Source organism: Miniopterus natalensis, unplaced genomic scaffold (assembly GCF_054644295.1).
Source record: "Miniopterus natalensis isolate mMinNat1 unplaced genomic scaffold, mMinNat1.hap1 Scaffold_60, whole genome shotgun sequence".
Lineage (NCBI taxonomy): Eukaryota > Metazoa > Chordata > Mammalia > Chiroptera > Miniopteridae > Miniopterus > Miniopterus natalensis.
Window position 1 is genome coordinate 82,696 of NW_028269992.1, and position 72,089 is coordinate 154,784.

Below are 72,089 nucleotides of genomic sequence, written 5' to 3' on the forward strand. Positions count from 1 at the left end.
CCACAAAGAGCTGCTGCTTGAAAGTGTCCACATGCACATCTCCCATACTGGTGTGCTCGTTTCACTACCTGGATTTTGGTTTCCTCTTCTTTCTTTGAAATGACAAGTCTTCATTCAGCATGCTACACACACCTTGTAGCAGTTTCAGTTTGAAGCATGTTGGTGCTCTCAAAACGCTGTGTATCCTGTGTAGAGTGTGTCACTCTACAGCACTGAATACACAACTTAGAGCTCCTTTCAACACAGACACGCAAACACGTCTTTTTGGGAAAGTCCTAACTCAGGTAAATTGGAAATGTAATGGTTTCATCGAAAACATGAAGACAATCATGCTTTTGAACTCTGCAACCGAAAGAAATGGCTTTTTGTACATGCCATTCTGAATTTCACTGCAAAATGCCCTTCTTTTCTGGTTTGTTGAAAGTTCAAAACACTTTAGGAGATAGAACGTGTTTGAAGAAGACTGATGCAGTGTGCGTTTTCCTGGATTTCAAGTGATTCGGGATACATACTCCTTGTTTTTCGACATTGTCTAAGAAACAACATGAGGCTTGCAAAAGATTGAAAAAATGCATCCTAAAACTTATGCCTGCAGTGAAAACACACGTTTCTACAAAGACTTGGAAGGAGCAAGCAAAAGAATAGTGGCTGAGAGTTCTTTCAGAGAGAAACACACGTATTTCATCCTTCTGTAGAGACGGTTAGGGTTACGATTGGACCTAGGGTAGGGTTATGTTGAGGGCTAGGGTTAGAGAGACGGTTAGGGTTACGATTGGACCTAGGGTTAGGGTTATGTTGAGGTCTAGGGTTAGAGATCCGGTTAGGGTTACGATTGGACCTAGGGTTAGGGTTATGTTGAGGGCTAGGGTTAGAGATCCGGTTAGGGTTACGATTGGACCTAGCGTAGGGTTATGTTGAGGGCTAGGGATAGAGAGACGGTTAGGGTTACGATTGGACCTAGGGTTAGGGTTATGTTGAGGGCCAGGGTTAGAGATCAGCTTAGTATTACGATTGGACCTAGGGTTAGGGTTATGTTGAGGCCTAGGGTTAGAGATCCGGTTAGGGTTACGATTGGATCTAGGGTTAGGGTTATGTTGAGGGCTAGGGTTAGAGATCCGGTTAGGGTTACGATTGGACCTAGGGTTAGGGTTATATTGAGCGCTCGGGTTAGAGAGACGGTTAGGGTTACGATTGGACCTAGGGTTAGGGTTATGTTGAGGCCTAAGGTTAGAGATCAGGTTAGTATTACGATTGGACCTAGGGTTAGGGTTATGTTGAGGGCTAGGGTTAGAGATCCGGTTAGGGTTACGGTTGGACCTAGGGTTAGGGTTATGTTGAGGGCTAGGGTTAGAGATCCGGTTAGGGTTAAGATCGTACCTAGGGTTATAGTGATGTTGAGGGCTAGGATATTCCAGCAGTGAAAACACACATTTCTATAAAGACTTTGAAGCAGCAAGCAAAAGCCTAGTGGCTGAGTGTTCTTTCAGAGAGAAACATGCATTTCATCCTTCTGGAGTGAATTTTCATGCTGGAGTTCATATGCATTTTATACTGTGCAGAATGTAGCTACCTGCTGGGGGTTGTGTCATAGAAGCACCTTTTCTGCAGGAGCTTATTGGAACATTCATTGTTTGGCTAAGTTATTTAGGGTTGGTTTTGGAAGGTCTTTCAACCTTGGCCAAATCCCGCTTCGTACGCAAGTTTTTAATAGCGCTGTTTCCAAGTGTCCACAAAGAGCTGCTGCTTGAAACTGTCCACATGCACATCTCGTATACTGGTGTGCTCGTTTCACTACCTGGATTTTGGTTTCCTCTTCTTTCTTTGAAATGACAAGTCTTCATTCAGCATTCTACACACACCTTTACCAGCTTCAGTTTGAAGCATGTTGGTGCTCTCAAAACGCTGTGTAACCTATGTAGAGTGTGTTACTCTCCAGCACTGAATACACAACTTAGAGCTCCTTTCACCACAGACACGCAAACACATCTTTTTGTGAAAGTCCTACTTCAGGTCCCTTGGGAATGTAAGGGTTTCATGGAGAACATGAAGTCAATCATGCTTTTGCACTCTACTACCAATAGAAATGACCTCTTGTACATGCCTGACTGAGTTTCACTGCAAAATGCCCTTGTTTTCTGGTTTCTTGAATGTTCTCAACACATTAGGAGAAAGAGCGTGTTTGAGCAAGATCGATGCAGTGTGCGTTTCCCTAGATTTCAAGTGATTTGGGAAATATAATCCTTATTTTTCCACATTGTGAAAGAAACATGAGGCTTGCAAGAGATTGAAAAAATGCATCCCAAAACGTACTCCAGCGGTGAAAGCACACGTTTCTACAAAGACTTTGAAGTAGCAAGTAAAAGCCAATGGCTGAGTGTTCTTTCAGAGAGAAACATACACATTTCATCCTTCTGGAGTGAATTTTCAGCCTGGAATTCATATGCATTTGTACCGTGCAGAATGTAACTACCTGCTCGGGGGTTGTGTCATAGAAGCAACTTTCCTGCAGGAGCTTATTGGAACATTCATTGTTTGGCTAACTTCTTTGGGTTGGTTTTGGAAGGTCTTTCAACTTTAGCCAAATCCGCTTTCTTACGAAATTTTTTCACAGCCTTGTTTCCAAGAGCCCACAAAGAACTGCTGCTTAAAACTCTCCACATGCACATCTCCCATACTGGTGTGCTCGTTTCACTACCTGGATTTTGGTTTCCTCTTCTTTCTTTGAAATTACAAGCCCTCTTTCTGCATGCTACACACACCTTGTAGCAGTTTCAGTTTGCAGCATATTGGTGCTCTTAAAACGCTGAGTAACCTGTGTAGAGTGTGTCAATCTCCAGCACTGAATACACAACTTAGAGCTCCTTTCACCACAGACACGCAAACACATCTTTTTGTAAAAGTCCTACTTCTTTACTCTTGGAAATGTAAGGGTTTCATCGAGAACTTGAAGTCAATCATGCTTTTGCACTCTGCAACCAATAGGAATGAACTCTTGTACATACCCGTCTGAATTTCAGTGCAAAATGCCCTTCTTTTCTGGTTTGTTGAAAGTTCACAACACATTAGGAGATAGAGCGTGTTTGAAGAAGACTGATGCAGTGTGCGTTTTCCTGGATTTCTAGTGATTTGGGAAACATAATCCGTGTTTTCCCACATTGTCTAAGAAACAACATGAGGCTTGCAAGAGATTGAAACAATGCATCCTAAAACTTATTCCAGCAGTGAAAACACACGTTTCTACAAAGACTTGGAAGGAGCAAGCAAAAGAATAGTGGCTGAGTGTCCTTTCAGAGAGAAACACATGCATTTCATCCTTCTGGAGTGAGTTTTCTTGCTGGAATTCATATGCATTTTGTACTGTGCAGAATGTAGCTACCTGCTCGGGGGTTGTGTCATAGATGCACCTTTCCTGCAGGAGCTTATTGGAACTTTCATTGTTTGGCTAAGTTATTTAGGGTTGGTTTTGGAAGGTCTTTCAACTTTGGCCAAATCCGCTTTGTACGAAAGTTTTTCACAGCCCTGTTTCCAAGTGTCCACAAAGAGCTGCTGCTTGAAAGTGTCCACATGCACATCTCCCATACTGGTGTGCTCGTTTCACTACCTGGATTTTGGTTTCCTCTTCTTTCTTTGAAATGACAAGTCTTCATTCAGCATGCTACACACACCTTGTAGCAGTTTCAGTTTGAAGCATGTTGGTGCTCTCAAAACGCTGTGTATCCTGTGTAGAGTGTGTCACTCTACAGCACTGAATACACAACTTAGAGCTCCTTTCAACACAGACACGCAAACACGTCTTTTTGGGAAAGTCCTAACTCAGGTAAATTGGAAATGTAATGGTTTCATCGAAAACATGAAGACAATCATGCTTTTGAACTCTGCAACCGAAAGAAATGGCTTTTTGTACATGCCATTCTGAATTTCACTGCAAAATGCCCTTCTTTTCTGGTTTGTTGAAAGTTCAAAACACTTTAGGAGATAGAACGTGTTTGAAGAAGACTGATGCAGTGTGCGTTTTCCTGGATTTCAAGTGATTCGGGATACATACTCCTTGTTTTTCGACATTGTCTAAGAAACAACATGAGGCTTGCAAGAGATTGAAAAAATGCATCCTAAAACTTATGCCTGCAGTGAAAACACACGTTTCTACAAAGACTTGGAAGAAGCAAGCAAAAGAATAGTGGCTGAGAGTTCTTTCAGAGAGAAACACACGAATTTCATCCTTCTGTAGAGACGGTTAGGGTTACGATTGGACCTAGGGTAGGGTTATGTTGAGGGCTAGGGTTAGAGAGACGGTTAGGGTTACGATTGGACCTAGGGTTAGGGTTATGTTGAGGTCTAGGGTTAGAGATCCGGTTAGGGTTACGATTGGACCTAGGGTTAGGGTTATGTTGAGGGCTAGGGTTAGAGATCCGGTTAGGGTTACGATTGGACCTAGCGTAGGGTTATGTTGAGGGCTAGGGTTAGAGAGACGGTTAGGGTTACGATTGGACCTAGGGTTAGGGTTATGTTGAGGTCTAGGGTTAGAGATCCGGTTAGGGTTACGATTGGACCTAGGGTTAGGGTTATGTTGAGGGCTAGGGTTAGAGATCCGGTTAGGGTTACGATTGGACCTAGGGTTAGGGTTATGTTGAGGGCTAGGGATAGAGAGACGGTTAGGGTTACGATTGGACCTAGGGTTAGGGTTATGTTGAGGGCCAGGGTTAGAGATCAGCTTAGTATTACGATTGGACCTAGGGTTAGGGTTATGTTGAGGCCTAGGGTTAGAGATCCGGTTAGTGTTACGATTGGATCTAGGGTTAGGGTTATGTTGAGGGCTAGGGTTAGAGATCCGGTTAGGGTTACGATTGGACCTAGGGTTAGGGTTATGTTGAGGGCTAGGGTTAGAGATCCGGTTAGGGTTAAGATTGTACCTAGGGTTATAGTGATTTTGAGGGCTAGGATATTCCAGCAGTGAAAACACACATTTCTATAAAGACTTTGAAGCAGCAAGCAAAAGCCTAGTGGCTGAGTGTTCTTTCAGAGAGAAACATGCATTTCATCCTTCTGGAGTGAATTTTCATGCTGGAGTTCATATGCATTTTATACTGTGCAGAATGTAGCTACCTGCTGGGGGTTGTGTCATAGAAGCACCTTTTCTGCAGGAGCTTATTGGAACATTCATTGTTTGGCTAAGTTATTTAGGGTTGGTTTTGGAAGGTCTTTCAACCTTGGCCAAATCCCGCTTCGTACGCAAGTTTTTAATAGCGCTGTTTCCAAGTGTCCACAAAGAGCTGCTGCTTGAAACTGTCCACATGCACATCTCGTATACTGGTGTGCTCGTTTCACTACCTGGATTTTGGTTTCCTCTTCTTTCTTTGAAATGACAAGTCTTCATTCAGCATTCTACACACACCTTGTACCAGCTTCAGTTTGAAGCATGTTGGTGCTCTCAAAACGCTGTGTAACCTATGTAGAGTGTGTTACTCTCCAGCACTGAATACACAACTTAGAGCTCCTTTCACCACAGACACGCAAACACATCTTTTTGTGAAAGTCCTACTTCAGGTCCCTTGGGAATGTAAGGGTTTCATGGAGAACATGAAGTCAATCATGCTTTTGCACTCTACTACCAATAGAAATGACCTCTTGTACATGCCTGACTGAGTTTCACTGCAAAATGCCCTTGTTTTCTGGTTTCTTGAATGTTCTCAACACATTAGGAGAAAGAGCGTGTTTGAGCAAGATCGATGCAGTGTGCGTTTCCCTAGATTTCAAGTGATTTGGGAAATATAATCCTTATTTTTCCACATTGTGAAAGAAACATGAGGCTTGCAAGAGATTGAAAAAATGCATCCCAAAACGTACTCCAGCGGTGAAAGCACACGTTTCTACAAAGACTTTGAAGTAGCAAGTAAAAGCCAATGGCTGAGTGTTCTTTCAGAGAGAAACATACACATTTCATCCTTCTGGAGTGAATTTTCAGCCTGGAATTCATATGCATTTGTACCGTGCAGAATGTAACTACCTGCTCGGGGGTTGTGTCATAGAAGCAACTTTCCTGCAGGAGCTTATTGGAACATTCATTGTTTGGCTAACTTCTTTGGGTTGGTTTTGGAAGGTCTTTCAACTTTAGCCAAATCCGCTTTCTTACGAAATTTTTTCACAGCCTTGTTTCCAAGAGCCCACAAAGAACTGCTGCTTAAAACTCTCCACATGCACATCTCCCTTACTGGTGTGCTCGTTTCACTACTTAGATTTTGGTTTCCTCTTCTTTCTTTGAAATTACAAGCCCTCTTTCTGCATGCTACACACACCTTGTAGCAGTTTCAGTTTGCAGCATATTGGTGCTCTTAAAACGCTGAGTAACCTGTGTAGAGTGTGTCAATCTCCAGCACTGAATACACAACTTAGAGCTCCTTTCACCACAGACACGCAAACACATCTTTTTGTAAAAGTCCTACTTCTTTACTCTTGGAAATGTAAGGGTTTCATCGAGAACTTGAAGTCAATCATGCTTTTGCACTCTGCAACCAATAGGAATGAACTCTTGTACATACCCGTCTGAATTTCAGTGCAAAATGCCCTTCTTTTCTGGTTTGTTGAAAGTTCACAACACATTAGGAGATAGAGCGTGTTTGAAGAAGACTGATGCAGTGTGCGTTTTCCTGGATTTCTAGTGATTTGGGAAACATAATCCGTGTTTTCCCACATTGTCTAAGAAACAACATGAGGCTTGCAAGAGATTGAAACAATGCATCCTAAAACTTATTCCAGCAGTGAAAACACACGTTTCTACAAAGACTTGGAAGGAGCAAGCAAAAGAATAGTGGCTGAGTGTCCTTTCAGAGAGAAACACATGCATTTCATCCTTCTGGAGTGAGTTTTCTTGCTGGAATTCATATGCATTTTGTACTGTGCAGAATGTAGCTACCTGCTCGGGGGTTGTGTCATAGATGCACCTTTCCTGCAGGAGCTTATTGGAACTTTCATTGTTTGGCTAAGTTATTTAGGGTTGGTTTTGGAAGGTCTTTCAACTTTGGCCAAATCCGCTTTGTACGAAAGTTTTTCACAGCCCTGTTTCCAAGTGTCCACAAAGAGCTGCTGCTTGAAAGTGTCCACATGCACATCTCCCATACTGGTGTGCTCGTTTCACTACCTGGATTTTGGTTTCCTCTTCTTTCTTTGAAATGACAAGTCTTCATTCAGCATGCTACACACACCTTGTAGCAGTTTCAGTTTGAAGCATGTTGGTGCTCTCAAAACGCTGTGTATCCTGTGTAGAGTGTGTCACTCTACAGCACTGAATACACAACTTAGAGCACCTTTCAACACAGACACACAAACACGTCTTTTTGGGAAAGTCCTAACTCAGGTAAGTTGGAAATGTAATGGTTTCATCGAAAACATGAAGACAATCATGCTTTTGAACTCTGCAACCGAAAGAAATGGCTTTTTGTACATGCCATTCTGAATTGCACTGCAAAATGCCCTTCTTTTCTGGTTTGTTGAAAGTTCAAAACACTTTAGGAGATAGAACGTGTTTGAAGAAGACTGATGCAGTGTGCGTTTTCCTGGATTTCAAGTGATTCGGGATACATACTCCTTGTTTTTCGACATTGTCTAAGAAACAACATGAGGCTTGCAAGAGATTGAAAAAATGCATCCTAAAACTTATGCCTGCAGTGAAAACACACGTTTCTACAAAGACTTGGAAGGAGCAAGCAAAAGAATAGTGGCTTAGAGTTCTTTCAGAGAGAAACACACGTATTTCATCCTTCTGAAGAGATGGTTAGTTTACGATTAGACCTAGGGTTAGGGTTATGTTGAGGTCTAGGGTTAGAGATCCGGTTAGGGTTACGATTGGACCTAGGGTTAGGGTTATGTTGAGGGCTAGGGTTAGAGAGAAGGGTTAGGGTTACGTTTGGACCTAGGGTTAGGGTTATGTTGAGGGCCAGGATAGAGATCAGCTTAGTATTACGATTGGATCTAGGGTTAGGGTTATGTTGAGGGCTAGGGTTAGAGAGAAGGGTTAGGGTTACGATTGGACCTAGGGTTAGGGTTATGTTGAGGTCTAGGGTTAGAGATCCGGTTAGGGTTACGATTGGACCTAGGGTTTGGGTTATGTTGAGGGCTAGGGTTAGAGAGACGGTTAGGGTTACGATTGGACCTAGGGTTAGGGTTATGTTGAGGGCCAGGGTTAGAGATCAGCTTAGTATTACGATTGGACCTAGGGTTAGGGTTATGTTGAGGCCTAGGGTTAGAGATCCGGTTAGGGTTACGATTGGACCTAGGGTTAGGGTTATGTTGAGGGCTAGGGTTAGAGATCCGGTTAGGGTTACGATTGGACCTAGGGTAGGGTTATGTTGAGGGCTAGGGTTAGAGAGATGGTTAGGTTTACGATTGGACCTAGGGTTAGGGTTATGTTGAGGTCTAGGGTTAGAGATCCGGTTAGGGTTACGATTGGACCTAGGGTTAGGGTTATGTTGAGGGCTAGGGTTAGAGATCCGGTTAGGGTTACGATTGAACCTAGGGTTAGGGTTATGTTGAGGGCTAGGGATAGAGAGACGGTTAGGGTTACGATTGGACCTAGGGTTAGGGTTATGTTGAGGGCCAGGGTTAGAGATCAGCTTAGTATTACGATTGGACCTAGGGTTAGGGTTATGTTGAGGCCTAGGGTTAGAGATCCGGTTAGGGTTACGATTGGACCTAGGGTTAGGGTTATGTTGAGGGCTAGGTTTAGAGATCCGGTTAGGGTTACGATTGGACCTAGGGTTAGGGTTATGTTGAGGGCTAGGGTTAGAGAGACGGTTAGGGTTATGATTGGACCTAGGGTTAGGGTTATGTTGATGCCTAAGGTTAGAGATCAGGTTAGTATTACGATTGGACCTAGGGTTAGGGTTATGTTGAGGGCTAGGGTTACAGATCCGGTTAGGGTTACGATTGGACCTAGGGTAGGGTTATGTTGAGGGCTAGGGTTAGAGATCCGGTTAGGGTTACGATAGGACCTAGGTTTAGGGTTATGTTGAGGGCTAGGGTTAGAGATCCGGTTAGGGTTACGATTGGACCTAGGGTTAGGGTTATGTTGAGGGCTAGGGTTAGAGATCCGGTTAGGGTTAAGATTGGACCTAGGGTTAGAGTTATGTTGAGGGCTAGGGATAGAGAGACGGTTAGGGTTACGATTGGACCTAGGGTTAGGGTTATGTTGAGGGCCAGGGTTAGAGATCAGCTTAGTATTACGATTGGACCTAGGCTTAGGGTTATGGTGAGTGCTAATGTTAGAGATCTGGTTAGGGTTACGATTGGACCTATGTTTAGGGTTATGTTGAGGGCTAGGGTTTGAGAGACGGTTAGGGTTACGATTCGACCTAGGGTTAGGGTTTTGTTGAGGGCCAGGGTTAGAGATCCGGTTAGGGTTACGATTGGACCTAGGGTTAGGGTTATGTTGAGGGCTAGGGTTAGACAGACGGTTAGGGTTACGATTGGACCTAGGGTTAGGGTTATGTTGAGGGCTAGGGTTAGAGATCCGGTTAGGGTTACGATTGGACCTAGGGTTAAGGTTATGTTGAGGGCTAGGGTTCGAGATCTGGTTAGGGTTTCGATTGGACCTAAGGTTAGTGTTTTGTTGAGGGCCAGGGTTAGAGATCCGGTTAGGGTTACGGTTGGACCTAGGGTTAGGGTTATGTTGAAGGCTAGGGTTAGAAATCCGGTTAGGGTTAAGATTGTACCCTGGGTTATAGTGATGTTGAGGGCTAGGGTATTCCAGCAGTGAAAACACACATTTCTATAAAAACTTTGAAGCAGCAAGCAAAAGCCTAGTGGCTGAGTGTTCTTTCAGAGAGAAACATGCATTTCATCCTTCTGGAGTGAATTTTCATGCTGGAGTTCATATGCATTTTATACTGTGCAGAATGTAGCTACCTGCTGAGGGTTGTGTCATAGAAGCACCTTTTCTGCAGGAGTTTATTGGAACATTCATTGTTTGGCTAAGTTATTTAGGGTTGGTTTTGGAAGGTCTTTCAACCTTGGCCAAATCCCGCTTCGTACGCAAGTTTTTAATAGCGCTGTTTCCAAGTGTCCACAAAGAGCTGCTGCTTGAAACTGTCCACATGCACATCTCGTATACTGGTGTGCTCGTTTCACTACCTGGATTTTGGTTTCCTCTTCTTTCTTTGAAATGACAAGTCTTCATTCAGCATTCTACACACACCTTGTACCAGCTTCAGTTTGAAGCATGTTGGTGCTCTCAAAACGCTGTGTAACCTATGTAGAGTGTGTTACTCTCCAGCACTGAATACACAACTTAGAGCTCCTTTCACCACAGACACGCAAACACATCTTTTTGTGAAAGTCCTACTTCAGGTCCCTTGGGAATGTAAGGGTTTCATGGAGAACATGAAGTCAATCATGCTTTTGCACTCTACTACCAATAGAAATGACCTCTTGTACATGCCTGACTGAGTTTCACTGCAAAATGCCCTTGTTTTCTGGTTTCTTGAATGTTCTCAACACATTAGGAGAAAGAGCGTGTTTGAGCAAGATCGATGCAGTGTGCGTTTCCCTAGATTTCAAGTGATTTGGGAAATATAATCCTTATTTTTCCACATTGTGAAAGAAACATGAGGCTTGCAAGAGATTGAAAAAATGCATCCCAAAACGTACTCCAGCGGTGAAAGCACACGTTTCTACAAAGACTTTGAAGTAGCAAGTAAAAGCCAATGGCTGAGTGTTCTTTCAGAGAGAAACATACACATTTCATCCTTCTGGAGTGAATTTTCAGCCTGGAATTCATATGCATTTGTACCGTGCAGAATGTAACTACCTGCTCGGGGGTTGTGTCATAGAAGCAACTTTCCTGCAGGAGCTTATTGGAACATTCATTGTTTGGCTAACTTCTTTGGGTTGGTTTTGGAAGGTCTTTCAACTTTAGCCAAATCCGCTTTCTTACGAAATTTTTTCACAGCCTTGTTTCCAAGAGCCCACAAAGAACTGCTGCTTAAAACTCTCCACATGCACATCTCCCATACTGGTGTGCTCGTTTCACTACCTGGATTTTGGTTTCCTCTTCTTTCTTTGAAATTACAAGCCCTCTTTCTGCATGCTACACACACCTTGTAGCAGTTTCAGTTTGCAGCATATTGGTGCTCTTAAAACGCTGAGTAACCTGTGTAGAGTGTGTCAATCTCCAGCACTGAATACACAACTTAGAGCTCCTTTCACCACAGACACGCAAACACATCTTTTTGTAAAAGTCCTACTTCTTTACTCTTGGAAATGTAAGGGTTTCATCGAGAACTTGAAGTCAATCATGCTTTTGCACTCTGCAACCAATAGGAATGAACTCTTGTACATACCCGTCTGAATTTCAGTGCAAAATGCCCTTCTTTTCTGGTTTGTTGAAAGTTCACAACACATTAGGAGATAGAGCGTGTTTGAAGAAGACTGATGCAGTGTGCGTTTTCCTGGATTTCTAGTGATTTGGGAAACATAATCCGTGTTTTCCCACATTGTCTAAGAAACAACATGAGGCTTGCAAGAGATTGAAACAATGCATCCTAAAACTTATTCCAGCAGTGAAAACACACGTTTCTACAAAGACTTGGAAGGAGCAAGCAAAAGAATAGTGGCTGAGTGTCCTTTCAGAGAGAAACACATGCATTTCATCCTTCTGGAGTGAGTTTTCTTGCTGGAATTCATATGCATTTTGTACTGTGCAGAATGTAGCTACCTGCTCGGGGGTTGTGTCATAGATGCACCTTTCCTGCAGGAGCTTATTGGAACTTTCATTGTTTGGCTAAGTTATTTAGGGTTGGTTTTGGAAGGTCTTTCAACTTTGGCCAAATCCGCTTTGTACGAAAGTTTTTCACAGCCCTGTTTCCAAGTGTCCACAAAGAGTTGCTGCTTGAAACTGTCCACATGCACATCTCGTATACTGGTGTGCTCGTTTCACAACCTGGATTTTGGTTTCCTCTTCTTTCTTTGAAATGACAAGTCTTCATTCAGCATGCTACACACACCTTGTAGCAGTTTCAGTTTGAAGCATGTTGGTGCTCTCAAAACGCTGTGTATCCTGTGTAGAGTGTGTCACTCTACAGCACTGAATACACAACTTAGAGTTCCTTTCAACACAGACACGCAAACACGACTTTTTGGGAAAGTCCTAACTCAGGTATATTGGAAATGTAAGGGATTCATCGAAAACATGAAGACAATCATGCTTTTGAACTCTGCAACCGAAAGAAATGGCTTTTTGTACATGCCATTCTGAATTTCACTGCAAAATGCCCTGCTTTTCTGGTTTGTTGAAAGTTCAAAACACTTTAGGAGATAGAACGTGTTTGAAGAAGACTGATGCACTGTGCGTTTTCCTGGATTTCAAGTGATTCGGGATACATACTCCTTGTTTTTCCACATTGTCTAAGAAACAACATGAGGCTTGCAAGAGATTGAAAAAAATGCATCCTAAAACTTATGCCTGCAGTGAAAACACACGTTTCTACAAAGACTTGGAAGGAGCACGCAAAAGAATAGTGGCTGAGAGTTCTTTCAGAGAGAAACACACGTATTTCATCCTTCTGTAGAGACGGTTAGGGTTACGATTGGACCTAGGGTTAGGGTTATGTTGAGGGCTAGGGTTAGAGAGACGATTAGGGTTACGATTGGACCTAGGGTTAGGGTTATGTTGAGGTCTAGGGTTAGAGATCCGGTTAGGGTTACGATTGGACCTAGGGTTAGGGTTATGTTGAGGGCTAGGGATAGAGAGACGGTTAGGGTTACGATTGGACCTAGGGTAGGGTTATGTTGAGGGCTAGGCTTAGAGAGACGATTAGGGTTACGATTGGACCTAGGGTTAGCGTAATGTTGAGGGCTAGGGTTAGAGAGACTGTTAGGGGTACGATTGGACCTAGGGTTAGCGTAATGTTGAGGGCTAGGGTTAGAGAGACTGTTAGGGTTTCGATTGGACCTAGGGTTAGGGTAATGTTGAGGGCTAGGGTTAGAGAGACGGTTAGGGTTATGATGGGACCTAGGGTTAGGGTTATGTTGAAGGCTAGGGTTAGAGATATGGTTAGGGTTATGATTGGACCTAGGGTTAGGTTATGTTGAGGGCTAGGGTTAGAGAGACGGTTAGGGTTACTTTTGGACCTAGGGTTAGGGTTATGTTTAGGGCTAGGGTTAGAGTTCCGGTTAGGGTTACGATTTCACCTAGGGTTAGGGTAATGTTGAGGGATAGGGTTAGAGAGATGGTTAGGGTTAGATTGGATCTAGGGTTAGGGTTATGTTGAGGGCTAGGGTTAGACCGACGGGTTAGGGTTACGATTGGACCTAGGGTTAGGGTTATGTTGAGGGCTAGGGTTAGAGATCAGGTTAGGGTTACGATTGGACCTAGCGTTAGTGTTATGTTGAGGGCTAGGGTTAGAGATCCGGTTAGGGTTAAGATTGGAGCTAGGGTTAGGGTTATGTTGAGGGCTAGGGTTTGAGATCTAGTTAGGGTTACGATTGGACCTAGGGTTAGTGTTTTGTTGAGGGCCAGGGTTAGAGATCCGGTTAGTGTTATGATTGGACCTAGGGTTAGGGTTATGTTGAGGGCTAGGGTTAGAGATCCGGATAGGGTTACGATTGGACCTAGGGTTAGGGTTATGTTGAGGGCTAGGGTTAGAGAGATGGTTAGGGTTACGATTGGACCTAGGGTTAGGGTTATGTTGAGGGCTAGGGTTAGAGATCCTGTTAGGGTTACGATTTCACCTAGGGTTAGGGTAATGTTGAGGGATAGGGTTAGAGAGATGGTTAGCATTACGATTGGACCTAGGGTTAGGGTTATGTTGAGGGCTAGGGTTAGAGATCCGGTTATGGTTAGTATTGGACCTAGGGTTAGGGTTATGTTGAGGGGTAGGGTTAGACAGACGGTTAGGGTTACGATTGGCCCTGGGTTAGGGTTATGTCGAGGGCTAGGGTTAGAGATCAGGTTAGTATTACGATTGGACCTAGGCTTAGGGTTATGTTGAGTGCTAATGTTAGAGATCTGGTTAGGGTTACGATTGGACCTATGTTTAGGGCTATGTTGAGGGCTAGGGTTTGAGAGACGGTTAGGGTTACGATTCGACCTAGGGTTAGGGTTTTGTTGAGGGCCAGGGTTAGAGATCCGGTTAGGGTTACGATTGGACCTAGGGTTAGGGTTATGTTGAGGGCTAGGGTTAGACAGACGGTTAGGGTTACGATTGGACCTAGGGTTAGGGTTATGTTGAGGGCTAGGGTTAGAGATCCGGTTAGGGTTACGATTGGACCTAGGGTTAAGGTTATGTTGAGGGCTAGGGTTCGAGATCTGGTTAGGGTTTCGATTGGACCTAAGGTTAGTGTTTTGTTGAGGGCCAGGGTTAGAGATCCGGTTAGGGTTACGGTTGGACCTAGGGTTAGGGTTATGTTGAAGGCTAGGGTTAGAAATCCGGTTAGGGTTAAGATTGTACCCTGGGTTATAGTGATGTTGAGGGCTAGGGTATTCCAGCAGTGAAAACACACATTTCTATAAAGACTTTGAAGCAGCAAGCAAAAGCCTAGTGGCTGAGTGTTCTTTCAGAGAGAAACATGCATTTCATCCTTCTGGAGTGAATTTTCATGCTGGAGTTCATATGCATTTTATACTGTGCAGAATGTAGCTACCTGCTGAGGGTTGTGTCATAGAAGCACCTTTTCTGCAGGAGTTTATTGGAACATTCATTGTTTGGCTAAGTTATTTAGGGTTGGTTTTGGAAGGTCTTTCAACCTTGGCCAAATCCCGCTTCGTACGCAAGTTTTTAATAGCGCTGTTTCCAAGTGTCCACAAAGAGCTGCTGCTTGAAACTGTCCACATGCACATCTCGTATACTGGTGTGCTCGTTTCACTACCTGGATTTTGGTTTCCTCTTCTTTCTTTGAAATGACAAGTCTTCATTCAGCATTCTACACACACCTTTACCAGCTTCAGTTTGAAGCATGTTGGTGCTCTCAAAACGCTGTGTAACCTATGTAGAGTGTGTTACTCTCCAGCACTGAATACACAACTTAGAGCTCCTTTCACCACAGACACGCAAACACATCTTTTTGTGAAAGTCCTACTTCAGGTCCCTTGGGAATGTAAGGGTTTCATGGAGAACATGAAGTCAATCATGCTTTTGCACTCTACTACCAATAGAAATGACCTCTTGTACATGCCTGACTGAGTTTCACTGCAAAATGCCCTTGTTTTCTGGTTTCTTGAATGTTCTCAACACATTAGGAGAAAGAGCGTGTTTGAGCAAGATCGATGCAGTGTGCGTTTCCCTAGATTTCAAGTGATTTGGGAAATATAATCCTTATTTTTCCACATTGTGAAAGAAACATGAGGCTTGCAAGAGATTGAAAAAATGCATCCCAAAACGTACTCCAGCGGTGAAAGCACACGTTTCTACAAAGACTTTGAAGTAGCAAGTAAAAGCCAATGGCTGAGTGTTCTTTCAGAGAGAAACATACACATTTCATCCTTCTGGAGTGAATTTTCAGCCTGGAATTCATATGCATTTGTACCGTGCAGAATGTAACTACCTGCTCGGGGGTTGTGTCATAGAAGCAACTTTCCTGCAGGAGCTTATTGGAACATTCATTGTTTGGCTAACTTCTTTGGGTTGGTTTTGGAAGGTCTTTCAACTTTAGCCAAATCCGCTTTCTTACGAAATTTTTTCACAGCCTTGTTTCCAAGAGCCCACAAAGAACTGCTGCTTAAAACTCTCCACATGCACATCTCCCATACTGGTGTGCTCGTTTCACTACCTGGATTTTGGTTTCCTCTTCTTTCTTTGAAATTACAAGCCCTCTTTCTGCATGCTACACACACCTTGTAGCAGTTTCAGTTTGCAGCATATTGGTGCTCTTAAAACGCTGAGTAACCTGTGTAGAGTGTGTCAATCTCCAGCACTGAATACACAACTTAGAGCTCCTTTCACCACAGACACGCAAACACATCTTTTTGTAAAAGTCCTACTTCTTTACTCTTGGAAATGTAAGGGTTTCATCGAGAACTTGAAGTCAATCATGCTTTTGCACTCTGCAACCAATAGGAATGAACTCTTGTACATACCCGTCTGAATTTCCGTGCAAAATGCCCTTCTTTTCTGGTTTGTTGAAAGTTCACAACACATTAGGAGATAGAGCGTGTTTGAAGAAGACTGATGCAGTGTGCGTTTTCCTGGATTTCTAGTGATTTGGGAAACATAATCCGTGTTTTCCCACATTGTCTAAGAAACAACATGAGGCTTGCAAGAGATTGAAACAATGCATCCTAAAACTTATTCCAGCAGTGAAAACACACGTTTCTACAAAGACTTGGAAGGAGCAAGCAAAAGAATAGTGGCTGAGTGTCCTTTCAGAGAGAAACACATGCATTTCATCCTTCTGGAGTGAGATTTCTTGCTGGAATTCATATGCATTTTGTACTGTGCAGAATGTAGCTACCTGCTCGGGGGTTGTGTCATAGATGCACCTTTCCTGCAGGAGCTTATTGGAACTTTCATTGTTTGGCTAAGTTATTTAGGGTTGGTTTTGGAAGGTCTTTCAACTTTGGCCAAATCCGCTTTGTACGAAAGTTTTTCACAGCCCTGTTTCCAAGTGTCCACAAAGAGCTGCTGCTTGAAAGTGTCCACATGCACATCTCCCATACTGGTGTGCTCGTTTCACTACCTGGATTTTGGTTTCCTCTTCTTTCTTTGAAATGACAAGTCTTCATTCAGCATGCTACACACACCTTGTAGCAGTTTCAGTTTGAAGCATGTTGGTGCTCTCAAAACGCTGTGTATCCTGTGTAGAGTGTGTCACTCTACAGCAGTGAATACACAACTTAGAGCTCCTTTCAACACAGACACGCAAACACGTCTTTTTGGGAAAGTCCTAACTCAGGTAAGTTGGAAATGTAATGGTTTCATCGAAAACATGAAGACAATCATGCTTTTGAACTCTGCAACCGAAAGAAATGGCTTTTTGTACATGCCATTCTGAATTTCACTGCAAAATGCCCTTCTTTTCTGGTTTGTTGAAAGTTCAAAACACTTTAGGAGATAGAACGTGTTTGAAGAAGACTGATGCAGTGTGCGTTTTCCTGGATTTCAAGTGATTCGGGATACATACTCCTTGTTTTTCGACATTGTCTAAGAAACAACATGAGGCTTGCAAGAGATTGAAAAAATGCATCCTAAAACTTATGCCTGCAGTGAAAACACACGTTTCTACAAAGACTTGGAAGGAGCAAGCAAAAGAATAGTGGCTGAGAGTTCTTTCAGAGAGAAACACACGTATTTCATCCTTCTGTAGAGACAGTTAGGGTTACGATTGGACCTAGGGTTAGGGTTATGTTGAGGTCTAGGGTTAGAGATCCGGTTAGGGTTACGATTGGACCTAGGGTTAGGGTTATGTTGAGGGCTAGGGTTAGAGAGAAGGGTTAGGGTTACGTTTGGACCTAGGGTTAGGGTTATGTTGAGGGCCAGGGTTAGAGATCAGCTTAGTATTACGATTGGACCTAGGGTTAGGGTTATGTTGAGGGCTAGGGTTAGAGAGAAGGGTTAGGGTTACGATTGGACCTAGGGTTAGGGTTATGTTGAGGTCTAGGGTTAGAGATCCGGTTAGGGTTACGATTGGACCTAGGGTTAGGGTTATGTTGAGGGCTAGGGTTAGAGAGACGGTTAGGGTTACGATTGGACCTAGGGTTAGGGTTATGTTGAGGGCCAGGGTTAGAGATCAGCTTAGTATTACGATTGGACCTAGGGTTAGGGTTATGTTGAGGGCCAGGGTTAGAGATCCGGTTAGGGTTACGATTGGACCTAGGGTTAGGGTTATGTTGAGGGCTAGGGTTAGAGATCCGGTTAGGGTTACGATTGGACCTAGGGTAGGGTTATGTTGAGGGCTAGGGTTAGAGAGACGGTTAGGGTTACGATTGGACCTAGGGTTAGGGTTATGTTGAGGTCTAGGGTTAGACATCCGGTTAGGGTTACGATTGGACCTAGGGTTAGGGTTATGTTGAGGGCTAGGGTTCGAGATCCGGTTAGGGTTACGATTGGACCTAGGGTTAGGGTTATGTTGAGGGCTAGGGATAGAGAGACGGTTAGGGTTTCGATTGGACCTAGGGTTAGGGTTATGTTGAGGGCCAGGGTTAGAGATCAGCTTAGTATTACGATTGGACCTAGGGTTAGGGTTATGTTGAGGCCTAGGGTTAGAGATCCGGTTAGGGTTACGATTGGACCTAGGGTTAGGGTTATGTTGATGCCTAAGGTTAGAGATCAGGTTAGTATTACGATTGGACCTAGGCTTAGGGTTATGTTGAGGGCTAGGGTTACAGATCCGGTTAGGGTTACGATTGGACCTAGGGTAGGGTTATGTTGATGGCTAGGGTTCGAGATCCGGTTAGGGTTACGATTGGACCTAGGGTTAGGGTTATGTTGAGGGCTAGGGTTAGAGATCCGGTTAGGGTTACGATTGGACCTAAGGTTAGGGTTATGTTGAGGGCTAGGGTTAGAGATCCGGTCAGGGTTACGATTGGACCTAGGGTTAGGGTTATGTTGAGGGCTAGGGTTAGAGAGACGGTTAGGGTTACGATTGGACCTAGGGTTAGGGTTATGTTGAGGGCTAGGGTTAGAGATCCGGTTAGGGTTACGATTGGACCTAGGGTTAGGGTTATGTTGAGGGCTAGGGATAGAGAGACGGTTAGGGTTACGATTGGACCTAGGGTTAGGGTTATGTTGAGGCCTAGGGTTAGAGATCCGGTTAGGGTTACGATTGGACCTAGGGTTAGGGTTTTGTTGAGGCCTAAGGTTAGAGATCAGGTTAGTATTACGATTGGACCTAGGGTTAGGGTTATGTTGAGGGCTAGGGTTACAGATCCGGTTAGGGTTACGATTGGACCTAGGGTTAGGGTTATGTTGAGGGCTAGGGTTAGAGATCCGGTTAGGGTTACGGTTGGACCTAGGGTTAGGGTTATGTTGAGGGCTAGGGTTAGAGATCCATTTAGGGTTAAGAATGTACCTAGGGTTATAGTGATGTTGAGGGCTAGGATATTCCAGCAGTGAAAACACACATTTCTATATAGACTTTGAAGCAGCAAGCAAAAGCCTAGTGGCTGAGTGTTCTTTCAGAGAGAAACATGCATTTCATCCTTCTGGAGTGAATTTTCATGCTGGAGTTCATATGCATTTTATACTGTGCAGAATGTAGCTACCTGCTGAGGGTTGTGTCATAGAAGCACCTTTTCTGCAGGAGTTTATTGGAACATTCATTGTTTGGCTAAGTTATTTAGGGTTGGTTTTGGAAGGTCTTTCAACTTTGGCCAAATCCCGCTTCGTACGCAAGTTTTTAATAGCGCTGTTTCCAAGTGTCCACAAAGAGCTGCTGCTTGAAACTGTCCACATGCACATCTCGTATACTGGTGTGCTCGTTTCACTACCTGGATTTTGGTTTCCTCTTCTTTCTTTGAAATGACAAGTCTTCATTCAGCATTCTACACACACCTTGTACCAGCTTCAGTTTGAAGCATGTTGGTGCTCTCAAAACGCTGTGTAACCTATGTAGAGTGTGTTACTCTCCAGCACTGAATACACAACTTAGAGCTCCTTTCACCACAGACACGCAAACACATCTTTTTGTGAAAGTCCTACTTCAGGTCCCTTGGGAATGTAAGGGTTTCATGGAGAACATGAAGTCAATCATGCTTTTGCACTCTACTACCAATAGAAATGACCTCTTGTACATGCCTGACTGAGTTTCACTGCAAAATGCCCTTGTTTTCTGGTTTCTTGAATGTTCTCAACACATTAGGAGAAAGAGCGTGTTTGAGCAAGATCGATGCAGTGTGCGTTTCCCTAGATTTCAAGTGATTTGGGAAATATAATCCTTATTTTTCCACATTGTGAAAGAAACATGAGGCTTGCAAGAGATTGAAAAAATGCATCCCAAAACGTACTCCAGCGGTGAAAGCACACGTTTCTACAAAGACTTTGAAGTAGCAAGTAAAAGCCAATGGCTGAGTGTTCTTTCAGAGAGAAACATACACATTTCATCCTTCTGGAGTGAATTTTCAGCCTGGAATTCATATGCATTTGTACCGTGCAGAATGTAACTACCTGCTCGGGGGTTGTGTCATAGAAGCAACTTTCCTGCAGGAGCTTATTGGAACATTCATTGTTTGGCTAACTTCTTTGGGTTGGTTTTGGAAGGTCTTTCAACTTTAGCCAAATCCGCTTTCTTACGAAATTTTTTCACAGCCTTGTTTCCAAGAGCCCACAAAGAACTGCTGCTTAAAACTCTCCACATGCACATCTCCCATACTGGTGTGCTCGTTTCACTACCTGGATTTTGGTTTCCTCTTCTTTCTTTGAAATTACAAGCCCTCTTTCTGCATGCTACACACACCTTGTAGCAGTTTCAGTTTGCAGCATATTGGTGCTCTTAAAACGCTGAGTAACCTGTGTAGAGTGTGTCAATCTCCAGCACTGAATACACAACTTAGAGCTCCTTTCACCACAGACACGCAAACACATCTTTTTGTAAAAGTCCTACTTCTTTACTCTTGGAAATGTAAGGGTTTCATCGAGAACTTGAAGTCAATCATGCTTTTGCACTCTGCAACCAATAGGAATGAACTCTTGTACATACCCGTCTGAATTTCAGTGCAAAATGCCCTTCTTTTCTGGTTTGTTGAAAGTTCACAACACATTAGGAGATAGAGCGTGTTTGAAGAAGACTGATGCAGTGTGCGTTTTCCTGGATTTCTAGTGATTTGGGAAACATAATCCGTGTTTTCCCACATTGTCTAAGAAACAACATGAGGCTTGCAAGAGATTGAAACAATGCATCCTAAAACTTATTCCAGCAGTGAAAACACACGTTTCTACAAAGACTTGGAAGGAGCAAGCAAAAGAATAGTGGCTGAGTGTCCTTTCAGAGAGAAACACATGCATTTCATCCTTCTGGAGTGAGTTTTCTTGCTGGAATTCATATGCATTTTGTACTGTGCAGAATGTAGCTACCTGCTCGGGGGTTGTGTCATAGATGCACCTTTCCTGCAGGAGCTTATTGGAACTTTCATTGTTTGGCTAAGTTATTTAGGGTTGGTTTTGGAAGGTCTTTCAACTTTGGCCAAATCCGCTTTGTACGAAAGTTTTTCACAGCCCTGTTTCCAAGTGTCCACAAAGAGCTGCTGCTTGAAAGTGTCCACATGCACATCTCCCATACTGGTGTGCTCGTTTCACTACCTGGATTTTGGTTTCCTCTTCTTTCTTTGAAATGACAAGTCTTCATTCAGCATGCTACACACACCTTGTAGCAGTTTCAGTTTGAAGCATGTTGGTGCTCTCAAAACACTGTGTATCCTGTGTAGAGTGTGTCACTCTACAGCACTGAATACACAACTTAGAGCTCCTTTCAACACAGACACGCAAACACGTCTTTTTGGGAAAGTCCTAACTCAGGTAAGTTGGAAATGTAATGGTTTCATCGAAAACATGAAGACAATCATGCTTTTGAACTCTGCAACCGAAAGAAATGGCTTTTTGTACATGCCATTCTGAATTTCACTGCAAAATGCCCTTCTTTTCTGGTTTGTTGAAAGTTCAAAACACTTTAGGAGATAGAACGTGTTTGAAGAAGACTGATGCAGTGTGCGTTTTCCTGGATTTCAAGTGATTCGGGATACATACTCCTTGTTTTTCGACATTGTCTAAGAAACAACATGAGGCTTGCAAGAGATTGAAAAAATGCATCCTAAAACTTATGCCTGCAGTGAAAACACACGTTTCTACAAAGACTTGGAAGGAGCAAGCAAAAGAATAGTGGCTGAGAGTTCTTTCAGAGAGAAACACACGTATTTCATCCTTCTGTAGAGACGGTTAGGGTTACGATTGGACCTAGGGTTAGGGTTATGTTGAGGTCTAGGGTTAGAGATCCGGTTAGGGTTACGATTGGACCTAGGGTTAGGGTTATGTTGAGGGCAGGGTTAGAGAGAAGGGTTAGGGTTACGTTTGGACCTAGGGTTAGGGTTATGTTGAGGGCCAGGGTTAGAGATCAGCTTAGTATTACGATTGGACCTAGGGTTAGGGTTATGTTGAGGGCTAGGGTTAGAGAGAAGGGTTAGGGTTACGATTGGACCTAGGGTTAGGGTTATGTTGAGGGCTAGGGTTAGAGATCCGGTTAGGGTTACGATTGGACCTAGGGTTAGGGTTATGTTGAGGGCTAGGGTTAGAGAGACGGTTAGGGTTACGATTGGACCTAGGGTTAGGGTTATGTTGAGGGCCAGGGTTAGAGATCAGCTTAGTATTACGATTGGACCTAGGGTTAGGGTTATGTTGAGGGCCAGGGTTAGAGATCCGGTTAGGGTTACGATTGGACCTAGGGTTAGGGTTATGTTGAGGGCTAGGGTTAGAGATCCGGTTAGGGTTACGATTGGACCTAGGGTAGGGTTATGTTGAGGGCTAGGGTTAGAGAGACGGTTAGGGTTACGATTGGACCTAGGGTTAGGGTTATGTTGAGGTCTAGGGTTAGAGATCCGGTTAGGGTTACGATTGGACCTAGGGTTAGGGTTATGTTGAGGGCTAGGGTTAGAGATCCGGTTAGGGTTACGATTGGACCTAGGGTTAGGGTTATGTTGAGGGCTAGGGATAGAGAGACGGTTAGGGTTACGATTTTACCTAGGGTTAGGGTTATGTTGAGGGTCAGGGTTAGAGATCAGCTTAGTATTACGATTGGACCTAGGGTTAGGGTTATGTTGAGGCCTAGGGTTAGAGATCCGGTTAGGGTTACGATTGGACCTAGGGTTAGGGTTATGTTGAGGGCTAGGGTTAGAGATCCGGTTAGGGTTACGATTGGACCTAGGGTTAGGGTTATATTGAGGGCTAGGGTTAGAGAGACGGTTAGGGTTACGATTGGACCTAGGGTTAGGGTTATGTTGATGCCTAAGGTTAGAGATCAGGTTAGTATTACGATTGGACCTAGGGTTAGGGTTATGTTGAGGGCTAGGGTTACAGATACGGTTAGGGTTACGATTGGACCTAGGGTAGGGTTATGTTGAGGGCTAGGGTTAGAGATCCGGTTAGGGTTACGATTGGACCTAGGGTTAGGGTTATGTTGAGGGCTAGGGTTAGAGATCCGGTTAGGGTTACGGTTGGACCTAGGGTTAGGGTTATGTTGAGGGCTAGGGTTAGAGATCCGGTTAGGGTTACGATTGGACCTAGGGTTAGGGTTATGTTGAGGGCTAGGGATAGAGAGACGGTTAGGGTTACGATTGGACCTAGGGTTAGGGTTATGTTGAGGGCCAGGGTTAGAGATCAGCTTAGTATTACGATTGGACCTAGGGGTAGGGTTATGTTGAGGCCTAGGGTTAGAGATCCGGTTAGGGTTACGATTGGACCTAGGGTTAGGGTTTTGTTGAGGCCTAAGGTTAGAGATCAGGTTAGTATTACGATTGGACCTAGGGTTAGGGTTATGTTGAGGGCTAGGGTTGCAGATCCGGTTAGGGTTACGATTGGACCTAGGGTTAGGGTTATGTTGAGGGCTAGGGTTAGAGATCCGGTTAGGGTTACGGTTGGACCTAGGGTTAGGGTTATGTTGAGGGCTAGGGTTAGAGATCCGTTTAGGGTTAAGAATGTACCTAGGGTTATAGTGATGTTGAGGGCTAGGATATTCCAGCAGTGAAAACACACATTTCTATAAAGACTTTGAAGCAGCAAGCAAAAGCCTAGTGGCTGAGTGTTCTTTCAGAGAGAAACATGCATTTCATCATTCTGGAGTGAATTTTCATGCTGGAGTTCATATGCATTTTATACTGTGCAGAATGTAGCTACCTGCTGAGGGTTGTGTCATAGAAGCACCTTTTCTGCAGGAGCTTATGGGAACATTCATTGTTTGGCTAAGTTATTTAGGGTTGGTTTTGGAAGGTCTTTCAACCTTGGCCAAATCCCGCTTCGTACGCAAGTTTTTAATAGCGCTGTTTCCAAGTGTCCACAAAGAGCTGCTGCTTGAAACTGTCCACATGCACATCTCCCATACTGGTGTGCTCGTTTCACTACCTGGATTTTGGTTTCCTCTTCTTTCTTTGAAATGACAAGTCTTCATTCAGCATTCTACACACACCTTGTACCAGCTTCAGTTTGAAGCATGTTGGTGCTCTCAAAACGCTGTGTAACCTATGTAGAGTGTGTTACTCTCCAGCACTGAATACACAACTTAGAGCTCCTTTCACCACAGACACGCAAACACATCTTTTTGTGAAAGTCCTACTTCAGGTCCCTTGGGAATGTAAGGGTTTCATGGAGAACATGAAGTCAATCATGCTTTTGCACTCTACTACCAATAGAAATGACCTCTTGTACATGCCTGACTGAGTTTCACTGCAAAATGCCCTTGTTCTCTGGTTTCTTGAATGTTCTCAACACATTAGGAGAAAGAGCGTGTTTGAGCAAGATCGATGCAGTGTGCGTTTCCCTAGATTTCAAGTGATTTGGGAAATATAATCCTTATTTTTCCACATTGTGAAAGAAACATGAGGCTTGCAAGAGATTGAAAAAATGCATCCCAAAACGTACTCCAGCGGTGAAAGCACACGTTTCTACAAAGACTTTGAAGTAGCAAGTAAAAGCCAATGGCTGAGTGTTCTTTCAGAGAGAAACATACACATTTCATCCTTCTGGAGTGAATTTTCAGCCTGGAATTCATATGCATTTGTACCGTGCAGAATGTAACTACCTGCTCGGGGGTTGTGTCATAGAAGCAACTTTCCTGCAGGAGCTTATTGGAACATTCATTGTTTGGCTAACTTCTTTGGGTTGGTTTTGGAAGGTCTTTCAACTTTAGCCAAATCCGCTTTCTTACGAAATTTTTTCACAGCCTTGTTTCCAAGAGCCCACAAAGAACTGCTGCTTAAAACTCTCCACATGCACATCTCCCATACTGGTGTGCTCGTTTCACTACCTGGATTTTGGTTTCCTCTTCTTTCTTTGAAATTACAAGCCCTCTTTCTGCATGCTACACACACCTTGTAGCAGTTTCAGTTTGCAGCATATTGGTGCTCTTGAAACGCTGAGTAACCTGTGTAGAGTGTGTCAATCTCCAGCACTGAATACACAACTTAGAGCTCCTTTCACCACAGACACGCAAACACATCTTTTTGTAAAAGTCCTACTTCTTTACTCTTGGAAATGTAAGGGTTTCATCGAGAACTTGAAGTCAATCATGCTTTTGCACTCTGCAACCAATAGGAATGAACTCTTGTACATACCCGTCTGAATTTCAGTGCAAAATGCCCTTCTTTTCTGGTTTGTTGAAAGTTCACAACACATTAGGAGATAGAGCGTGTTTGAAGAAGACTGATGCAGTGTGCGTTTTCCTGGATTTCTAGTGATTTGGGAAACATAATCCGTGTTTTCCCACATTGTCTAAGAAACAACATGAGGCTTGCAAGAGATTGAAACAATGCATCCTAAAACTTATTCCAGCAGTGAAAACACACGTTTCTACAAAGACTTGGAAGGAGCAAGCAAAAGAATAGTGGCTGAGTGTCCTTTCAGAGAGAAACACATGCATTTCATCCTTCTGGAGTGAGTTTTCTTGCTGGAATTCATATGCATTTTGTACTGTGCAGAATGTAGCTACCTGCTCGGGGGTTGTGTCATAGATGCACCTTTCCTGCAGGAGCTTATTGGAACTTTCATTGTTTGGCTAAGTTATTTAGGGTTGGTTTTGGAAGGTCTTTCAACTTTGGCCAAATCCGCTTTGTACGAAAGTTTTTCACAGCCCTGTTTCCAAGTGTCCACAAAGAGCTGCTGCTTGAAAGTGTCCACATGCACATCTCCCATACTGGTGTGCTCGTTTCACTACCTGGATTTTGGTTTCCTCTTCTTTCTTTGAAATGACAAGTCTTCATTCAGCATTCTACACACACCTTGTACCAGCTTCAGTTTGAAGCACGTTGGTGCTCTCAAAACGCTGTGTAACCTATGTAGAGTGTGTTACTCTCCAGCACTGAATACACAACTTAGAGCTCCTTTCACCACAGACACGCAAACACATCTTTTTGTAAAAGTCCTACTTCTTTACTCTTGGAAATGTAAGGGTTTCATCGAGAACTTGAAGTCAATCATGCTTTTGCACTCTGCAACCAATAGGAATGAACTCTTGTACATACCCGTCTGAATTTCAGTGCAAAATGCCCTTCTTTTCTGGTTTGTTGAAAGTTCACAACACATTAGGAGATAGAGCGTGTTTGAAGAAGACTGATGCAGTGTGCGTTTTCCTGGATTTCTAGTGATTTGGGAAACATAATCCGTGTTTTCCCACATTGTCTAAGAAACAACATGAGGCTTGCAAGAGATTGAAACAATGCATCCTAAAACTTATTCCAGCAGTGAAAACACACGTTTCTACAAAGACTTGGAAGGAGCAAGCAAAAGAATAGTGGCTGAGTGTCCTTTCAGAGAGAAACACATGCATTTCATCCTTCTGGAGTGAGTTTTCTTGCTGGAATTCATATGCATTTTGTACTGTGCAGAATGTAGCTACCTGCTCGGGGGTTGTGTCATAGATGCACCTTTCCTGCAGGAGCTTATTGGAACTTTCATTGTTTGGCTAAGTTATTTAGGGTTGGTTTTGGAAGGTCTTTCAACTTTGGCCAAATCCGCTTTGTACGAAAGTTTTTCACAGCCCTGTTTCCAAGTGTCCACAAAGAGCTGCTGCTTGAAAGTGTCCACATGCACATCTCCCATACTGGTGTGCTCGTTTCACTACCTGGATTTTGGTTTCCTCTTCTTTCTTTGAAATGACAAGTCTTCATTCAGCATGCTACACACACCTTGTAGCAGTTTCAGTTTGAAGCATGTTGGTGCTCTCAAAACGCTGTGTATCCTGTGTAGAGTGTGTCACTCTACAGCACTGAATACACAACTTAGAGCTCCTTTCAACACAGACACGCAAACACGTCTTTTTGGGAAAGTCCTAACTCAGGTAAGTTGGAAATGTAATGGTTTCATCGAAAACATGAAGACAATCATGCTTTTGAACTCTGCAACCGAAAGAAATGGCTTTTGTACATGCCATTCTGAATTTCACTGCAAAATGCCCTTCTTTTCTGGTTTGTTGAAAGTTCAAAACACTTTAGGAGATAGAACGTGTTTGAAGAAGACTGATGCAGTGTGCGTTTTCCTGGATTTCAAGTGATTCGGGATACATACTCCTTGTTTTTCGACATTGTCTAAGAAACAACATGAGGCTTGCAAGAGATTGAAAAAATGCATCCTAAAACTTATGCCTGCAGTGAAAACACACGTTTCTACAAAGACTTGGAAGGAGCAAGCAAAAGAATAGTGGCTGAGAGTTCTTTCAGAGAGAAACACACGTATTTCATCCTTCTGTAGAGACGGTTAGGGTTACGATTGGACCTAGGGTTAGGGTTATGTTGAGGTCTAGGGTTAGAGATCCGGTTAGGGTTACGATTGGACCTAGGGTTAGGGCTATGTTGAGGGCTAGGGTTAGAGAGAAGGGTTAGGGTTACGTTTGGACCTAGGGTTAGGGTTATGTTGAGGGCCAGGGTTAGAGATCAGCTTAGTATTACGATTGGACCTAGGGTTAGGGTTATGTTGAGGGCTAGGGTTAGAGAGAAGGGTTAGGGTTACGATTGGACCTAGGGTTAGGGTTATGTTGAGGTCTAGGGTTAGAGATCCGGTTAGGGTTACGATTGGACCTAGGGTTAGGGTTATGTTGAGGGACAGGGTTAGAGATCAGCTTAGTATTACGATTGGACCTAGGGTTAGGGTTATGTTGAGGGCCAGGGTTAGAGATCCGGTTAGGGTTACGATTGGACCTAGGGTAGGGTTATGTTGAGGGCTAGGGTTAGAGATCCGGTTAGGGTTACGATTAGACCTAGGGTTAGGGTTATGTTGAGGGCTAGGGTTAGAGATCCGGTTAGGGTTACGATTGGACCTAGGGTTAGGGTTATGTTGAGGGCTAGGGTTAGAGATCCGGTTAGGGTTACGATTGGACCTAGGGTTAGGGTTATGTTGAGGGCTAGGGATAGAGAGACGGTTAGGGTTACGATTGGACCTAGGGTTAGGGTTATGTTGAGGGCCAGGGTTAGAGATCAGCTTAGTATTACGATTGGACCTAGGGTTGGGGTTATGTTGAGGCCTAGGGTTAGAGATCCGGTTAGGGTTACGATTGGACCTAGGGTTAGGGTTTTGTTGAGGCCTAAGGTTAGAGATCAGGTTAGTATTACGATTGGACCTAGGGTTAGGGTTATGTTGAGGGCTAGGGTTACAGATCCGGTTAGGGTTACGATTGGACCTAGGGTTAGGGTTATGTTGAGGGCTAGGGTTAGAGATCCGGTTAGGGTTACGGTTGGACCTAGGGTTAGGGTTATTTTGAGGGCTAGGGTTAGAGATCCGTTTAGGGTTAAGAATGTACCTAGGGTTATAGTGATGTTGAGGGCTAGGATATTCCAGCAGTGAAAACACACATTTCTATAAAGACTTTGAAGCAGCAAGCAAAAGCCTAGTGGCTGAGTGTTCTTTCAGAGAGAAACATGCATTTCATCCTTCTGGAGTGAATTTTCATGCTGGAGTTCATATGCATTTTATACTGTGCAGAATGTAGCTACCTGCTGAGGGTTGTGTCATAGAAGCACCTTTTCTGCAGGAGTTTATTGGAACATTCATTGTTTGGCTAAGTTATTTAGGGTTGGTTTTGGAAGGTCTTTCAACCTTGGCCAAATCCCGCTTCGTACGCAAGTTTTTAATAGCGCTGTTTCCAAGTGTCCACAAAGAGCTGCTGCTTGAAACTGTCCACATGCACATCTCGTATACTGGTGTGCTCGTTTCACTACCTGGATTTTGGTTTCCTCTTCTTTCTTTGAAATGACAAGTCTTCATTCAGCATTCTACACACACCTTGTACCAGCTTCAGTTTGAAGCATGTTGGTGCTCTCAAAACGCTGTGTAACCTATGTAGAGTGTGTTACTCTCCAGCACTGAATACACAACTTAGAGCTCCTTTCACCACAGACACGCAAACACATCTTTTTGTGAAAGTCCTACTTCAGGTCCCTGGGGAATGTAACGGTTTCCTGGAGAACATGAAGTCAATCATGCTTTTGCACTCTACTACCAATAGAAATGACCTCTTGTACATGCCTGACTGAGTTTCACTGCAAAATGCCCTTGTTTTCTGGTTTCTTGAATGTTCTCAACACATTAGGAGAAAGAGCGTGTTTGAGCAAGATCGATGCAGTGTGCGTTTCCCTAGATTTCAAGTGATTTGGGAAATATAATCCTTATTTTTCCACATTGTGAAAGAAACATGAGGCTTGCAAGAGATTGAAAAAATGCATCCCAAAACGTACTCCAGCGGTGAAAGCACACGTTTCTACAAAGACTTTGAAGTAGCAAGTAAAAGCCAATGGCTGAGTGTTCTTTCAGAGAGAAACATACACATTTCATCCTTCTGGAGTGAATTTTCAGCCTGGAATTCATATGCATTTGTACCGTGCAGAATGTAACTACCTGCTCGGGGGTTGTGTCATAGAAGCAACTTTCCTGCAGGAGCTTATTGGAACTTTCATTGTTTGGCTAAGTTATTTAGGGTTGGTTTTGGAAGGTCTTTCAAATTTGGCCAAATCCGCTTTGTACGAAAGTTTTTCACAGCCCTGTTTCCAAGTGTCCACAAAGAGCTGCTGCTTGAAAGTGTCCACATGCACATCTCCCATACTGGTGTGCTCGTTTCACTACCTGGATTTTGGTTTCCTCTTCTTTCTTTGAAATGACAAGTCTTCATTCAGCATGCTACACACACCTTGTAGCAGTTTCAGTTTGAAGCATGTTGGTGCTCTCAAAACGCTGTGTATCCTGTGTAGAGTGTGTCACTCTACAGCACTGAATACACAACTTAGAGCTCCTTTCAACCCAGACACGCAAACACGTCTTTTTGGGAAAGTCCTAACTCAGGTAAGTTGGAAATGTAATGGTTTCATCGAAAACATGAAGACAATCATGCTTTTGAACTCTGCAACCGAAAGAAATGGCTTTTTGTACATGCCATTCTGAATTTCACTGCAAAATGCCCTGCTTTTATGGTTTGTTGAAAGTTCAAAACACTTTAGGAGATAGAACGTGTTTGAAGAAGACTGATGCAGTGTGCGTTTTCCTGGATTTCAAGTGATTCGGGATACATACTCCTTGTTTTTCGACATTGTCTAAGAAACAACATGAGGCTTGCAAGAGATTGAAAAAATGCATCCTAAAACTTATGCCTGCAGTGAAAACACACGTTTCTACAAAGACTTGGAAGGAGCAAGCAAAAGAATAGTGGCTGAGAGTTCTTTCAGAGAGAAACACACGTATTTCATCCTTCTGTAGAGACGGTTAGGGTTACGATTGGACCTAGGGTTAGGGTTATGTTGAGGGCCAGGGTTAGAGATCAGCTTAGTATTACGATTGGACCTAGGGTTAGGGTTATGTTGAGGGCTAGGGTTAGAGAGAAGGGTTAGGGTTACGATTGGACCTAGGGTTAGGGTTATGTTGAGGTCTAGGGTTAGAGATCCGGTTAGGGTTACGATTGGACCTAGGGTTAGGGTTATGTTGAGGGCCAGGGTTAGAGATCAGCTTAGTATTACGATTGGACCTAGGGTTAGGGTTATGTTGAGGGCCAGGGTTAGAGATCCGGTTAGGGTTACGATTGGACCTAGGGTTAGGGTTATGTTGAGGGCTAGGGTTAGAGATCCGGTTAGGGTTACGATTGGACCTAGGGTAGGGTTATGTTGATGGCTAGGGTTAGAGATCCGGTTAGGGTTACGATTGGACCTAGGGTTAGGGTTATGTTGAGGTCTAGGGTTAGAGATCCGGTTAGGGTTACGATTGGACCTAGGGTTAGGGTTATGTTGAGGGCTAGGGTTAGAGATCCGGTTAGGGTTACGATTGGACCTAGGGTTAGGGTTATATTGAGGGCTAGGGTTAGAGAGACGGTTAGGGTTACGATTGGACCTAGGGTTAGGGTTATGTTGATGCCTAAGGTTAGAGATCAGGTTAGTATTACGATTGGACCTAGGGTTAGGGTTATGTTGAGGGCTAGGGTTACAGATCCGGTTAGGGTTACGATTGGACCTAGGGTAGGGTTATGTTGAGGGCTAGGGTTAGAGATCCGGTTAGGGTTACGATTGGACCTAGGGTTAGGGTTATGTTGAGGGCTAGGGTTAGAGATCCGGTTAGGGTTACGATTGGACCTAGGGTTAGGGTTATGTTGAGGGCTAGGGTTAGAGATCCGGTTAGGGTTACGATTGGACCTAGGGTTAGGGTTATGTTGAGGGCTAGGGATAGAGAGACGGTTAGGGTTACGATTGGACCTAGGGTTAGGGTTATGTTGAGGGCCAGGGTTAGAGATCAGCTTAGTATTACGATTGGACCTAGGGTTAGGGTTATGTTGAGGCCTAGGGTTAGAGATCCGGTTAGGGTTACGATTGGACCTAGGGTTAGGGTTTTGTTGAGGCCTAAGGTTAGAGATCAGGTTAGTATTACGATTGGACCTAGGGTTAGGGTTATGTTGAGGGCTAGGGTTACAGATCCGGTTAGGGTTACGATTGGACCTAGGGTTAGGGTTATGTTGAGGGCTAGGGTTAGAGATCCGGTTAGGGTTACGGTTGGACCTAGGGTTAGGGTTATGTTGAGGGCTAGGGTTAGAGATCCGTTTAGGGTTAAGAATGTACCTAGGGTTATAGTGATGTTGAGGGCTAGGATATTCCAGCAGTGAAAACACACATTTCTATAAAGACTTTGAAGCAGCAAGCAAAAGCCTAGTGGCTGAGTGTTCTTTCAGAGAGAAACATGCATTTCATCCTTCTGGAGTGAATTTTCATGCTGGAGTTCATATGCATTTTATACTGTGCAGAATGTAGCTACCTGCTGAGGGTTGTGTCATAGAAGCACCTTTTCTGCAGGAGTTTATTGGAACATTCATTGTTTGGCTAAGTTATTTAGGGTTGGTTTTGGAAGGTCTTTCAACCTTGGCCAAATCCCGCTTCGTACGCAAGTTTTTAATAGCGCTGTTTCCAAGTGTCCACAAAGAGCTGCTGCTTGAAACTGTCCACATGCACATCTCGTATACTGGTGTGCTCGTTTCACTACCTGGATTTTGGTTTCCTCTTCTTTCTTTGAAATGACAAGTCTTCATTCAGCATTCTACACACACCTTGTACCAGCTTCAGTTTGAAGCATGTTGGTTCTCTTAAAACGCTGAGTAACCTGTGTAGAGTGTGTCAATCTCCAGCACTGAATACACAACTTAGAGCTCCTTTCACCACAGACACGCAAACACATCTTTTTGTAAAAGTCCTACTTCTTTACTCTTGGAAATGTAAGGGTTTCATCGAGAACTTGAAGTCAATCATGCTTTTGCACTCTGCAACCAATAGGAATGAACTCTTGTACATACCCGTCTGAATTTCAGTGCAAAATGCCCTTCTTTTCTGGTTTGTTGAAAGTTCACAACACATTAGGAGATAGAGCGTGTTTGAAGAAGACTGATGCAGTGTGCGTTTTCCTGGATTTCTAGTGATTTGGGAAACATAATCCGTGTTTTCCCACATTGTCTAAGAAACAACATGAGGCTTGCAAGAGATTGAAACAATGCATCCTAAAACTTATTCCAGCAGTGAAAACACACGTTTCTACAAAGACTTGGAAAGAGCAAGCAAAAGAATAGTGGCTGAGTGTCCTTTCAGAGAGAAACACATGCATTTCATCCTTCTGGAGTGAGTTTTCTTGCTGGAATTCATATGCATTTTGTACTGTGCAGAATGTAGCTACCTGCTCGGGGGTTGTGTCATAGATGCACCTTTCCTGCAGGAGCTTATTGGAACTTTCATTGTTTGGCTAAGTTATTTAGGGTTGGTTTTGGAAGGTCTTTCAACTTTGGCCAAATCCGCTTTGTACGAAAGTTTTTCACAGCCCTGTTTCCAAGTGTCCACAAAGAGCTGCTGCTTGAAAGTGTCCACATGCACATCTCCCATACTGGTGTGCTCGTTTCACTACCTGGATTTTGGTTTCCTCTTCTTTCTTTGAAATGACAAGTCTTCATTCAGCATGCTACACACACCTTGTAGCAGTTTCAGTTTGAAGCATGTTGGTGCTCTCAAAACGCTGTGTATCCTGTGTAGAGTGTGTCACTCTACAGCACTGAATACACAACTTAGAGCTCCTTTCAACACAGACACGCAAACACGTCTTTTTGGGAATGTCCTAACTCAGGTAAATTGGAAATGTAATGGTTTCATCGAAAACATGAAGACAATCATGCTTTTGAACTCTGCAACCGAAAGAAATGGCTTTTTGTACATGCCATTCTGAATTTCACTGCAAAATGCCCTTCTTTTCTGGTTTGTTGAAAGTTCAAAACACTTTAGGAGATAGAACGTGTTTGAAGAAGACTGATGCAGTGTGCGTTTTCCTGGATTTCAAGTGATTCGGGATACATACTCCTTGTTTTTCGACATTGTCTAAGAAACAACATGAGGCTTGCAAGAGATTGAAAAAATGCATCCTAAAACTTATGCCTGCAGTGAAAACACACGTTTCTACAAAGACTTGGAGGAGCAAGCAAAAGAATAGTGGCTGAGAGTTCTTTCAGAGAGAAACACACGTATTTCATCCTTCTGTAGAGACGGTTAGGGTTACGATTGGACCTAGGGTTAGGGTTATGTTGAGGGCTAGGGTTAGAGATCCGGTTAGGGTTACGATTGGACCTAGGGTTAGGGTTATATTGAGGGCTAGGGTTAGAGAGACGGTTAGGGTTAGGATTGGACCTAGGGTTAGGGTTATGTTGATGCCTAAGGTTAGAGATCAGGTTAGTATTACGATTGGACCTAGGGTTAGGGTTATGTTGAGGGCTAGGGTTACAGATCCGGTTAGGGTTACGATTGGACCTAGGGTAGGGTTATGTTGAGGGCTAGGGTTAGAGATCCGGTTAGGGTTACGATTGGACCTAGGGTTAGGGTTATGTTGAGGGCTAGGGTTAGAGATCCGGTTAGGGTTACGATTGGACCTAGGGTTAGGGTTATGTTGAGGGCTAGGGTTAGAGATCCGGTTAGGGTTACGATTGGACCTAGGGTTAGGGTTATGTTGAGGGCTAGGGATAGAGAGACGGTTAGGGTTACGATTGGACCTAGGGTTAGGGTTATGTTGAGGGCCAGGGTTAGAGATCAGCTTAGTATTACGATTGGACCTAGGGTTAGGGTTATGTTGAGGCCTAGGGTTAGAGATCCGGTTAGGGTTACGATTGGACCTAGGGTTAGGGTTTTGTTGAGGCCTAAGGTTAGAGATCAGGTTAGTATTACGATTGGACCTAGGGTTAGGGTTATGTTGAGGGCTAGGGTTACAGATCCGGTTAGGGTTACGGTTGGACCTAGGGTTAGGGTTATGTTGAGGGCTAGGGTTAGAGATCCGTTTAGGGTTAAGAATGTACCTAGGGTTATAGTGATGTTGAGGGCTAGGATATTCCAGCAGTGAAAACACCCATTTCTATAAAGACTTTGAAGCAGCAAGCAAAAGCCTAGTGGCTGAGTGTTCTTTCAGAGAGAAACATGCATTTCATCCTTCTGGAGTGAATTTTCATGCTGGAGTTCATATGCATTTTATACTGTGCAGAATGTAGCTACCTGCTGAGGGTTGTGTCATAGAAGCACCTTTCCTGCAGGAGTTTATTGGAACATTCATTGTTTGGCTAAGTTATTTAGGGTTGGTTTTGGAAGGTCTTTCAACCTTGGCCAAATCCCGCTTTGTACGCAAGTTTTTAATAGCGCTGTTTCCAAGTGTCCACAAAGAGCTGCTGCTTGAAACTGTCCACATGCACATCTCGTATACTGGTGTGCTCGTTTCACTACCTGGATTTTGGTTTCCTCTTCTTTCTTTGAAATGACAAGTCTTCATTCAGCATTCTACACACACCTTGTACCAGCTTCAGTTTGAAGCATGTTGGTGCTCTCAAAACGCTGTGTAACCTATGTAGAGTGTGTTACTCTCCAGCACTGAATACACAACTTAGAGCTCCTTTCACCACAGACACGCAAACACATCTTTTTGTGAAAGTCCTACTTCAGGTCCCTTGGGAATGTAAGGGTTTCATGGAGAACATGAAGTCAATCATGCTTTTGCACTCTACTACCAATAGAAATGACCTCTTGTACATGCCTGACTGAGTTTCACTGCAAAATGCCCTTGTTTTCTGGTTTCTTGAATGTTCTCAACACATTAGGAGAAAGAGCGTGTTTGAGCAAGATCGATGCAGTGTGCGTTTCCCTAGATTTCAAGTGATTTGGGAAATATAATCCTTATTTTTCCACATTGTGAAAGAAACATGAGGCTTGCAAGAGATTGAAAAAATGCATCCCAAAACGTACTCCAGCGGTGAAAGCACACGTTTCTACAAAGACTTTGAAGTAGCAAGTAAAAGCCAATGGCTGAGTGTTCTTTCAGAGAGAAACATACACATTTCATCCTTCTGGAGTGAATTTTCAGCCTGGAATTCATATGCATTTGTACCGTGCAGAATGTAACTACCTGCTCGGGGGTTGTGTCATAGAAGCAACTTTCCTGCAGGAGCTTATTGGAACATTCATTGTTTGGCTAACTTCTTTGGGTTGGTTTTGGAAGGTCTTTCAACTTTAGCCAAATCCGCTTTCTTACGAAATTTTTTCACAGCCTTGTTTCCAAGAGCCCACAAAGAACTGCTGCTTAAAACTCTCCACATGCACATCTCCCATACTGGTGTGCTCGTTTCACTACCTGGATTTTGGTTTCCTCTTCTTTCTTTGAAATTACAAGCCCTCTTTCTGCATGCTACACACACCTTGTAGCAGTTTCAGTTTGCAGCATATTGGTGCTCTTAAAACGCTGAGTAACCTGTGTAGAGTGTGTCAATCTCCAGCACTGAATACACAACTTAGAGCTCCTTTCACCACAGACACGCAAACACATCTTTTTGTAAAAGTCCTACTTCTTTACTCTTGGAAATGTAAGGGTTTCATCGAGAACTTGAAGTCAATCATGCTTTTGCACTCTGCAACCAATAGGAATGAACTCTTGTACATACCCGTCTGAATTTCAGTGCAAAATGCCCTTCTTTTCTGGTTTGTTGAAAGTTCACAACACATTAGGAGATAGAGCGTGTTTGAAGAAGACTGATGCAGTGTGCGTTTTCCTGGATTTCTAGTGATTTGGGAAACATAATCCGTGTTTTCCCACATTGTCTAAGAAACAACATGAGGCTTGCAAGAGATTGAAACAATGCATCCTAAAACTTATTCCAGCAGTGAAAACACACGTTTCTACAAAGACTTGGAAGGAGCAAGCAAAAGAATAGTGGCTGAGTGTCCTTTCAGAGAGAAACACATGCATTTCATCCTTCTGGAGTGAGTTTTCTTGCTGGAATTCATATGCATTTTGTACTGTGCAGAATGTAGCTACCTGCTCGGGGGTTGTGTCATAGATGCACCTTTCCTGCAGGAGCTTATTGGAACTTTCATTGTTTGGCTAAGTTATTTAGGGTTGGTTTTGGAAGGTCTTTCAACTTTGGCCAAATCCGCTTTGTACGAAAGTTTTTCACAGCCCTGTTTCCAAGTGTCCACAAAGAGCTGCTGCTTGAAAGTGTCCACATGCACATCTCCCATACTGGTGTGCTCGTTTCACTACCTGGATTTTGGTTTCCTCTTCTTTCTTTGAAATGACACGTCTTCATTCAGCATGCTACACACACCTTGTAGCAGTTTCAGTTTGAAGCATGTTGGTGCTCTCAAAACGCTGTGTATCCTGTGTAGAGTGTGTCACTCTACAGCACTGAATACACAACTTAGAGCTCCTTTCAACACAGACACGCAAACACGTCTTTTTGGGAAAGTCCTAACTCAGGTAAATTGGAAATGTAATGGTTTCATCGAAAACATGAAGACAATCATGCTTTTGAACTCTGCAACCGAAAGAAATGGCTTTTTGTACATGCCATTCTGAATTTCACTGCAAAATGCCCTGCTTTTCTGGTTTGTTGAAAGTTCAAAGCACTTTAGGAGATAGAACGTGTTTGAAGAAGACTGATGCAGTGTGCGTTTTCCTGGATTTCAAGTGATTCGGGATACATACTCCTTGTTTTTCGACATTGTCTAAGAAACAACATGAGGCTTGCAAGAGATTGAAAAAATGCATCCTAAACTTATGCCTGCAGTGAAAACACACGTTTCTACAAAGACTTGGAAGGAGCAAGCAAAAGAATAGTGGCTGAGAGTTCTTTCAGAGAGAAACACACGTATTTCATCCTTCTGTAGAGACGGTTAGGGTTACGATTGGACCTAGGGTTAGGGTTATGTTGAGGTCTAGGGTTAGAGATCCGGTTAGGGTTACGATTGGACCTAGGGTTAGGGTTATGTTGAGGGCTAGGGTTAGAGAGAAGGGTTAGGGTTACGTTTGGACCTAGGGTTAGGGTTATGTTGAGGGCCAGGGTTAGAGATCAGCTTAGTATTACGATTGGACCTAGGGTTAGGGTTATGTTGAGGGCTAGGGTTAGAGAGAAGGGTTAGGGTTACGATTGGACCTAGGGTTAGGGTTATGTTGAGGTCTAGGGTTAGAGATCCGGTTAGGGTTACGATTGGACCTAGGGTTAGGGTTATGTTGAGGGCTAGGGTTAGAGAGACGGTTAGGGTTACGATTGGACCTAGGGTTAGGGTTATGTTGAGGGCCAGGGTTAGAGATCAGCTTAGTATTACGATTGGACCTAGGGTTAGGGTTATGTTGAGGGCCAGGGTTAGAGATCCGGTTAGGGTTACGATTGGACCTAGGGTTAGGGTTATGTTGAGGGCTAGGGTTAGAGATCCGGTTAGGGTTACGATTGGACCTAGGGTTAGGGTTATGTTGAGGGCTAGGGTTAGAGATCCGGTTAGGGTTACGATTGGACCTAGGGTTAGGGTTATATTGAGGGCTAGGGTTAGAGAGACGGTTAGGGTTACGATTGGACCTAGGGTTAGGGTTATGTTGATGCCTAAGGTTAGAGATCAGGTTAGTATTACGATTGGACCTAGGGTTAGGGTTATGTTGAGGGCTAGGGTTACAGATCCGGTTAGGGTTACGATTGGACCTAGGGTAGGGTTATGTTGAGGGCTAGGGTTAGAGATCCGGTTAGGGTTACGATTGGACCTAGGGTTAGGGTTATGTTGAGGGCTAGGGTTAGAGATCCGGTTAGGGTTACGATTGGACCTAGGGTTAGGGTTATGTTGAGGGCTAGGGTTAGAGATCCGGTTAGGGTTACGATTGGACCTAGGGTTAGGGTTATGTTGAGGGCTAGGGATAGAGAGACGGTTAGGGTTACGATTGGACCTAGGGTTAGGGTTATGTTGAGGGCCAGGGTTAGAGATCAGCTTAGTATTACGATTGGACCTAGGGTTAGGGTTATGTTGAGGCCTAGGGTTAGAGATCCGGTTAGGGTTACGATTGGACCTAGGGTTAGGGTTTTGTTGAGGCCTATGGTTAGAGATCAGGTTAGTATTACGATTGGACCTAGGGTTAGGGTTATGTTGAGGGCTAGGGTTACAGATCCGGTTAGGGTTACGATTGGACCTAGGGTTAGGGTTATGTTGAGGGCTAGGGTTAGAGATCCGGTTAGGGTTACGGTTGGACCTAGGGTTAGGGTTATGTTGAGGGCTAGGGTTAGAGATCCGTTTAGGGTTAAGAATGTACCTAGGGTTATAGTGATGTTGAGGGCTAGGATATTCCAGCAGTGAAAACACACATTTCTATAAAGACTTTGAAGCAGCAAGCAAAAGCCTAGTGGCTGAGTGTTCTTTCAGAGAGAAACATGCATTTCATCCTTCTGGAGTGAATTTTCATGCTGCAGTTCATATGCATTTTATACTGTGCAGAATGTAGCTACCTGCTGAGGGTTGTGTCTTAGAAGCACCTTTTCTGCAGGAGTTTATTGGAACATTCATTGTTTGGCTAAGTTATTTAGGGTTGGTTTTGGAAGGTCTTTCAACCTTGGCCAAATCCCGCTTCGTACGCAAGTTTTTAATAGCGCTGTTTCCAAGTGTCCACAAAGAGCTGCTGCTTGAAACTGTCCACATGCACATCTCGTATACTGGTGTGCTCGTTTCACTACCTGGATTTTGGTTTCCTCTTCTTTCTTTGAAATGACAAGTCTTCATTCAGCATTCTACACACACCTTGTACCAGCTTCAGTTTGAAGCATGTTGGTGCTCTCAAAACGCTGTGTAACCTATGTAGAGTGTGTTACTCTCCAGCACTGAATACACAACTTAGAGCTCCTTTCACCACAGACACGCAAACACATCTTTTTGTGAAAGTCCTACTTCAGGTCCCTTGGGAATGTAAGGGTTTCATGGAGAACATGAAGTCAATCATGCTTTTGCACTCTACTACCAATAGAAATGACCTCTTGTACATGCCTGACTGAGTTTCACTGCAAAATGCCCTTGTTTTCTGGTTTCTTGAATGTTCTCAACACATTAGGAGAAAGAGCGTGTTTGAGCAAGATCGATGCAGTGTGCGTTTCCCTAGATTTCAAGTGATTTGGGAAATATAATCCTTATTTTTCCACATTGTGAAAGAAACATGAGGCTTGCAAGAGATTGAAAAAATGCATCCCAAAACGTACTCCAGCGGTGAAAGCACACGTTTCTACAAAGACTTTGAAGTAGCAAGTAAAAGCCAATGGCTGAGTGTTCTTTCAGAGAGAAACATACACATTTCATCCTTCTGGAGTGAATTTTCAGCCTGGAATTCATATGCATTTGTACCGTGCAGAATGTAACTACCTGCTCGGGGGTTGTGTCATAGAAGCAACTTTCCTGCAGGAGCTTATTGGAACATTCATTGTTTGGCTAACTTCTTTGGGTTGGTTTTGGAAGGTCTTTCAACTTTAGCCAAATCCGCTTTCTTACGAAATTTTTTCGCAGCCTTGTTTCCAAGAGCCCACAAAGAACTGCTGCTTAAAACTCTCCACATGCACATCTCCCATACTGGTGTGCTCGTTTCACTACCTGGATTTTGGTTTCCTCTTCTTTCTTTGAAATTACAAGCCCTCTTTCTGCATGCTACACACACCTTGTAGCAGTTTCAGTTTGCAGCATATTGGTGCTCTTAAAACGCTGAGTAACCTGTGTAGAGTGTGTCAATCTCCAGCACTGAATACACAACTTAGAGCTCCTTTCACCACAGACACGCAAACACATCTTTTTGTAAAAGTCCTACTTCTTTACTCTTGGAAATGTAAGGGTTTCATCGAGAACTTGAAGTCAATCATGCTTTTGCACTCTGCAACCAATAGGAATGAACTCTTGTACATACCCGTCTGAATTTCAGTGCAAAATGCCCTTCTTTTCTGGTTTGTTGAAAGTTCACAACACATTAGGAGATAGAGCGTGTTTGAAGAAGACTGATGCAGTGTGCGTTTTCCTGGATTTCTAGTGATTTGGGAAACATAATCCGTGTTTTCCCACATTGTCTAAGAAACAACATGAGGCTTGCAAGAGATTGAAACAATGCATCCTAAAACTTATTCCAGCAGTGAAAACACACGTTTCTACAAAGACTTGGAAGGAGCAAGCAAAAGAATAGTGGCTGAGTGTCCTTTCAGAGAGAAACACATGCATTTCATCCTTCTGGAGTGAGTTTTCTTGCTGGAATTCATATGCATTTTGTACTGTGCAGAATGTAGCTACCTGCTCGGGGGTTGTGTCATAGATGCACCTTTCCTGCAGGAGCTTATTGGAACTTTCATTGTTTGGCTAAGTTATTTAGGGTTGGTTTTGGAAGGTCTTTCAACTTTGGCCAAATCCGCTTTGTACGAAAGTTTTTCACAGCCCTGTTTCCAAGTGTCCACAAAGAGCTGCTGCTTGAAAGTGTCCACATGCACATCTCCCATACTGGTGTGCTCGTTTCACTACCTGGATTTTGGTTTCCTCTTCTTTCTTTGAAATGACACGTCTTCATTCAGCATGCTACACACATCTTGTAGCAGTTTCAGTTTGAAGCATGTTGGTGCTCTCAAAACGCTGTGTATCCTGTGTAGAGTGTGTCACTCTACAGCACTGAATACACAACTTAGAGCTCCTTTCAACACAGACACGCAAACACGTCTTTTTGGGAAAGTCCTAACTCAGGTAAGTTGGAAATGTAATGGTTTCATCGAAAACATGAAGACAATCATGCTTTTGAACTCTGCAACCGAAAGAAATGGCTTTTTGTACATGCCATTCTGAATTTCACTGCAAAATGCCCTGCTTTTCTGGTTTGTTGAAAGTTCAAAGCACTTTAGGAGATAGAACGTGTTTGAAGAAGACTGATGCAGTGTGCGTTTTCCTGGATTTCAAGTGATTCGGGATACATACTCCTTGTTTTTCGACATTGTCTAAGAAACAACATGAGGCTTGCAAGAGATTGAAAAAATGCATCCTAAACTTATGCCTGCAGTGAAAACACACGTTTCTACAAAGACTTGGAAGGAGCAAGCAAAAGAATAGTGGCTGAGAGTTCTTTCAGAGAGAAACACACGTATTTCATCCTTCTGTAGAGACGGTTAGGGTTACGATTGGACCTAGGGTTAGGGTTATGTTGAGGTCTAGGGTTAGAGATCCGGTTAGGGTTACGATTGGACCTAGGGTTAGGGTTATGTTGAGGGCTAGGGTTAGAGAGAAGGGTTAGGGTTACGTTTGGACCTAGGGTTAGGGTTATGTTGAGGGCCAGGGTTAGAGATCAGCTTAGTATTACGATTGGACCTAGGGTTAGGGTTATGTTGAGGGCTAGGGTTAGAGAGAAGGGTTAGGGTTACGATTGGACCTAGGGTTAGGGTTATGTTGAGGTCTAGGGTTAGAGATCCGGTTAGGGTTACGATTGGACCTAGGGTTAGGGTTATGTTGAGGGCTAGGGTTAGAGAGACGGTTAGGGTTACGATTGGACCTAGGGTTAGGGTTATGTTGAGGGCCAGGGTTAGAGATCAGCTTAGTATTACGATTGGACCTAGGGTTAGGGTTATGTTGAGGGCCAGGGTTAGAGATCCGGTTAGGGTTACGATTGGACCTAGGGTTAGGGTTATGTTGAGGGCTAGGGTTAGAGATCCGGTTAGGGTTACGATTGGACCTAGGGTTAGGGTTATGTTGAGGGCTAGGGTTAGAGATCCGGTTAGGGTTACGATTGGACCTAGGGTTAGGGTTATATTGAGGGCTAGGGTTAGAGAGACGGTTAGGGTTACGATTGGACCTAGGGTTAGGGTTATGTTGATGCCTAAGGTTAGAGATCAGGTTAGTATTACGATTGGACCTAGGGTTAGGGTTATGTTGAGGGCTAGGGTTACAGATCCGGTTAGGGTTACGATTGGACCTAGGGTAGGGTTATGTTGAGGGCTAGGGTTAGAGATCCGGTTAGGGTTACGATTGGACCTAGGGTTAGGGTTATGTTGAGGGCTAGGGTTAGAGATCCGGTTAGGGTTACGATTGGACCTAGGGTTAGGGTTATGTTGAGGGCTAGGGTTAGAGATCCGGTTAGGGTTACGATTGGACCTAGGGTTAGGGTTATGTTGAGGGCTAGGGATAGAGAGACGGTTAGGGTTACGATTGGACCTAGGGTTAGGGTTATGTTGAGGGCCAGGGTTAGAGATCAGCTTAGTATTACGATTGGACCTAGGGTTAGGGTTATGTTGAGGCCTAGGGTTAGAGATCCGGTTAGGGTTACGATTGGACCTAGGGTTAGGGTTTTGTTGAGGCCTATGGTTAGAGATCAGGTTAGTATTACGATTGGACCTAGGGTTAGGGTTATGTTGAGGGCTAGGGTTACAGATCCGGTTAGGGTTACGATTGGACCTAGGGTTAGGGTTATGTTGAGGGCTAGGGTTAGAGATCCGGTTAGGGTTACGGTTGGACCTAGGGTTAGGGTTATGTTGAGGGCTAGGGTTAGAGATCCGTTTAGGGTTAAGAATGTACCTAGGGTTATAGTGATGTTGAGGGCTAGGATATTCCAGCAGTGAAAACACACATTTCTATAAAGACTTTGAAGCAGCAAGCAAAAGCCTAGTGGCTGAGTGTTCTTTCAGAGAGAAACATGCATTTCATCCTTCTGGAGTGAATTTTCATGCTGCAGTTCATATGCATTTTATACTGTGCAGAATGTAGCTACCTGCTGAGGGTTGTGTCATAGAAGCACCTTTTCTGCAGGAGTTTATTGGAACATTCATTGTTTGGCTAAGTTATTTAGGGTTGGTTTTGGAAGGTCTTTCAACCTTGGCCAAATCCCGCTTCGTACGCAAGTTTTTAATAGCGCTGTTTCCAAGTGTCCACAAAGAGCTGCTGCTTGAAACTGTCCACATGCACATCTCGTATACTGGTGTGCTCGTTTCACTACCTGGATTTTGGTTTCCTCTTCTTTCTTTGAAATGACAAGTCTTCATTCAGCATTCTACACACACCTTGTACCAGCTTCAGTTTGAAGCATGTTGGTGCTCTCAAAACGCTGTGTAACCTATGTAGAGTGTGTTACTCTCCAGCACTGAATACACAACTTAGAGCTCCTTTCACCACAGACACGCAAACACATCTTTTTGTGAAAGTCCTACTTCAGGTCCCTTGGGAATGTAAGGGTTTCATGGAGAACATGAAGTCAATCATGCTTTTGCACTCTACTACCAATAGAAATGACCTCTTGTACATGCCTGACTGAGTTTCACTGCAAAATGCCCTTGTTTTCTGGTTTCTTGAATGTTCTCAACACATTAGGAGAAAGAGCGTGTTTGAGCAAGATCGATGCAGTGTGCGTTTCCCTAGATTTCAAGTGATTTGGGAAATATAATCCTTATTTTTCCACATTGTGAAAGAAACATGAGGCTTGCAAGAGATTGAAAAAATGCATCCCAAAACGTACTCCAGCGGTGAAAGCACACGTTTCTACAAAGACTTTGAAGTAGCAAGTAAAAGCCAATGGCTGAGTGTTCTTTCAGAGAGAAACATACACATTTCATCCTTCTGGAGTGAATTTTCAGCCTGGAATTCATATGCATTTGTACCGTGCAGAATGTAACTACCTGCTCGGGGGTTGTGTCATAGAAGCAACTTTCCTGCAGGAGCTTATTGGAACATTCATTGTTTGGCTAACTTCTTTGGGTTGGTTTTGGAAGGTCTTTCAACTTTAGCCAAATCCGCTTTCTTACGAAATTTTTTCGCAGCCTTGTTTCCAAGAGCCCACAAAGAACTGCTGCTTAAAACTCTCCACATGCACATCTCCCATACTGGTGTGCTCGTTTCACTACCTGGATTTTGGTTTCCTCTTCTTTCTTTGAAATTACAAGCCCTCTTTCTGCATGCTACACACACCTTGTAGCAGTTTCAGTTTGCAGCATATTGGTGCTCTTAAAACGCTGAGTAACCTGTGTAGAGTGTGTCAATCTCCAGCACTGAATACACAACTTAGAGCTCCTTTCACCACAGACACGCAAACACATCTTTTTGTAAAAGTCCTACTTCTTTACTCTTGGAAATGTAAGGGTTTCATCGAGAACTTGAAGTCAATCATGCTTTTGCACTCTGCAACCAATAGGAATGAACTCTTGTACATACCCGTCTGAATTTCAGTGCAAAATGCCCTTCTTTTCTGGTTTGTTGAAAGTTCACAACACATTAGGAGATAGAGCGTGTTTGAAGAAGACTGATGCAGTGTGCGTTTTCCTGGATTTCTAGTGATTTGGGAAACATAATCCGTGTTTTCCCACATTGTCTAAGAAACAACATGAGGCTTGCAAGAGATTGAAACAATGCATCCTAAAACTTATTCCAGCAGTGAAAACACACGTTTCTACAAAGACTTGGAAGGAGCAAGCAAAAGAATAGTGGCTGAGTGTCCTTTCAGAGAGAAACACATGCATTTCATCCTTCTGGAGTGAGTTTTCTTGCTGGAATTCATATGCATTTTGTACTGTGCAGAATGTAGCTACCTGCTCGGGGGTTGTGTCATAGATGCACCTTTCCTGCAGGAGCTTATTGGAACTTTCATTGTTTGGCTAAGTTATTTAGGGTTGGTTTTGGAAGGTCTTTCAACTTTGGCCAAATCCGCTTTGTACGAAAGTTTTTCACAGCCCTGTTTCCAAGTGTCCACAAAGAGCTGCTGCTTGAAAGTGTCCACATGCACATCTCCCATACTGGTGTGCTCGTTTCACTACCTGGATTTTGGTTTCCTCTTCTTTCTTTGAAATGACAAGTCTTCATTCAGCATGCCACACACACCTTGTAGCAGTTTCAGTTTGAAGCATGTTGGTGCTCTCAAAACGCTGTGTATCCTGTGTAGAGTGTGTCACTCTACAGCACTGAATACACAACTTAGAGCTCCTTTCAACCCAGACACGCAAACACGTCTTTTTGGGAAAGTCCTAACTCAGGTAAGTTGGAAATGTAATGGTTTCATCGAAAACATGAAGACAATCATGCTTTTGAACTCTGCAATCGAAAGAAATGGCTTTTTGTACATGCCATTCTGAATTTCACTGCAAAATGCCCTGCTTTTCTGGTTTGTTGAAAGTTCAAAACACTTTAGGAGATAGAACGTGTTTGAAGAAGACTGATGCAGTGTGCGTTTTCCTGGATTTCAAGTGATTCGGGATACATACTCCTTGTTTTTCGACATTGTCTAAGAAACAACATGAGGCTTGCAAGAGATTGAAAAAATGCATCCTAAAACTTATGCCTGCAGTGAAAACACACGTTTCTACAAAGACTTGGAAGGAGCAAGCAAAAGAATAGTGGCTGAGAGTTCTTTCAGAGAGAAACACACGTATTTCATCCTTCTGTAGAGACGGTTAGGGTTACGATTGGACCTAGGGTTAGGGTTATGTTGAGGTCTAGGGTTAGAGATCCGGTTAGGGTTACGATTGGACCTAGGGTTAGGGTTATGTTGAGGGCTAGGGTTAGAGAGAAGGGTTAGGGTTACGTTTGGACCTAGGGTTAGGGTTATGTTGAGGGCCAGGGTTAGAGATCAGCTTAGTATTACGATTGGACCTAGGGTTAGGGTTATGTTGAGGGCTAGGGTTAGAGAGAAGGGTTAGGGTTACGATTGGACCTAGGGTTAGGGTTATGTTGAGGTCTAGGGTTAGAGATCCGGTTAGGGTTACGATTGGACCTAGGGTTAGGGTTATGTTGAGGGCTAGGGTTAGAGAGACGGTTAGGGTTACGATTGGACCTAGGGTTAGGGTTATGTTGAGGGCCAGGGTTAGAGATCAGCTTAGTATTACGATTGGACCTAGGGTTAGGGTTATGTTGAGGGCCAGGGTTAGAGATCCGGTTAGGGTTACGATTGGACCTAGGGTTAGGGTTATGTTGAGGGCTAGGGTTAGAGATCCGGTTAGGGTTACAATTGGACCTAGGGTAGGGTTATGTTGAGGGCTAGGGTTAGAGAGACGGTTAGGGTTACGATTGGACCTAGGGTTAGGGTTATGTTGAGGGCTAGGGTTAGAGATCCGGTTAGGGTTACGATTGGACCTAGGGTTAGGGTTATGTTGAGGGCTAGGGTTAGAGATCCGGTTAGGGTTACGATTGGACCTAGGGTTAGGGTTATATTGAGGGCTAGGGTTAGAGAGACGGTTAGGGTTACGATTGGACCTAGGGTTAGGGTTATGTTGATGCCTAAGGTTAGAGATCAGGTTAGTATTACGATTGGACCTAGGGTTAGGGTTATGTTGAGGGCTAGGGTTACAGATCCGGTTAGGGTTACGATTGGACCTAGGGTAGGGTTATGTTGAGGGCTAGGGTTAGAGATCCGGTTAGGGTTACGATTGGACCTAGGGTTAGGGTTATGTTGAGGGCTAGGGTTAGAGATCCGGTTAGGGTTACGATTGGACCTAGGGTTAGGGTTATGTTGAGGGCTAGGGTTAGAGATCCGGTTAGGGTTACGATTGGACCTAGGGTTAGGGTTATGTTGAGGGCTAGGGATAGAGAGACGGTTAGGGTTACGATTGGACCTAGGGTTAGGGTTATGTTGAGGGCCAGGGTTAGAGATCAGCTTAGTATTACGATTGGACCTAGGGTTAGGGTTATGTTGAGGCCTAGGGTTAGAGATCCGGTTAGGGTTACGATTGGACCTAGGGTTAGGGTTTTGTTGAGGCCTAAGGTTAGAGATCAGGTTAGTATTACGATTGGACCTAGGGTTAGGGTTATGTTGAGGGCTAGGGTTAGAGATCCGGTTAGGGTTACGGTTGGACCTAGGGTTAGGGTTATGTTGAGGGCTAGGGTTAGAGATCCGTTTAGGGTTAAGAATGTACCTAGGGTTATAGTGATGTTGAGGGCTAGGATATTCCAGCAGTGAAAACACACATTTCTATAAAGACTTTGAAGCAGCAAGCAAAAGCCTAGTGGCTGAGTGTTCTTTCAGAGATAAACATGCATTTCATCCTTCTGGAGTGAATTTTCATGCTGGAGTTCATATGCATTTTATACTGTGCAGAATGTAGCTACCTGCTGAGGGTTGTGTCATAGAAGCACCTTTTCTGCAGGAGTTTATTGGAACATTCATTGTTTGGCTAAGTTATTTAGGGTTGGTTTTGGAAGGTCTTTCAACCTTGGCCAAATCCCGCTTCGTACGCAAGTTTTTAATAGCGCTGTTTCCAAGTGTCCACAAAGAGCTGCTGCTTGAAACTGTCCACATGCACATCTCGTATACTGGTGTGCTCGTTTCACTACCTGGATTTTGGTTTCCTCTTCTTTCTTTGAAATGACAAGTCTTCATTCAGCATTCTACACACACCTTGTACCAGCTTCAGTTTGAAGCATGTTGGTGCTCTCAAAACGCTGTGTAACCTATGTAGAGTGTGTTACTCTCCAGCACTGAATACACAACTTAGAGCTCCTTTCACCACAGACACGCAAACACATCTTTTTGTGAAAGTCCTACTTCAGGTCCCTTGGGAATGTAAGGGTTTCATGGAGAACATGAAGTCAATCATGCTTTTGCACTCTACTACCAATAGAAATGACCTCTTGTACATGCCTGACTGAGTTTCACTGCAAAATGCCCTTGTTTTCTGGTTTCTTGAATGTTCTCAACACATTAGGAGAAAGAGCGTGTTTGAGCAAGATCGATGCAGTGTGCGTTTCCCTAGATTTCAAGTGATTTGGGAAATATAATCCTTATTTTTCCACATTGTGAAAGAAACATGAGGCTTGCAAGAGATTGAAAAAATGCATCCCAAAACGTACTCCAGCGGTGAAAGCACACGTTTCTACAAAGACTTTGAAGTAGCAAGTAAAAGCCAATGGCTGAGTGTTCTTTCAGAGAGAAACATACACATTTCATCCTTCTGGAGTGAATTTTCAGCCTGGAATTCATATGCATTTGTACCGTGCAGAATGTAACTACCTGCTCGGGGGTTGTGTCATAGAAGCAACTTTCCTGCAGGAGCTTATTGGAACATTCATTGTTTGGCTAACTTCTTTGGGTTGGTTTTGGAAGGTCTTTCAACTTTAGCCAAATCCGCTTTCTTACGAAATTTTTTCACAGCCTTGTTTCCAAGAGCCCACAAAGAACTGCTGCTTAAAACTCTCCACATGCACATCTCCCATACTGGTGTGCTCGTTTCACTACCTGGATTTTGGTTTCCTCTTCTTTCTTTGAAATTACAAGCCCTCTTTCTGCATGCTACACACACCTTGTAGCAGTTTCAGGTTGCAGCATATTGGTGCTCTTAAAACGCTGAGTAACCTGTGTAGAGTGTGTCAATCTCCAGCACTGAATACACAACTTAGAGCTCCTTTCACCACAGACACGCAAACACATCTTTTTGTAAAAGTCCTACTTCTTTACTCTTGGAAATGTAAGGGTTTCATCGAGAACTTGAAGTCAATCATGCTTTTGCACTCTGCAACCAATAGGAATGAACTCTTGTACATACCCGTCTGAATTTCAGTGCAAAATGCCCTTCTTTTCTGGTTTGTTGAAAGTTCACAACACATTAGGAGATAGAGCGTGTTTGAAGAAGACTGATGCAGTGTGCGTTTTCCTGGATTTCTAGTGATTTGGGAAACATAATCCGTGTTTTCCCACATTGTCTAAGAAACAACATGAGGCTTGCAAGAGATTGAAACAATGCATCCTAAAACTTATTCCAGCAGTGAAAACACACGCTTCTACAAAGACTTGGAAGGAGCAAGCAAAAGAATAGTGGCTGAGTGTCCTTTCAGAGAGAAACACATGCATTTCATCCTTCTGGAGTGAGTTTTCTTGCTGGAATTCATATGCATTTTGTACTGTGCAGAATGTAGCTACCTGCTCGGGGGTTGTGTCATAGATGCACCTTTCCTGCAGGAGCTTATTGGAACTTTCATTGTTTGGCTAAGTTATTTAGGGTTGGTTTTGGAAGGTCTTTCAACTTTGGCCAAATCCGCTTTGTACGAAAGTTTTTCACAGCCCTGTTTCCAAGTGTCCACAAAGAGCTGCTGCTTGAAAGTGTCCACATGCACATCTCCCATACTGGTGTGCTCGTTTCACTACCTGGATTTTGGTTTCCTCTTCTTTCTTTGAAATGACAAGTCTTCATTCAGCATGCTACACACACCTTGTAGCAGTTTCAGTTTGAAGCATGTTGGTGCTCTCAAAACGCTGTGTATCCTGTGTAGAGTGTGTCACTCTACAGCACTGAATACACAACTTAGAGCTCCTTTCAACACAGACACGCAAACACGTCTTTTTGGGAAAGTCCTAACTCAGGTAAGTTGGAAATGTAATGGTTTCATCGAAAACATGAAGACAATCATGCTTTTGAACTCTGCAACCGAAAGAAATGGCTTTTTGTACATGCCATTCTGAATTTCACTGCAAAATGCCCTGCTTTTCTGGTTTGTTGAAAGTTCAAAGCACTTTAGGAGATAGAACGTGTTTGAAGAAGACTGATGCAGTGTGCGTTTTCCTGGATTTCAAGTGATTCGGGATACATACTCCTTGTTTTTCGACATTGTCTAAGAAACAACATGAGGCTTGCAAGAGATTGAAAAAATGCATCCTAAACTTATGCCTGCAGTGAAAACACACGTTTCTACAAAGACTTGGAAGGAGCAAGCAAAAGAATAGTGGCTGAGAGTTCTTTCAGAGAGAAACACACGTATTTCATCCTTCTGTAGAGACGGTTAGGGTTACGATTGGACCTAGGGTTAGGGTTATGTTGAGGTCTAGGGTTAGAGATCCGGTTAGGGTTACGATTGGACCTAGGGTTAGGGTTATGTTGAGGGCTAGGGTTAGAGAGAAGGGTTAGGGTTACGTTTGGACCTAGGGTTAGGGTTATGTTGAGGGCCAGGGTTAGAGATCAGCTTAGTATTACGATTGGACCTAGGGTTAGGGTTATGTTGAGGGCTAGGGTTAGAGAGAAGGGTTAGGGTTACGATTGGACCTAGGGTTAGGGTTATGTTGAGGTCTAGGGTTAGAGATCCGGTTAGGGTTACGATTGGACCTAGGGTTAGGGTTATGTTGAGGGCTAGGGTTAGAGAGACGGTTAGGGTTACGATTGGACCTAGGGTTAGGGTTATGTTGAGGGCCAGGGTTAGAGATCAGCTTAGTATTACGATTGGACCTAGGGTTAGGGTTATGTTGAGGGCCAGGGTTAGAGATCCGGTTAGGGTTACGATTGGACCTAGGGTTAGGGTTATGTTGAGGGCTAGGGTTAGAGATCCGGTTAGGGTTACGATTGGACCTAGGGTTAGGGTTATGTTGAGGGCTAGGGTTAGAGATCCGGTTAGGGTTACGATTGGACCTAGGGTTAGGGTTATGTTGAGGGCTAGGGATAGAGAGACGGTTAGGGTTACGATTGGACCTAGGGTTAGGGTTATGTTGAGGGCCAGGGTTAGAGATCAGCTTAGTATTACGATTGGACCTAGGGTTAGGGTTATGTTGAGGCCTAGGGTTAGAGATCCGGTTAGGGTTACGATTGGACCTAGGGTTAGGGTTTTGTTGAGGCCTATGGTTAGAGATCAGGTTAGTATTACGATTGGACCTAGGGTTAGGGTTATGTTGAGGGCTAGGGTTACAGATCCGGTTAGGGTTACGATTGGACTTAGGGTTAGGGTTATGTTGAGGGCTAGGGTTAGAGATCCGGTTAGGGTTACGGTTGGACCTAGGGTTAGGGTTATGTTGAGGGCTAGGGTTAGAGATCCGTTTAGGGTTAAGAATGTACCTAGGGTTATAGTGATGTTGAGGGCTAGGATATTCCAGCAGTGAAAACACACATTTCTATAAAGACTTTGAAGCAGCAAGCAAAAGCCTAGTGGCTGAGTGTTCTTTCAGAGAGAAACATGCATTTCATCCTTCTGGAGTGAATTTTCATGCTGCAGTTCATATGCATTTTATACTGTGCAGAATGTAGCTACCTGCTGAGGGTTGTGTCATAGAAGCACCTTTTCTGCAGGAGTTTATTGGAACATTCATTGTTTGGCTAAGTTATTTAGGGTTGGTTTTGGAAGGTCTTTCAACCTTGGCCAAATCCCGCTTCGTACGCAAGTTTTTAATAGCGCTGTTTCCAAGTGTCCACAAAGAGCTGCTGCTTGAAACTGTCCACATGCACATCTCGTATACTGGTGTGCTCGTTTCACTACCTGGATTTTGGTTTCCTCTTCTTTCTTTGAAATGACAAGTCTTCATTCAGCATTCTACACACACCTTGTACCAGCTTCAGTTTGAAGCATGTTGGTGCTCTCAAAACGCTGTGTAACCTATGTAGAGTGTGTTACTCTCCAGCACTGAATACACAACTTAGAGCTCCTTTCACCACAGACACGCAAACACATCTTTTTGTGAAAGTCCTACTTCAGGTCCCTTGGGAATGTAAGGGTTTCATGGAGAACATGAAGTCAATCATGCTTTTGCACTCTACTACCAATAGAAATGACCTCTTGTACATGCCTGACTGAGTTTCACTGCAAAATGCCCTTGTTTTCTGGTTTCTTGAATGTTCTCAACACATTAGGAGAAAGAGCGTGTTTGAGCAAGATCGATGCAGTGTGCGTTTCCCTAGATTTCAAGTGATTTGGGAAATATAATCCTTATTTTTCCACATTGTGAAAGAAACATGAGGCTTGCAAGAGATTGAAAAAATGCATCCCAAAACGTACTCCAGCGGTGAAAGCACACGTTTCTACAAAGACTTTGAAGTAGCAAGTAAAAGCCAATGGCTGAGTGTTCTTTCAGAGAGAAACATACACATTTCATCCTTCTGGAGTGAATTTTCAGCCTGGAATTCATATGCATTTGTACCGTGCAGAATGTAACTACCTGCTCGGGGGTTGTGTCATAGAAGCAACTTTCCTGCAGGAGCTTATTGGAACATTCATTGTTTGGCTAACTTCTTTGGGTTGGTTTTGGAAGGTCTTTCAACTTTAGCCAAATCCGCTTTCTTACGAAATTTTTTCACAGCCTTGTTTCCAAGAGCCCACAAAGAACTGCTGCTTAAAACTCTCCACATGCACATCTCCCATACTGGTGTGCTCGTTTCACTACCTGGATTTTGGTTTCCTCTTCTTTCTTTGAAATTACAAGCCCTCTTTCTGCATGCTACACACACCTTGTAGCAGTTTCAGTTTGCAGCATATTGGTGCTCTTAAAACGCTGAGTAACCTGTGTAGAGTGTGTCAATCTCCAGCACTGAATACACAACTTAGAGCTCCTTTCACCACAGACACGCAAACACATCTTTTTGTAAAAGTCCTACTTCTTTACTCTTGGAAATGTAAGGGTTTCATCGAGAACTTGAAGTCAATCATGCTTTTGCACTCTGCAACCAATAGGAATGAACTCTTGTACATACCCGTCTGAATTTCAGTGCAAAATGCCCTTCTTTTCTGGTTTGTTGAAAGTTCACAACACATTAGGAGATAGAGCGTGTTTGAAGAAGACTGATGCAGTGTGCGTTTTCCTGGATTTCTAGTGATTTGGGAAACATAATCCGTGTTTTCCCACATTGTCTAAGAAACAACATGAGGCTTGCAAGAGATTGAAACAATGCATCCTAAAACTTATTCCAGCAGTGAAAACACACGTTTCTACAAAGACTTGGAAGGAGCAAGCAAAAGAATAGTGGCTGAGTGTCCTTTCAGAGAGAAACACATGCATTTCATCCTTCTGGAGTGAGTTTTCTTGCTGGAATTCATATGCATTTTGTACTGTGCAGAATGTAGCTACCTGCTCGGGGGTTGTGTCATAGATGCACCTTTCCTGCAGGAGCTTATTGGAACTTTCATTGTTTGGCTAAGTTATTTAGGGTTGGTTTTGGAAGGTCTTTCAACTTTGGCCAAATCCGCTTTGTACGAAAGTTTTTCACAGCCCTGTTTCCAAGTGTCCACAAAGAGCTGCTGCTTGAAAGTGTCCACATGCACATCTCCCATACTGGTGTGCTCGTTTCACTACCTGGATTTTGGTTTCCTCTTCTTTCTTTGAAATGACAAGTCTTCATTCAGCATGCTACACACACCTTGTAGCAGTTTCAGTTTGAAGCATGTTGGTGCTCTCAAAACGCTGTGTATCCTGTGTAGAGTGTGTCACTCTACAGCACTGAATACACAACTTAGAGCTCCTTTCAACCCAGACACGCAAACACGTCTTTTTGGGAAAGTCCTAACTCAGGTAAGTTGGAAATGTAATGGTTTCATCGAAAACATGAAGACAATCATGCTTTTGAACTCTGCAACCGAAAGAAATGGCTTTTTGTACATGCCATTCTGAATTTCACTGCAAAATGCCCTGCTTTTCTGGTTTGTTGAAAGTTCAAAACACTTTAGGAGATAGAACGTGTTTGAAGAAGACTGATGCAGTGTGCGTTTTCCTGGATTTCAAGTGATTCGGGATACATACTCCTTGTTTTTCGACATTGTCTAAGAAACAACATGAGGCTTGCAAGAGATTGAAAAAATGCATCCTAAAACTTATGCCTGCAGTGAAAACACACGTTTCTACAAAGACTTGGAAGGAGCAAGCAAAAGAATAGTGGCTGAGAGTTCTTTCAGAGAGAAACACACGTATTTCATCCTTCTGTAGAGACGGTTAGGGTTACGATTGGACCTAGGGTTAGGGTTATGTTGAGGTCTAGGGTTAGAGATCCGGTTAGGGTTACGATTGGACCTAGGGTTAGGGTTATGTTGAGGGCTAGGGTTAGAGAGAAGGGTTAGGGTTACGTTTGGACCTAGGGTTAGGGTTATGTTGAGGGCCAGGGTTAGAGATCAGCTTAGTATTACGATTGGACCTAGGGTTAGGGTTATGTTGAGGGCTAGGGTTAGAGAGAAGGGTTAGGGTTACGATTGGACCTAGGGCTAGGGTTATGTTGAGGTCTAGGATTAGAGATCCGGTTAGGGTTACGATTGGACCTAGGGTTAGGGTTATGTTGAGGGCTAGGGTTAGAGAGACGGTTAGGGTTACGATTGGACCTAGGGTTAGGGTTATGTTGAGGGCCAGGGTTAGAGATCAGCTTAGTATTACGATTGGACCTAGGGTTAGGGTTATGTTGAGGGCCAGGGTTAGAGATCCGGTTAGGGTTACGATTGGACCTAGGGTTAGGGTTATGTTGAGGGCTAGGGTTAGAGATCCGGTTAGGGTTACAATTGGACCTAGGGTAGGGTTATGTTGAGGGCTAGGGTTAGAGAGACGGTTAGGGTTACGATTGGACCTAGGGTTAGGGTTATGTTGAGGGCTAGGGTTAGAGATCCGGTTAGGGTTACGATTGGACCTAGGGTTAGGGTTATGTTGAGGGCTAGGGTTAGAGATCCGGTTAGGGTTACGATTGGACCTAGGGTTAGGGTTATATTGAGGGCTAGGGTTAGAGAGACGGTTAGGGTTACGATTGGACCTAGGGTTAGGGTTATGTTGATGCCTAAGGTTAGAGATCAGGTTAGTATTACGATTGGACCTAGGGTTAGGGTTATGTTGAGGGCTAGGGTTACAGATCCGGTTAGGGTTACGATTGGACCTAGGGTAGGGTTATGTTGAGGGCTAGGGTTAGAGATCCGGTTAGGGTTACGATTGGACCTAGGGTTAGGGTTATGTTGAGGGCTAGGGTTAGAGATCCGGTTAGGGTTACGATTGGACCTAGGGTTAGGGTTATGTTGAGGGCTAGGGTTAGAGATCCGGTTAGGGTTACGATTGGACCTAGGGTTAGGGTTATGTTGAGGGCTAGGGATAGAGAGACGGTTAGGGTTACGATTGGACCTAGGGTTAGGGTTATGTTGAGGGCCAGGGTTAGAGATCAGCTTAGTATTACGATTGGACCTAGGGTTAGGGTTATGTTGAGGCCTAGGGTTAGAGATCCGGTTAGGGTTACGATTGGACCTAGGGTTAGGGTTTTGTTGAGGCCTAAGGTTAGAGATCAGGTTAGTATTACGATTGGACCTAGGGTTAGGGTTATGTTGAGGGCTAGGGTTAGAGATCCGGTTAGGGTTACGGTTGGACCTAGGGTTAGGGTTATGTTGAGGGCTAGGGTTAGAGATCCGTTTAGGGTTAAGAATGTACCTAGGGTTATAGTGATGTTGAGGGCTAGGATATTCCAGCAGTGAAAACACACATTTCTATAAAGACTTTGAAGCAGCAAGCAAAAGCCTAGTGGCTGAGTGTTCTTTCAGAGAGAAACATGCATTTCATCCTTCTGGAGTGAATTTTCATGCTGGAGTTCATATGCATTTTATACTGTGCAGAATGTAGCTACCTGCTGAGGGTTGTGTCATAGAAGCACCTTTTCTGCAGGAGTTTATTGGAACATTCATTGTTTGGCTAAGTTATTTAGGGTTGGTTTTGGAAGGTCTTTCAACCTTGGCCAAATCCCGCTTCGTACGCAAGTTTTTAATAGCGCTGTTTCCAAGTGTCCACAAAGAGCTGCTGCTTGAAACTGTCCACATGCACATCTCGTATACTGGTGTGCTCGTTTCACTACCTGGATTTTGGTTTCCTCTTCTTTCTTTGAAATGACAAGTCTTCATTCAGCATTCTACACACACCTTGTACCAGCTTCAGTTTGAAGCATGTTGGTGCTCTCAAAACGCTGTGTAACCTATGTAGAGTGTGTTACTCTCCAGCACTGAATACACAACTTAGAGCTCCTTTCACCACAGACACGCAAACACATCTTTTTGTGAAAGTCCTACTTCAGGTCCCTTGGGAATGTAAGGGTTTCATGGAGAACATGAAGTCAATCATGCTTTTACACTCTACTACCAATAGAAATGACCTCTTGTACATGCCTGACTGAGTTTCACTGCAAAATGCCCTTGTTTTCTGGTTTCTTGAATGTTCTCAACACATTAGGAGAAAGAGCGTGTTTGAGCAAGATCGATGCAGTGTGCGTTTCCCTAGATTTCAAGTGATTTGGGAAATATAATCCTTATTTTTCCACATTGTGAAAGAAACATGAGGCTTGCAAGAGATTGAAAAAATGCATCCCAAAACGTACTCCAGCGGTGAAAGCACACGTTTCTACAAAGACTTTGAAGTAGCAAGTAAAAGCCAATGGCTGAGTGTTCTTTCAGAGAGAAACATACACATTTCATCCTTCTGGAGTGAATTTTCAGCCTGGAATTCATATGCATTTGTACCGTGCAGAATGTAACTACCTGCTCGGGGGTTGTGTCATAGAAGCAACTTTCCTGCAGGAGCTTATTGGAACATTCATTGTTTGGCTAACTTCTTTGGGTTGGTTTTGGAAGGTCTTTCAACTTTAGCCAAATCCGCTTTCTTACGAAATTTTTTCACAGCCTTGTTTCCAAGAGCCCACAAAGAACTGCTGCTTAAAACTCTCCACATGCACATCTCCCATACTGGTGTGCTCGTTTCACTACCTGGATTTTGGTTTCCTCTTCTTTCTTTGAAATTACAAGCCCTCTTTCTGCATGCTACACACACCTTGTAGCAGTTTCAGTTTGCAGCATATTGGTGCTCTTAAAACGCTGAGTAACCTGTGTAGAGTGTGTCAATCTCCAGCACTGAATACACAACTTAGAGCTCCTTTCACCACAGACACGCAAACACATCTTTTTGTAAAAGTCCTACTTCTTTACTCTTGGAAATGTAAGGGTTTCATCGAGAACTTGAAGTCAATCATGCTTTTGCACTCTGCAACCAATAGGAATGAACTCTTGTACATACCCGTCTGAATTTCAGTGCAAAATGCCCTTCTTTTCTGGTTTGTTGAAAGTTCACAACACATTAGGAGATAGAGCGTGTTTGAAGAAGACTGATGCAGTGTGCGTTTTCCTGGATTTCTAGTGATTTGGGAAACATAATCCGTGTTTTCCCACATTGTCTAAGAAACAACATGAGGCTTGCAAGAGATTGAAACAATGCATCCTAAAACTTATTCCAGCAGTGAAAACACACGCTTCTACAAAGACTTGGAAGGAGCAAGCAAAAGAATAGTGGCTGAGTGTCCTTTCAGAGAGAAACACATGCATTTCATCCTTCTGGAGTGAGTTTTCTTGCTGGAATTCATATGCATTTTGTACTGTGCAGAATGTAGCTACCTGCTCGGGGGTTGTGTCATAGATGCACCTTTCCTGCAGGAGCTTATTGGAACTTTCATTGTTTGGCTAAGTTATTTAGGGTTGGTTTTGGAAGGTCTTTCAACTTTGGCCAAATCCGCTTTGTACGAAAGTTTTTCACAGCCCTGTTTCCAAGTGTCCACAAAGAGCTGCTGCTTGAAAGTGTCCACATGCACATCTCCCATACTGGTGTGCTCGTTTCACTACCTGGATTTTGGTTTCCTCTTCTTTCTTTGAAATGACACGTCTTCATTCAGCATGCTACACACACCTTGTAGCAGTTTCAGTTTGAAGCATGTTGGTGCTCTCAAAACGCTGTGTATCCTGTGTAGAGTGTGTCACTCTACAGCACTGAATACACAACTTAGAGCTCCTTTCAACACAGACACGCAAACACGTCTTTTTGGGAAAGTCCTAACTCAGGTAAGTTGGAAATGTAATGGTTTCATCGAAAACATGAAGACAATCATGCTTTTGAACTCTGCAACCGAAAGAAATGGCTTTTTGTACATGCCATTCTGAATTTCACTGCAAAATGCCCTGCTTTTCTGGTTTGTTGAAAGTTCAAAGCACTTTAGGAGATAGAACGTGTTTGAAGAAGACTGATGCAGTGTGCGTTTTCCTGGATTTCAAGTGATTCGGGATACATACTCCTTGTTTTTCGACATTGTCTAAGAAACAACATGAGGCTTGCAAGAGATTGAAAAAATGCATCCTAAACTTATGCCTGCAGTGAAAACACACGTTTCTACAAAGACTTGGAAGGAGCAAGCAAAAGAATAGTGGCTGAGAGTTCTTTCAGAGAGAAACACACGTATTTCATCCTTCTGTAGAGACGGTTAGGGTTACGATTGGACCTAGGGTTAGGGTTATGTTGAGGTCTAGGGTTAGAGATACGGTTAGGGTTACGATTGGACCTAGGGTTAGGGTTATGTTGAGGGCTAGGGTTAGAGAGAAGGGTTAGGGTTACGTTTGGACCTAGGGTTAGGGTTATGTTGAGGGCCAGGGTTAGAGATCAGCTTAGTATTACGATTGGACCTAGGGTTAGGGTTATGTTGAGGGCTAGGGTTAGAGAGAAGGGTTAGGGTTACGATTGGACCTAGGGTTAGGGTTATGTTGAGGTCTAGGGTTAGAGATCCGGTTAGGGTTACGATTGGACCTAGGGTTAGGGTTATGTTGAGGGCTAGGGTTAGAGAGACGGTTAGGGTTACGATTGGACCTAGGGTTAGGGTTATGTTGAGGGCCAGGGTTAGAGATCAGCTTAGTATTACGATTGGACCTAGGGTTAGGGTTATGTTGAGGGCCAGGGTTAGAGATCCGGTTAGGGTTACGATTGGACCTAGGGTTAGGGTTATGTTGAGGGCCAGGGTTAGAGATCCGGTTAGGGTTACGATTGGACCTAGGGTTAGGGTTATGTTGAGGGCTAGGGTTAGAGATCCGGTTAGGGTTACGATTGGACCTAGGGTTAGGGTTATGTTGAGGGCTAGGGTTAGAGATCTGGTTAGGGTTACGATTGGACCTAGGGTTAGGGTTATGTTGAGGGCTAGGGATAGAGAGACGGTTAGGGTTACGATTGGACCTAGGGTTAGGGTTATGTTGAGGGCCAGGGTTAGAGATCAGCTTAGTATTACGATTGGACCTAGGGTTAGGGTTATGTTGAGGCCTAGGGTTAGAGATCCGGTTAGGGTTACGATTGGACCTAGGGTTAGGGTTATGTTGAGGGCTAGGGTTAGAGATCCGGTTAGGGTTACGATTGGACCTAGGGTTAGGGTTATATTGAGGGCTAGGGTTAGAGAGACGGTTAGGGTTACGATTGGACCTAGGGTTAGGGTTATGTTGATGCCTAAGGTTAGAGATCAGGTTAGTATTACGATTGGACCTAGGGTTAGGGTTATGTTGAGGCCTAGGGTTAGAGATCCGGTTAGGGTTACGATTGGACCTAGGGTTAGGGTTATGTTGAGGGCTAGGGTTACAGATCCGGTTAGGGTTACGATTGGACCTAGGGTAGGGTTATGTTGAGGGCTAGGGTTAGAGATCCGGTTAGGGTTACGATTGGACCTAGGGTTAGGGTTATGTTGAGGGCTAGGGTTAGAGATCCGGTTAGGGTTACGATTGGACCTAGGGTTAGGGTTATGTTGAGGGCTAGGGTTAGTGATCCGGTTAGGGTTACGATTGGACCTAGGGTTAGGGTTATGTTGAGGGCTAGGGATAGAGAGACGGTTAGGGTTACGATTGGACCTAGGGTTAGGGTTATGTTGAGGGCCAGGGTTAGAGATCAGCTTAATATTACGATTGGACCTAGGGTTAGGGTTATGTTGAGGCCTAAGGTTAGAGATCCTGTTAGGGTTACGATTGGACCTAGGGTTAGTGTTTTGTTGAGGCCTAAGGTTAGAGATCAGGTTAGTATTACGATTGGACCTAGGGTTAGGGGTATGTTGAGGGCTAGGGTTAGAGATCCGGTTAGGGTTACGGTTGGACCTAGGGTTAGGGTTATGTTGAGGGCTAGGGTTAGAGATCCGTTTAGGGTTAAGAATGTACCTAGGGTTATAGTGATGTTGAGGGCTAGGATATTCCAGCAGTGAAAACACACATTTCTATAAAGACTTTGAAGCAGCAAGCAAAAGCCTAGTGGCTGAGTGTTCTTTCAGAGAGAAACATGCATTTCATCCTTCTGGAGTGAATTTTCATGCTGGAGTTCATATGCATTTTATACTGTGCAGAATGTAGCTACCTGCTGAGGGTTGTGTCATAGAAGCACCTTTTCTGCAGGAGTTTATTGGAACATTCATTGTTTGGCTAAGTTATTTAGGGTTGGTTTTGGAGGGTCTTTCAACCTTGGCCAAATCCCGCTTCGTACGCAAGTTTTTAATAGCGCTGTTTCCAAGTGTCCACAAAGAGCTGCTGCTTGAAACTGTCCACATGCACATCTCGTATACTGGTGTGCTCGTTTCACTACCTGGATTTTGGTTTCCTCTTCTTTCTTTGAAATGACAAGTCTTCATTCAGCATTCTACACACACCTTGTACCAGCTTCAGTTTGAAGCATGTTGGTGCTCTCAAAACGCTGTGTAACCTATGTAGAGTGTGTTACTCTCCAGCACTGAATACACAACTTAGAGCTCCTTTCACCACAGACACGCAAACACATCTTTTTGTGAAAGTCCTACTTCAGGTCCCTTGGGAATGTAAGGGTTTCATGGAGAACATGAAGTCAATCATGCTTTTGCACTCTACTACCAATAGAAATGACCTCTTGTACATGCCTGACTGAGTTTCACTGCAAAATGCCCTTGTTTTCTGGTTTCTTGAATGTTCTCAACACATTAGGAGAAAGAGCGTGTTTGAGCAAGATCGATGCAGTGTGCGTTTCCCTAGATTTCAAGTGATTTGGGAAATATAATCCTTATTTTTCCACATTGTGAAAGAAACATGAGGCTTGCAAGAGATTGAAAAAATGCATCCCAAAACGTACTCCAGCGGTGAAAGCACACGTTTCTACAAAGACTTTGAAGTAGCAAGTAAAAGCCAATGGCTGAGTGTTCTTTCAGAGAGAAACATACACATTTCATCCTTCTGGAGTGAATTTTCAGCCTGGAATTCATATGCATTTGTACCGTGCAGAATGTAACTACCTGCTCGGGGGTTGTGTCATAGAAGCAACTTTCCTGCAGGAGCTTATTGGAACATTCATTGTTTGGCTAACTTCTTTGGGTTGGTTTTGGAAGGTCTTTCAACTTTAGCCAAATCCGCTTTCTTACGAAATTTTTTCACAGCCTTGTTTCCAAGAGCCCACAAAGAACTGCTGCTTAAAACTCTCCACATGCACATCTTTCATACTGGTGTGCTCGTTTCACTACCTGGATTTTGGTTTCCTCTTCTTTCTTTGAAATTACAAGCCCTCTTTCTGCATGCTACACACACCTTGTAGCAGTTTCAGTTTGCAGCATATTGGTGCTCTTAAAACGCTGAGTAACCTGTGTAGAGTGTGTCAATCTCCAGCACTGAATACACAACTTAGAGCTCCTTTCACCACAGACACGCAAACACATCTTTTTGTAAAAGTCCTACTTCTTTACTCTTGGAAATGTAAGGGTTTCATCGAGAACTTGAAGTCAATCATGCTTTTGCACTCTGCAACCAATAGGAATGAACTCTTGTACATACCCGTCTGAATTTCAGTGCAAAATGCCCTTCTTTTCTGGTTTGTTGAAAGTTCACAACACATTAGGAGATAGAGCGTGTTTGAAGAAGACTGATGCAGTGTGCGTTTTCCTGGATTTCTAGTGATTTGGGAAACATAATCCGTGTTTTCCCACATTGTCTAAGAAACAACATGAGGCTTGCAAGAGATTGAAACAATGCATCCTAAAACTTATTCCAGCAGTGAAAACACACGTTTCTACAAAGACTTGGAAGGAGCAAGCAAAAGAATAGTGGCTGAGTGTCCTTTCAGAGAGAAACACATGCATTTCATCCTTCTGGAGTGAGTTTTCTTGCTGGAATTCATATGCATTTTGTACTGTGCAGAATGTAGCTACCTGCTCGGGGGTTGTGTCATAGATGCACCTTTCCTGCAGGAGCTTATTGGAACTTTCATTGTTTGGCTAAGTTATTTAGGGTTGGTTTTGGAAGGTCTTTCAACTTTGGCCAAATCCGCTTTGTACGAAAGTTTTTCACAGCCCTGTTTCCAAGTGTCCACAAAGAGCTGCTGCTTGAAAGTGTCCACATGCACATCTCCCATACTGGTGTGCTCGTTTCACTACCTGGATTTTGGTTTCCTCTTCTTTCTTTGAAATGACACGTCTTCATTCAGCATGCTACACACACCTTGTAGCAGTTTCAGTTTGAAGCATGTTGGTGCTCTCAAAACGCTGTGTATCCTGTGTAGAGTGTGTCACTCTACAGCACTGAATACACAACTTAGAGCTCCTTTCAACACAGACACGCAAACACGTCTTTTTGGGAAAGTCCTAACTCAGGTAAGTTGGAAATGTAATGGTTTCATCGAAAACATGAAGACAATCATGCTTTTGAACTCTGCAACCGAAAGAAATGGCTTTTTGTACATGCCATTCTGAATTTCACTGCAAAATGCCCTTCTTTTCTGGTTTGTTGAAAGTTCAAAACACTTTAGGAGATAGAACGTGTTTGAAGAAGACTGATGCAGTGTGCGTTTTCCTGGATTTCAAGTGATTCGGGATACATACTCCTTGTTTTTCGACATTGTCTAAGAAACAACATGAGGCTTGCAAGAGATTGAAAAAATGCATCCTAAAACTTATGCCTGCAGTGAAAACACACGTTTCTACAAAGACTTGGAAGGAGCAAGCAAAAGAATAGTGGCTGAGAGTTCTTTCAGAGAGAAACACACGTATTTCATCCTTCTGTAGAGACGGTTAGGGTTACGATTGGACCTAGGGTTAGGGTTATGTTGAGGTCTAGGGTTAGAGATCCGGTTAGGGTTACGATTAGACCTAGGGTTAGGGTTATGTTGAGGGCTAGGGTTAGAGAGAAGGGTTAGGGTTACGTTTGGACCTAGGGTTAGGGTTATGTTGAGGGCCAGGGTTAGAGATCAGCTTAGTATTACGATTGGACCTAGGGTTAGGGTTATGTTGAGGGCTAGGGTTAGAGAGAAGGGTTAGGGTTACGATTGGACCTAGGGTTAGGGTTATGTTGAGGTCTAGGGTTAGAGATCCAGGTTAGGGTTACGATTGGACCTAGGGTTAGGGTTATGTTGAGGGCTAGGGTTAGAGAGACGGTTAGGGTTACGATTGGACCTAGGGTTAGGGTTATGTTGAGGGCAGGGTTAGAGATCAGCTTAGTATTACGATTGGACCTAGGGTTAGGGTTATGTTGAGGGCTAGGGTTGAGATCCGGTTAGGGTTACGATTGGACCTAGGGTAGGGTTATGTTGAGGGCTAGGGTTAGAGAGACGGTTAGGGTTACGATTGGACCTAGGGTTAGGGTTATGTTGAGGTCTAGGGTTAGAGATCCCGTTAGGGTTACGATTGGACCTAGGGTTAGGGTTATGTTGAGGTCTAGGGTTAGAGATCCGGTTAGGGTTACGATTGGACCTAGGGTTAGGGTTATGTTGAGGGCTAGGGATAGAGAGACGGTTAGGGTTACGATTGGACCTAGGGTTAGGGTTATGTTGAGGGCCAGGGTTAGAGATCAGCTTAGTATTACGATTGGACCTAGGGTTAGCGTTATGTTGAGGCCTAGGGTTAGAGATCCGGTTAGGGTTACGATTGGACCTAGGGTTAGGGTTATATTGAGGGCTAGGGTTAGAGAGACGGTTAGGGTTACGATTGGACCTAGGGTTAGGGTTATGTTGATGCCTAAGGTTAGAGATCAGGTTAGTATTACGATTGCACGTAGGGTTAGGGTTATGTTGAGGGCTAGGGTTACAGATCCGGTTAGGGTTACGATTGGACCTAGGGTAGGGTTATGTTGAGGGCTAGGGTTAGAGAACCGGTTAGGGTTACGATTGGACCTAGGGTTAGGGTTATGTTGAGGGCTAGGGTTAGAGATCCGGTTAGGGTTACGGTTGGACCTAGGGTTAGGGTTATGTTGAGGGCTAGGGTTAGAGATCCGGTTAGGGTTACGATTGGACCTAGGGTTAGGGTTATGTTGAGGGCTAGGGATAGAGAGACGGTTAGGGTTACGATTGGACCTTGGGTTAGGGTTATGTTGAGGGCCAGGGTTAGAGATCAGCTTAGTATTACGATTGGACCTAGGGTTAGGGTTATGTTGAGGCCTAGGGTTAGATATCCGGTTAGGGTTATGATTGGACCTAGGGTTAGGGTTTTGTTGAGGCCTAAGGTTAGAGATCAGGTTAGTATTACAATTGGACCTAGGGTTAGGGTTATGTTGAGGGCTAGGGTTACAGATCCGGTTAGGGTTACTATTGGACCTAGGGTTAGGGTTATGTTGAGGGCTAGGGTTAGAGATCCGGTTAGGGTTACGGTTGGACCTAGGGTTAGGGTTTTGTTGAGGGCTAGGGTTAGAGATCCGTTTAGGGTTAAGAATGTACCTAGGGTTATAGTGATGTTGAGGGCTAGGATATTCCAGCAGTGAAAACACCCATTTCTATAAAGACTTTGAAGCAGCAAGCAAAAGCCTAGTGGCTGAGTGTTCTTTCAGAGAGAAACATGCATTTCATCCTTCTGGAGTGAATTTTCATGCTGGAGTTCATATGCATTTTATACTGTGCAGAATGTAGCTACCTGCTGAGGGTTGTGTCATAGAAGCTCCTTTTCTGCAGGAGTTTATTGGAACATTCATTGTTTGGCTAAGTTATTTAGGGTTGGTTTTGGAAGGTCTTTCAACCTTGGCCAAATCCCGCTTCGTACGCAAGTTTTTAATAGCGCTGTTTCCAAGTGTCCACAAAGAGCTGCTGCTTGAAACTGTCCACATGCACATCTCGTATACTGGTGTGCTCGTTTCACTACCTGGATTTTGGTTTCCTCTTCTTTCTTTGAAATGACAAGTCTTCATTCAGCATTCTACACACACCTTGTACCAGCTTCAGTTTGAAGCATGTTGGTGCTCTCAAAACGCTGTGTAACCTATGTAGAGTGTGTTACTCTCCAGCACTGAATACACAACTTAGAGCTCCTTTCACCACAGACACGCAAACACATCTTTTTGTGAAAGTCCTACTTCAGGTCCCTTGGGAATGTAAGGGTTTCATGGAGAACATGAAGTCAATCATGCTTTTGCACTCTACTACCAATAGAAATGACCTCTTGTACATGCCTGACCGAGTTTCACTGCAAAATGCCCTTGTTTTCTGGTTTCTTGAATGTTCTCAACACATTAGGAGAAAGAGCGTGTTTGAGCAAGATCGATGCAGTGTGCGTTTCCCTAGATTTCAAGTGATTTGGGAAATATAATCCTTATTTTTCCACATTGTGAAAGAAACATGAGGCTTGCAAGAGATTGAAAAAATGCATCCCAAAACGTACTCCAGCGGTGAAAGCACACGTTTCTACAAAGACTTTGAAGTAGCAAGTAAAAGCCAATGGCTGAGTGTTCTTTCAGAGAGAAACATACACATTTCATCCTTCTGGAGTGAATTTTCAGCCTGGAATTCATATGCATTTGTACCGTGCAGAATGTAACTACCTGCTCGGGGGTTGTGTCATAGAAGCAACTTTCCTGCAGGAGCTTATTGGAACATTCATTGTTTGGCTAACTTCTTTGGGTTGGTTTTGGAAGGTCTTTCAACTTTAGCCAAATCCGCTTTCTTACGAAATTTTTTCACAGCCTTGTTTCCAAGAGCCCACAAAGAACTGCTGCTTAAAACTCTCCACATGCACATCTCCCATACTGGTGTGCTCGTTTCACTACCTGGATTTTGGTTTCCTCTTCTTTCTTTGAAATTACAAGCCCTCTTTCTGCATGCTACACACACCTTGTAGCAGTTTCAGTTTGCAGCATATTGGTGCTCTTAAAACGCTGAGTAACCTGTGTAGAGTGTGTCAATCTCCAGCACTGAATACACAACTTAGAGCTCCTTTCACCACAGACACGCAAACACATCTTTTTGTAAAAGTCCTACTTCTTTACTCTTGGAAATGTAAGGGTTTCATCGAGAACTTGAAGTCAATCATGCTTTTGCACTCTGCAACCAATAGGAATGAACTCTTGTACATACCCGTCTGAATTTCAGTGCAAAATGCCCTTCTTTTCTGGTTTGTTGAAAGTTCACAACACATTAGGAGATAGAGCGTGTTTGAAGAAGACTGATGCAGTGTGCGTTTTCCTGGATTTCTAGTGATTTGGGAAACATAATCCGTGTTTTCCCACATTGTCTAAGAAACAACATGAGGCTTGCAAGAGATTGAAACAATGCATCCTAAAACTTATTCCAGCAGTGAAAACACACGTTTCTACAAAGACTTGGAAGGAGCAAGCAAAAGAATAGTGGCTGAGTGTCCTTTCAGAGAGAAACACATGCATTTCATCCTTCTGGAGTGAGTTTTCTTGCTGGAATTCATATGCATTTTGTACTGTGCAGAATGTAGCTACCTGCTCGGGGGTTGTGTCATAGATGCACCTTTCCTGCAGGAGCTTATTGGAACTTTCATTGTTTGGCTAAGTTATTTAGGGTTGGTTTTGGAAGGTCTTTCAACTTTGGCCAAATCCGCTTTGTACGAAAGTTTTTCACAGCCCTGTTTCCAAGTGTCCACAAAGAGCTGCTGCTTGAAAGTGTCCACATGCACATCTCCCATACTGGTGTGCTCGTTTCACTACCTGGATTTTGGTTTCCTCTTCTTTCTTTGAAATGACAAGTCTTCATTCAGCATGCTACACACACCTTGTAGCAGTTTCAGTTTGAAGCATGTTGGTGCTCTCAAAACGCTGTGTATCCTGTGTAGAGTGTGTCACTCTACAGCACTGAATACACAACTTAGAGCTCCTTTCAACACAGACACGCAAACACGTCTTTTTGGGAAAGTCCTAACTCAGGTAAGTTGGAAATGTAATGGTTTCATCGAAAACATGAAGACAATCATGCTTTTGAACTCTGCAACAGAAAGAAATGGCTTTTTGTACATGCCATTCTGAATTTCACTGCAAAATGCCCTTCTTTTCTGGTTTGTTGAAAGTTCAAAACACTTTAGGAGATAGAACGTGTTTGAAGAAGACTGATGCAGTGTGCGTTTTCCTGGATTTCAAGTGATTCGGGATACATACTCCTTGTTTTTCGACATTGTCTAAGAAACAACATGAGGCTTGCAAGAGATTGAAAAAATGCATCCTAAAACTTATGCCTGCAGTGAAAACACACGTTTCTACAAAGACTTGGAAGGAGCAAGCAAAAGAATAGTGGCTGAGAGTTCTTTCAGAGAGAAACACACGTATTTCATCCTTCTGTAGAGACGGTTAGGGTTACGATTGGACCTAGGGTTAGGGTTATGTTGAGGTCTAGGGTTAGAGATCCGGTTAGGGTTACGATTGGACCTAGGGTTAGGGTTATGTTGAGGGCTAGGGTTAGAGAGAAGGGTTAGGGTTACGTTTGGACCTAGGGTTAGGGTTATGTTGAGGGCCAGGGTTAGAGATCAGCTTAGTATTACGATTGGACCTAGGGTTAGGGTTATGTTGAGGGCTAGGGTTAGAGAGAAGGGTTAGGGTTACGATTGGACCTAGGGTTAGGGTTATGTTGAGGTCTAGGGTTAGAGATCAAGGTTAGGGTTACGATTGGACCTAGGGTTAGGGTTATGTTGAGGGCTAGGGTTAGAGAGACGGTTAGGGTTACGATTGGACCTAGGGTTAGGGTTATGTTGAGGGCAGGGTTAGAGATCAGCTTAGTATTACGATTGGACCTAGGGTTAGGGTTATGTTGAGGGCTAGGGTTGAGATCCGGTTAGGGTTACGATTGGACCTAGGGTAGGGTTATGTTGAGGGCTAGGGTTAGAGAGACGGTTAGGGTTACGATTGGACCTAGGGTTAGGGTTATGTTGAGGTCTAGGGTTAGAGATCCCGTTAGGGTTACGATTGGACCTAGGGTTAGGGTTATGTTGAGGTCTAGGGTTAGAGATCCGGTTAGGGTTACAATTGGACCTAGGGTTAGGGTTATGTTGAGGGCTAGGGATAGAGAGACGGTTAGGGTTACGATTGGACCTAGGGTTAGGGTTATGTTGAGGGCCAGGGTTAGAGATCAGCTTAGTATTACGATTGGACCTAGGGTTAGCGTTATGTTGAGGCCTAGGGTTAGAGATCCGGTTAGGGTTACGATTGGACCTAGGGTTAGGGTTATGTTGAGGGCTAGGGTTAGAGATCCGGTTAGGGTTACGATTGGACCTAGGGTTAGGGTTATATTGAGGGCTAGGGTTAGAGAGACGGTTAGGGTTACGATTGGACCTAGGGTTAGGGTTATGTTGATGCCTAAGGTTAGAGATCAGGTTAGTATTACGATTGCACGTAGGGTTAGGGTTATGTTGAGGGCTAGGGTTACAGATCCGGTTAGGGTTACGATTGGACCTAGGGTAGGGTTATGTTGAGGGCTAGGGTTAGAGAACCGGTTAGGGTTACGATTGGACCTAGGGTTAGGGTTATGTTGAGGGCTAGGGTTAGAGATCCGGTTAGGGTTACGGTTGGACCTAGGGTTAGGGTTATGTTGAGGGCTAGGGTTAGAGATCCGGTTAGGGTTACGATTGGACCTAGGGTTAGGGTTATGTTGAGGGCTAGGGATAGAGAGACGGTTAGGGTTACGATTGGACCTAGGGTTAGGGTTATGTTGAGGGCCAGGGTTAGAGATCAGCTTAGTATTACGATTGGACCTAGGGTTAGGGTTATGTTGAGGCCTAGGGTTAGATATCCGGTTAGGGTTACGATTGGACCTAGGGTTAGGGTTTTGTTGAGGCCTAAGGTTAGAGATCAGGTTAGTATTACGATTGGACCTAGGGTTAGGGTTATGTTGAGGGCTAGGGTTACAGATCCGGTTAGGGTTACGATTGGACCTAGGGTTAGGGTTATGTTGAGGGCTAGGGTTAGAGATCCGGTTAGGGTTACGGTTGGACCTAGGGTTAGGGTTTTGTTGAGGGCTAGGGTTAGAGATCCGTTTAGGGTTAAGAATGTACCTAGGGTTATAGTGATGTTGAGGGCTAGGATATTCCAGCAGTGAAAACACCCATTTCTATAAAGACTTTGAAGCAGCAAGCAAAAGCCTAGTGGCTGAGTGTTCTTTCAGAGAGAAACATGCATTTCATCCTTCTGGAGTGAATTTTCATGCTGGAGTTCATATGCATTTTATACTGTGCAGAATGTAGCTACCTGCTGAGGGTTGTGTCATAGAAGCTCCTTTTCTGCAGGAGTTTATTGGAACATTCATTGTTTGGCTAAGTTATTTAGGGTTGGTTTTGGAAGGTCTTTCAACCTTGGCCAAATCCCGCTTCGTACGCAAGTTTTTAATAGCGCTGTTTCCAAGTGTCCACAAAGAGCTGCTGCTTGAAACTGTCCACATGCACATCTCGTATACTGGTGTGCTCGTTTCACTACCTGGATTTTGGTTTCCTCTTCTTTCTTTGAAATGACAAGTCTTCATTCAGCATTCTACACACACCTTGTACCAGCTTCAGTTTGAAGCATGTTGGTGCTCTCAAAACGCTGTGTAACCTATGTAGAGTGTGTTACTCTCCAGCACTGAATACACAACTTAGAGCTCCTTTCACCACAGACACGCAAACACATCTTTTTGTGAAAGTCCTACTTCAGGTCCCTTGGGAATGTAAGGGTTTCATGGAGAACATGAAGTCAATCATGCTTTTGCACTCTACTACCAATAGAAATGACCTCTTGTACATGCCTGACTGAGTTTCACTGCAAAATGCCCTTGTTTTCTGGTTTCTTGAATGTTCTCAACACATTAGGAGAAAGAGCGTGTTTGAGCAAGATCGATGCAGTGTGCGTTTCCCTAGATTTCAAGTGATTTGGGAAATATAATCCTTATTTTTCCACATTGTGAAAGAAACATGAGGCTTGCAAGAGATTGAAAAAATGCATCCCAAAACGTACTCCAGCGGTGAAAGCACACGTTTCTACAAAGACTTTGAAGTAGCAAGTAAAAGCCAATGGCTGAGTGTTCTTTCAGAGAGAAACATACACATTTCATCCTTCTGGAGTGAATTTTCAGCCTGGAATTCATATGCATTTGTACCGTGCAGAATGTAACTACCTGCTCGGGGGTTGTGTCATAGAAGCAACTTTCCTGCAGGAGCTTATTGGAACATTCATTGTTTGGCTAACTTCTTTGGGTTGGTTTTGGAAGGTCTTTCAACTTTAGCCAAATCCGCTTTCTTACGAAATTTTTTCACAGCCTTGTTTCCAAGAGCCCACAAAGAACTGCTGCTTAAAACTCTCCACATGCACATCTCCCATACTGGTGTGCTCGTTTCACTACCTGGATTTTGGTTTCCTCTTCTTTCTTTGAAATTACAAGCCCTCTTTCTGCATGCTACACACACCTTGTAGCAGTTTCAGTTTGCAGCATATTGGTGCTCTTAAAACGCTGAGTAACCTGTGTAGAGTGTGTCAATCTCCAGCACTGAATACACAACTTAGAGCTCCTTTCACCACAGACACGCAAACACATCTTTTTGTAAAAGTCCTACTTCTTTACTCTTGGAAATGTAAGGGTTTCATCGAGAACTTGAAGTCAATCATGCTTTTGCACTCTGCAACCAATAGGAATGAACTCTTGTACATACCCGTCTGAATTTCAGTGCAAAATGCCCTTCTTTTCTGGTTTGTTGAAAGTTCACAACACATTAGGAGATAGAGCGTGTTTGAAGAAGACTGATGCAGTGTGCGTTTTCCTGGATTTCTAGTGATTTGGGAAACATAATCCGTGTTTTCCCACATTGTCTAAGAAACAACATGAGGCTTGCAAGAGATTGAAACAATGCATCCTAAAACTTATTCCAGCAGTGAAAACACACGTTTCTACAAAGACTTGGAAGGAGCAAGCAAAAGAATAGTGGCTGAGTGTCCTTTCAGAGAGAAACACATGCATTTCATCCTTCTGGAGTGAGTTTTCTTGCTGGAATTCATATGCATTTTGTACTGTGCAGAATGTAGCTACCTGCTCGGGGGTTGTGTCATAGATGCACCTTTCCTGCAGGAGCTTATTGGAACTTTCATTGTTTGGCTAAGTTATTTAGGGTTGGTTTTGGAAGGTCTTTCAACTTTGGCCAAATCCGCTTTGTACGAAAGTTTTTCACAGCCCTGTTTCCAAGTGTCCACAAAGAGCTGCTGCTTGAAAGTGTCCACATGCACATCTCCCATACTGGTGTGCTCGTTTCACTACCTGGATTTTGGTTTCCTCTTCTTTCTTTGAAATGACAAGTCTTCATTCAGCATGCTACACACAGCTTGTAGCAGTTTCAGTTTGAAGCATGTTGGTGCTCTCAAAACGCTGTGTATCCTGTGTAGAGTGTGTCACTCTACAGCACTGAATACACAACTTAGAGCTCCTTTCAACACAGACACGCAAACACGTCTTTTTGGGAAAGTCCTAACTCAGGTAAGTTGGAAATGTAATGGTTTCATCGAAAACATGAAGACAATCATGCTTTTGAACTCTGCAACCGAAAGAAATGGCTTTTTGTACATGCCATTCTGAATTTCACTGCAAAATGCCCTTCTTTTCTGGTTTGTTGAAAGTTCAAAACACTTTAGGAGATAGAACGTGTTTGAAGAAGACTGATGCAGTGTGCGTTTTCCTGGATTTCAAGTGATTCGGGATACATACTCCTTGTTTTTCGACATTGTCTAAGAAACAACATGAGGCTTGCAAGAGATTGAAAAAATGCATCCTAAAACTTATGCCTGCAGTGAAAACACACGTTTCTACAAAGACTTGGAAGGAGCAAGCAAAAGAATAGTGGCTGAGAGTTCTTTCAGAGAGAAACACACGTATTTCATCCTTCTGTAGAGACGGTTAGGGTTACGATTGGACCTAGGGTTAGGGTTATGTTGAGGTCTAGGGTTAGAGATCCGGTTAGGGTTACGATTGGACCTAGGGTTAGGGTTATGTTGAGGTCTAGGGTTAGAGATCCGGTTAGGGTTACGA